The sequence below is a fragment of the Oncorhynchus kisutch genome, linkage group LG7 (assembly GCF_002021735.2).
Source record: "Oncorhynchus kisutch isolate 150728-3 linkage group LG7, Okis_V2, whole genome shotgun sequence".
In the NCBI taxonomy this organism is placed as follows: Eukaryota; Metazoa; Chordata; class Actinopteri; order Salmoniformes; family Salmonidae; genus Oncorhynchus; species Oncorhynchus kisutch.
This window is the reverse complement of record NC_034180.2, coordinates 29,028,420-29,092,385: the sequence shown is the minus strand read 5'-3', so window position 1 is coordinate 29,092,385 and position 63,966 is coordinate 29,028,420. Positions and strand designations below refer to the sequence as shown.

Below are 63,966 nucleotides of genomic sequence, written 5' to 3'. Positions count from 1 at the left end.
TCTGCGCTGCAAGTCCTGCCTCTCCCATCTCCTCATTCATTTTTAAGAGCATATACCCACATGGGTGACCTTGAAGTTGGATTCCAACCACCATATAAAATACACAGAAGACTGAACGAGGAGAGATTACTAGAAACTAACTAGGTTTCCCCTTTTATCTATGGATTAATTGTTGGAGTATAGAACACAATTTTGTGACTCAATTTGTCCAAATTCTACAAAGATCCAGCAACAAAAATAACCTTTCAGCTACAATAACAACCCAATGTTTATATCCCAGGACAAATTACCTTGCAACAGCAAGCTAGCTAGTTAAATTTCCATGAATATTTCATATGTGTTTTGACCTGTCCCCAAATAAATGTTTGATATTTCAACCTGCGTGTCCTGATCTGTCTGGTGGGGATAGACAAACTCAACATGCAGGCGCGGAGCCGGTTTGGTCATTATGTAAAACATTTTTGTGCACCCAATAGAATGCCACGGTATCATTTGCACTCTGTGTGTATTTGTTCATGCAAGATGCACCTCTGTGGTCTCACTGCCTCTAAATATCTAGCCAATCTTCCAAGGCCAGGTTACTTCTATTAAAAAAGACTACAGTAACTGCAAATCCTGTATATGGCAAACTAGAACACGCACTGGGTTCTCTTTTTTATATCTCATCAAAACATTAATGCATTATAGCCATATTGTGGTCCAGATGTGATGAATTTAGGAATTTTGAATTTAGGAAAACAGGGAAAGTTAGGCCCTCAATGACTCACTACCCCCCACTGCTGTTTTCATGCATAACATCATAGGCATGCTGACTAGTACACAGGCATACGCAAAGGAAGATTTTGCACAGTGTGATCTGTATTAAATATTCAATAAAGGGCCTTTTCAACCTTCATGGAAGGGGTATTATTTGGTCTGATATATAACGTTAGTGCAACCCTCATGGAAGGGGTATTATTTGGTCTGATATATAACATTAGTGCAACCCTCATGGAAGGGGTATTATTTGGTCTGATATATAACGTTAGTGCAACCCTCATGAAAGGGGTATTATTTGGTCTGATATATAACATTGCCTCTGGAGATGGATGACCTTGCCAATATTTTAACCTAGCCAATCAACAGAGATCAGGAAGGACAAGAGACAAAGAGTATGGAGACAGCCTAGAGCTCTAAAATGCATTCCATTGAAGAAAAGGTCAAATAAAAGGTTAAACATTTATTTTTTTATACAGTAATGGAATGGATTACAACAACAAAAAAACAGCAAAACAACTAGTACAAAAAAAGACTGCTGCAGTCATGGGAATATATCTCAGGCTGCAGTACAATTCTCTAACCTTCTCCCCAAAATGTGCAGTCATTCACTCCCCCTCATGGATTTAAAAGAAATGGAAGAAAAGGAATATGGTGCAACACCCACTATCCCATGCTTATACAAATTCAATGCTTTTTAATTCATTCACACAGACAGCATCGTTGCATTTTGGTACACCAGAAGTACATTCATTTCCAATGGAACACTGCATGTGCCTTGCAGCATTGCGTTGCAGAGGCAGTCGCAGTGCGTTCTGTGTGGTGCATGCGTTGGATTTATCAAACGTATGCATCAAATTATATGTGTAGAAGGATTGACAGAAATGGTAGCAGAAGGTGAATGTTGAACTTTTGTTGCACACATATCCAGATGTTGCTGTGTTTCATTTTGTGCAATGACGCTGTAGGTGTGATCGAGGCGTAAGGAATCAGTGCCTAGTGGGTTGAAGGCTAAGAGTTGTTCCCCTGCATCATAGCTCAGTGTCCCTCTATGATGTCCCCTTAATAAGAGCCATAAATAAAAGGGCACAGTGAAATGTCCATCGACGCCATCACTTCAGCTGTAGTACTACCTGTAAGGTCACAAACACACACACTGTCAGGATACACACACAGAGGTAAAGTGTGCACATAGAGATGGATAGAGAGCTCTTGTGCCACAAATCCTGCATTAGCATAGACAGCACCATTGAGGGCTTCCACCATTTTAAAGTCGTCAACTTGGTGGGATTTACTATAGGTTAAGAAAGGATAGAGCCCGAATTATATGATTTTTGGGGTCCGATACCGATTCTGATTTTTTGAGGGGCAAAACTTGCCAATATATCTGCCGATATACTGTTTAACAGCAGGGAACTGAAAAAGTGTAATTTTCCCCACACTGTTTTCAAATTGCCACCCAGAAGAGCAATTGTCCAATTGCTTTCAAATGTTGATATCACACATTTTAACAATAATGACACATCATGAGAATGGCAGCAAGTGTTCAGATAAGCATGAGATTCCCTTTTTTCATCCTATTTATTGAATAGAGGCTATCAGTGGAGTATATATCAGCCAATACCGATATAGCTTTAAAAGGCTAATATCGGTGAACCGATATATCGGTCGGGCTCTAGAAAGAATCCAGATCAGCAGGAGGGGGTCAGCCAATGAATTATATTCCTAGGCAAACAATCCATAACTGCAGGTTGCAGTATATCACCAACATTGGCTTTATACCTGTTCAGACTATACACACTCCTGCAGGGTAGCTGTTATGAGCATTTTTTGTTTATTTACAAACTGCCAATAAACTCAAAAGTAGAATAATAAGTTGACTACTTTAAACTGGAGATAGGCAGTACCTTTGAGGTCTATGCTGTCAAAGAAAAGATCAGTGTATATAGGAGAAGGGCTCTCTAGGGCCGTGTCTAGATTTGACAGTTCACGCAGCTTTAGTATTCTGATCATAGAGTTCTGTTTATGTCTTAAGGAGGCCAGTTGTGTTGCTTCTTTAAATCAGCACAATAGGTTTCAGCTGTGCTAACATAACTGAAAAAGGCTTTTCTAATGATCAATTAGCCTTTTAAAATGATAAACTTGGATTAGCTAACACAACGTGCCATTGGAACACAGGAGTGATGGTTGCTGATAATGGGCCTATGTAGATATTCCGTAAAAAAAATCTGTTGTTTCCAGCTACAGTAGTCATTTACAATATTAACAATGTCTACACTGTAATTCTGATCAATTTGTTGTTATTTTAATGTTCAAGAAATGTTGTTTTTCTTTCAAAAACAAGGACATTAGGTTACCGCAAACTTTTGAACGATAGTGTACATTTAAATGTGTCTATCGTGTCCACAGTGTGTCTAGATTCCCTATTCCTGTGCTATATTCAAATGCCAGTATGCCTTTTACAAACGGTGGAATAGGCAAAATATGATAACACAACAACTGATGGCTGTAGCTAACTATTGTAGCTAACTAGCCAGCTAACATCTGTAGCTAGCAATCAACACTAAACAGATTGCAACGGGTTAGCATGACTCGCTAAAAACAATTTTACATTTGCTTCTAAATATTAGCTAGCTGACTAGCATTTGAGACCAGCAAACATGTCCTCTAACGTTTTAATGAAAAGGTAACTCTCCGTCCCAAAACACAAGTTTTCTGGAGACTTGTGGGAGGAGTGAACAGTCAGACTATGAACTGCAGTTGGGATACAAATATGTTTCTGTATAAAAGCACTCCTGTAATATACATACAAATGTCTTCTACGACAGGGAATATGGAGAGACTGGGGGAAAAAACATTAAGTGAATGAAGGCACAATGGCTGGCAGAAATCACAGGCTCTTGCGCCTCTGACATCAGTAGGTGTAATGATATTAGACTATTGGTGGAACTGCCATGAAAACTGTTCTCAACCCATCCAAATCATACCCTCCACTGATGCTGGTCAAACTCAAAACACACACACACACGCATACATGCAAGCACTCACACACATGCTTTGCATAACTATGCACCACTGAAACATTGGACAAACACACTGACACAGACACAAACGCATTTGATCGGCAATGACGCACACAAGTCAATACCCTAATAATTTGTGTATAAGTGCATGCACGTCTCCCCCCGAAGATTGTACCTTATTGGCAGCCTCCAATGAGCTGATGAGTGTTTGTAATTCCTCTCTGTTCATCTCGACAGACAGAGGCTTCAGGGCACCATTCTCCTTCACATCCAAACGTAGGTTAAGTAGAGGGGTATGGAGAAATGAGATCTTATCGCTGGACAATGCCAGCTGAACAGAGAAACAGAGAGCGAGAGAAAGGCTTAGGATTCAAATGTATAGAAATCATTGTGGTAGCAGTAGTAGATAGGTAGTGAACCATACAACTCAGTATTTCACCCCAAATCAATGACTGATAAAGCATAATTTCTCACATAATTTCTGCTTACCAAGTAAAAACACTTTTTTCATTTGACCTGTATTTATCCAAGATATTCCTTTGAGATAAAAAAATATATATATTTTTCAAGGGAGTCCTGACCAATCAGTTTCCCAATCAAACGGAGACTGTTGTCTCCTCACTATAGTGCAGGGAATTCACCTTTATCTGCCAGTCAAAATCCTGGAGGGTAGAGCTGGACACGTTATTGGTCCTCTCCACCAGCGCCTGACGGATCTCCTCTCGTCTGGCCCTCAGGACAGTCAGCACAGCCTCCCCATACCCACTGCCCACGTCTGCCAACGATGCCAGCACCTGCCCAAAGCAGAAGAGGTTGGCAGTTGCAGTAATCAATAAATCACTCATACTCTCATACTGTATATTTAATTTTATTGGCAAACTACACAGTTCAAATTCAAAATAACTTGTGTGGGATGGTACAGGTAACTGCCAAAATAAAGGAATGACTTCAGTAAATCAGGGATACAAAATATATAAATATATTGAAAGCAGGTGCTTCCACACAGGTATAGAGCAATTAATATCCCATAATGCTTAGGGTCATATTTTAAAATACCAGTTGCCCATTATTTTCAGTACCATTGCTAGAATACATCTCAGTGAATTTGTAAAGGAGCATAGAGGGTTTAAAGAATGTGTGTAAGTCACCAGACCTCTACCCAATTGAACACTTACGGGAGATTCTGGAGCGGCGCCTGAGACAGCATTTTCCACTACCCTCAACAAAACACCAAATTATAGAATTTCTCATTGAAGAATGGTGTCATATCCCTCCAATCGATCCAGACACTAGTCAAATATATGCCAAGGAGCATTGAAGCTGTTCTGGCGGCTTAATAGCCCAACGCCCTATTTAGACACTTTATGTTGGTGTTTCCTTTATTTTGGCAGTTACCTGCACATTGGCCTACATTAAACACACATGATACACAAACTGTCAACACTGGACATACAATATTTATTAATACAACATGACTTTTGTAAATATGTTCCGCAGCTCGTCGTTCCCATCTTGTGCCACAGCTCCTGTTGATTGTGCAATGAATATCAAATGGCTGGTCTTGTTTCAGTCTGCCTGTAATTCTATTTACACATAAAACATTTAGTTTCGCAACTGAAAACAGATGAGTCTATGTCCCTGTAATATTTAATTAGTATTGTCAATAACTCACTACTGAAATAACTTTGCTACTAAATTAACTCATATAGTGCCTAGAGAAAGTCTACACAACCTTTACACAGTTGTCACATTTTGGTCCCTTAAATTAAAATCTAAAAAAATTGATGAAATTGTGATTTTACCCCACTGATTAACAGCCTACTTCACACTTTCAAAGTGAAAGAAACATTTATAAAAATTTAAAAAAGAAGATGTATTTATTTAGTAGGTCTTCACACCCCTGACATGAGTTAATACTTGATGGAAGTACTTTTGGCAGAAATTACAGCTGAAAATGATTTTGAATAAGGTCCCGCCAACTTTGCACAGCCCTTAGGGCAACATCTATCCATTATTCTTGTCAAAATTGATCAAGCTCATTCAATTTGGTTGTAGATCATTGATGGACAGCAATATTCCAGTATTGTCACTGATTTTCACACAGATTTAAGTCAGGGCTGAGACTAGACGACACCTCATGGAAGGCCACTCGTGTGTCTTTGGCTTTATCATTTGTTGCCCTCAAACATAAATCTATATCCTAGTGTGAGGTCTTCAGAATACTAAGTTTTTCATATTTATTTTGGTCCTGACAAAACTCCCCAATCCCTGCCGGTGACAATAATAACATAATATGATGATGCCGCCACAATTCTTGAAAATATGGAAGGTTCACTCGGTGATGTGTCGTGTTGGATTTGCCCTAAACCGAAAGTTTTTGCAAAAAAGTTAATTTATTTGTTATGTTCTCTTAAAGTATTACTTAAATGACCATTTTGCAAACAGGAAGGATGATTTGGAATGGATTTTATTAGCACATGCTTTCTTCTTTCCACTGTCATACAGGTCAGTAATGGGAAATGAACGCAATGTTGCTAATCCATCCACAGTTCTCACAGCTCAGCAAATGAACTCAGTGTCTGTTTTAAAATCACCTTTGGCCTTATAGTGACATCTCTGAGCAGTTCTCATTCTCTCCCATAGCTCTGTTAGGAAGGACTGACAGATCCTCTCAGCACCCAGTTGATATGTAACACCATCAACAGCTTAATTGCCATATTTGTCCATATTCAAAGGGTTATTATGGAATTTTGGAATTGTTTCATCACCTTCACCTGATCTGTAACTATATACACATTTTTAAAGCACTTGGTGGCTTGGAGGTTAAATCTGTTTGAATTTCGACTAAGAAAGAGGAAGTTATTCAAAAATGATCCCATCTATTTTTCCCACTATTACTTTTGCACAAATGAAACTACACTGGACAAAAATATAAATGCAACACATAAAGTGTTGGTCCATCCACCTGACAGGTGTGGCTAATCAAAAAGCCGATTAAACCACATAATCATTACACAGGTGCACCTTGTGCTGGAAACAATAAAAGGCCACTCTAAAATGTGAAGTTGACACAAAACACAAAGCCACAGATGTCTCAAATTTTGAGGGAGCGTGCAATTGACATGCTGACAGCAGGAATATCCACCAGAGCTGTTGCCAGATAATTGAATGTTAATTTCGCTACCATATGCTTTCTCCAATGTTATTTTAGAGAACTTGGTAGTACATCCAACCGGCCTTACAACCGCAGACCATGTGTAACCACGCCAGCGCAGGACCTCCATATCCGGCTTCTTCACCTGAAGGATCGTCTGAGACCAGCTTCCCGGACAGCTGATGAAACTGTGGGTTTGCATAAGTGAAGAATTTCTGCATAAACTGTCAGAAACCATCTCGGGGAAGCTCATCTGAGTGCTCGCCATCCTCACCCGGGTCTTGACCTGACAGCAGTTTGGCGGCGTAACCGACTTCAGTGGGCAAATGCTCACCTTCTCCAGCATGCCAGTGGCCACTGAAGTGTGCTCTTCATGGATGAATTCCGGTTTCCAATGTACCTGTATGGCGTTGTGTGGACGAGCGGTTTACTGATGTCAACGTTGTGAACAGAGTGCCCCATGGTGGAGGTGGGATTATGGTATGGGCAGGCATAAGCTACGTACAACGAACACAATTGCATTTTATCGATGGTAATTTGAATACACAGAGATAATGTGAGGCCCATTGTCGTGCCTTTCATCCGCCGACATCACCACATGTTTCAGTATGATAAAGCACGGTCCCATGTCGCAAGGATGTGTACACAATTCCTGGATACTGAAAATGTCCCAGTTCTTCCATGGCCTGCACACTCACCAGACATGTCACCCATTAAGCATGTTTGGGATACTCTGGATGAACGTGTACAACAGTGTGTTCCAGTTCCCGCCAATATCCAGAAACGTCGCACAGCCATTGAAGAGGTGTGGGACACCATTTCACAGGCCACAATCAACAGCCTGATCAACTCTATGAGAAGGAGATGTGTCGCGCTGCATGAGGAAAATGGTGGTCACACCAGACACTGACTGATTCTGATCCACAGCCCTACTTTTTTTTAAAGGTATCTGTGACCAAAAAATGCATATCTGTATTCCCAGTCATGTGAAATCCATAGATTAGGGCCTAATGAACACATTTCAATTGACTGATTTCCTTATATGAACTGTAACTAAGGTTGCAAAGGGTCGGAAACTTTCTGGTAAATTTCCAGAATTTCCCCGGAAATTTTCAATGGGAAGTTAAGCCCGGGAATTTGGGGAATTTTGCTTAAAGTCGTCCAAAAAGTTAGCTTATAACAGTGAACCTTTTTTTGTGGGATACACATAAGGCAATTCTAGGTCTTTTCACATATTTTGGTTAAACTATCCCCAATGCAATGGAATTGCAACCCTCTGCATGCACAGTGCATTCTTCCATCACATGTGCAGTGCACTCTTCCATCACATGTACAGCTGATTCTCAAGATCTTGCACACTAATGAGATGCTATTGAGCCCACACTACTACACTGTCTGAGCCAAGGACTACATACTTTCTGGTAAGTTTTGATTACAATACTGGGTTGGGTGAATATATTTTATATGACATACATGCTTTTTTGTTAACTAGTAAATAGTAGCCTACAGAAAAGTGTGTTTAAATCTAACTTATTTCTAACTTGTTAACAATTTCTGCTAGATAGTTCTTGCTACCATGTGGATTTTAGCTTGCTAGATAGAGCCTGCTAACTGAGGAGTGTTAATTCACCTACTTCCATACATGTTTCATTTTAAAACATTTATCTTAAGGAGGAGTTATTTAATCTATCTGTACATGGAATTGTATTTATTATTTTTTTTACTCCATTTTTTCTAATCTTTACAGGAAAATGCCACGGGTAGTGTCTGATGTGTTGAGACATTTCACTGCAACTAATGTAGAAGGAAAAGCTGTGTACATTTGCAAATACTGTGCCAAATCATATGTGAAGAATAGAACAAAGATACAGAATCATCTGGCCAAGTGCATAAAGTTCCCTCAGCGCTCACAACAGTCAACCTCTGACAAAAGTCCCTCTACTTCTATTTGAGGTGAAAATTATTAATCAGACACCTTATTGATAGCAACAGCTCATGGTCCTGGAATCAGACGTTTTTTTTGACTCAATGGAGGAACGTAGTCAGAGAAACGCTGACGCTTGAGCTGTGTATGCAACTGGTTCACCTCTGATGCTCACAGGCAATGTGTATTGGAAGAGATTTCTGATTGTTCTTCGCCCAGCATACACCCCTCCAACCAGACATGCTTTATCTACTCATTTGCTGGATGCAGAGTTCAACAGAGTTCAAGTGAAGGTCAAGCAAATCATAGAGAAAGCAGACTGTATTGCAATCATCTCTGAAGGGGGATCAAATGTTCGTGGGCAAGGAATAATTAACTACATCATCTCCACTCCTCAACCAGTATTCTACCAGAGCACAGACACAAGGGACAACAGACACACCGGTCTCTACATTGCAATTGAGCTGAAGGCAATCATCAATGACCTTGGGCCACAGAAGGTATTTGCACTGGTGACAGACAATGCTGTGAACATGAAGGCTGCTTGGTCTAAAGTGGAGGAGTCCTACCCTCACATCACACCCATTGGCTGTGCTGCTCATGCATTGAATCTGCTCCTCAAGGACATCATAGCACTGAAAACAATGGATACACTCTACAAGAGAGCTAAGGAAATGGTTAGGTATGTGAAGGGTCATCATGTTATAACAGCAATCTACCTCACCAAGCAAAGTAAGAAGAATAAGAGCACCACATTGAAGCTGCCCAGCAACACATGTTAGGGGGGGGGGGGGGGGGGGGGGGGTTGTCATCATGTTTGACAGTCTCCTGGAGGGGAAGGAGTCTCTCCAAGAAATGGCCAAATCACAGTCTGCTGATATGGACAGCCCCATCAAGAGGATCCTCCTGGATTATGTATTTTGGGAGAGTGGTAAGCAGCCTGAAACCTATAACAGAAGCCATTTCACAGATTGAGGGAGACAATGCCATACTGTCTGATGTTCAGACTCTGCTTGAGAAGAAATCTGTACTGCCCTGCCCACTTCACTGTTGCTCCAAGCAGAGGAAACTGCAGTTCTGAAATACATCAAAAAGCGCAAAGATTTCTGCCTGAAGTTCATTCACGCTGCAGCATACATGTTGGACCCCAAGTATGCTGGCAAGAGCATCCTGTCTGGTGCAGAGATCAACAAAGCCTATGGTGGCATCACTATCGTGTCGTACCACCTTGGCCTGGATGAGGGCAAGGTTCTTGGCAGTCTGGCAAAGTACACTTCCAAACAAGGGCTTTGGGATTGAGATGAAATATGGTATATAGTGCCAACATATATGTCGTGCCAACATATATCATCAGCCACCTGGTGGAAGGGACTTTGTGGCTCTGAGGCTCTTTCCCCTGTTGCCTCCATCATCCTTGTTTGGGAACACACACACCAAAGCACGCAACAGGCTGACCAATACAAAGGTTGAAAAATTGGTGGCCATCCGGGCAAATTCGATTATTTTTGAGCCTGACAACAAGCCATCCTCAACAAGGTTGGAAAGTGACAGTGAAGATGAGGCCTCAGAGTCTGATGTTCAAGAGCTGGACATTGAGGAGGTCCAGGGAGAAGACATGCAAGCTTTACATAGTTGAATGTGCTGACAACAAAATCACACAAAAATGATCAATGGAAATCAAATTTATCAACCCATGGAGGTCTGGATTTGGAGTCACACTCAAAATTAAAGTGGAAAACCACACTACAGGCTGATCCAACTTTGATGTAATGTCCTTAAAACAAGTCAAAATGAGGCTCAGTAGTGTGTGTGGCCTCCAAGTCCCTGTATGACCTCCCTACAACGCCTGGGCATGCTCCTGATGAGGGATCTCCTCCCAGACCTGGACTAAAGCATCCGCCAACTCCTGGACAGTTTGTGGTGCAATGTGGCGTTGGTGGATGGAGCGAGACATGATGTCCCAGATGTGCTCAATTGGATTCAGGTCTGGGGAACGGGCGGGCCAGTCCATAGCATCAATGCCTTCCTCTTGCAGGAACTGCTGACACACTCCAGCCACATGAGGTCTAGCATTGTCTTGCATTAGGAGGAACCCAGGTCCAACATATGGTCTCACAAGGGGTCTGAGGATCTCATCTCGGTACCTAATGGCAGTCAGGCTACCTTTGGCGAGCACATGGAGGGCTGTACGGCCCCCCAAAGAAATGCCACCCCACACCATGACTGACCCACTGCCAAACCGTTCATGCTGGAGGATGTTGCAGGCAGCAGAGCGTTCTCCACGGCGTCTCCAGACTCTGTCATGTCTGTCACATGTGCTCAGTGTGAACTTGCTTTCATCTGTGAAGAGCACAGGGAGCCAGTGGCGAATTTGCCAATCTTGGTGTTCTCTGGCAAATGCCAAACGTCCTGCACGGTGTTGGGCTGTAAGCACAACCCCCATCTGTGGACGTCAGGCCCTCATTACCACCCTCATGGAGTCTGTTTCTGACCGTTTGAGCAGACACATGCACATTTGTGGCCTGCTGGAGGTCATTTTGACAGGGCTCTGGCAGTGCTCCTCCTGCTCCTCCTTGCACAAAGGCGGAGGTAGCGGTCCTACTGCTGGGTTGTTGCCCTCCTACGGCCTCCTCCACGTCTCCTGATGTACTGGCCTGTCTCCTGGTAGCGCCTCCATGCTCTGGACACTACGCTGACAGACACAGCAAACCTTCTTGCCACAGCTCGCATTGATGTGCCATCCTGGATGAGCTGCACTACCTGAGCCACTTGTGTGGGTTGTAGACTCTGTCTCATGCTACCACTAGAGTGAAAGCACCGCCAGCATTCAAAAGTGACCAAAACATCAGCCAGGAAGCATAGGAACTGAGAAGTGGTCTGTGGTCACCACCTGCAGAACCACTCCTTTATTGGGGGTCTTGTTAATTGCCTATAATTTCCACCTGTTGTCTATTCCATTTGCACAACAGCATGTGAAATTTATTGTCACTCAGTGTTGCTTCCTAAGTGGACAGTTTGATTTCACAGAAGTGTGATTGACTTGGAGTTATATTGTGTTGTTTAAGTGTTCCCTTTATTTTTTTGAGCAGTGTATATAGTTTTTAAAATTTCTATTGGAAGGATTTAATCATTTGTAATTGTGTCTACTTATGATAAAGGTAAAATGTGTATGTTTCTGTATGGTAAATAGATCCAATACGAAAAATATCTACATTCAAATGATATTAATATTAATTTGCATACATTCCCATTAATTCCCACAGAAAGTTTCCACCTATGAATATTCCCCAAAATGTGCAACCCTAACTGTAACTCTGTAAAATCGTTGACATTTTTCTATGTTATTTTGTTCAGTGTAATTGCGTGATTTTTTCATAAAATACTTGTTTTTTAAACTTATTTAGATGTGCCACAAAGGGGTGTGTAGACCTTTGCAATCAAGAGATCTTGTTTTTCTCTCCTTAAGTATTAAAAATGTTTTAAAAAATGTAAAAAATAATAATAAACTGGCACTGTATGTAACGTTTATCAATTGAAAATGTAGGCCTGAGTGTTAGCATTAAATGTTACTAAGCCGTGCCAAAGATACATTCTAGGGGAACACAGTAGACTGATGCCTGGTTGAACTTTCAATGGCCCCTCCTGTCAAGAGTCAGAAAACAGATTGCTGGGATATCCCAGCAGAGTCTGAAACCTGACGCCTGCCTTCCACCGGAGTGGCAAACTCACTGAAACCTGAGACCAACACAGTGTATACACCTGACACCCCAAATCCACTGTCTACTCTGCAGGCATAACAAAACACAACATACCACACACTACAGCCCTCACAGAGGGGGTGACCATTGTCCACTTTTGTTCTAGCCCAGCAATAAAACACATGGTTCAATCAAAAATGTACACCCCCTGAGCATCCCTCGGGAATGGATTGAGAAACATTGACCAAACCAAATACTCTTCACACTCCTTACAAATTCAATACACTGCCGGTATACAAAATACATTGCAGCCGTCAAGAGGCGCTACACAAACCTAATACACACTAAAGAGCCCAACACAATATAACTGTCAAAAGAACCCTCACAAACCAGTGAGCCACTGCATTGCACATCTTAGAAACCCAACTCCCCTCACATCTATGTCAAGGGCCAGTCATGCATGGAACATGACTCAAAGTCAAACATTCATGATAAAACTCAAAAGACTGCTTCAAACTCGCTGACGATGGTCTCACCTCTTCGTCTGGGGTCTTCTTACCCACGGCGAGACGGAACAGAGAGGAGAGGGAGTCGAGGAGCTCCATCCATTCTACAAGGGTCCACGTATTACCATAGTCTGCCATCCGAGGGGGCTCCCGCCCACACACACCGTCTACCACCCAGTGTAATAGCTGGAGGAGAGAAAGTGTGTATCATCATCATCATCATCGTCGTGAAAAAATGTATTGCGATCCTTTTGTAGCCTATGCTGGGATTTAATCAATCTACCCAAAACAAGTCAGTAAACAATGCCATGCCCATGTTTGTGTGGCGGTCATAGTGTTTTTGAGTAAGCGCCTTATCTGTATGCTTTTTATTTACAATCAAGCATCATGCTCCCTCTGCTGTTCAATTGTTGGTTCAGCATGTGCTTATAACAATGAAACACTTTGCCAAATCGACCCCTCTTGCGTGCCAGCTAATGAAAAATGTATTTTATTAATGACATTTTCCTCCTACAATGGCCTGTTGCTATGTAGCTACACATTGTAAAGGTGATATGTGAATGGTTCCATACAGCCGTTATACCTTAGCTACTGTAAAGTGTAGCATGAAATGTTTCAATTAACCTGTTATTACTTTTTTCCTGAATTGAGAACGTACAAAGTATAAAATAATTGTCTGTGCCTCGTTGCATGTGGTTCTACAAAAATCAGAGAACACATTCAGAAAAATCCATGTTCTGTACCACACGAAGAGGTTCCTCGCCATGTTAGCTACCACACATCTAGTATTTACCTCCCTCAGATGATCACTCAAGCCATGAACTTTCTAATGGCCAGTGGTGGAAAAAGTACACAATTGTCATACTTGAGTAAAAGTAAAGATACAAAAAAATGACAAGTCAAAGTGAAAGTCAACCAGTAAAATAATACTCTAGTAAAAGTATAAAAGTATGTGGGTTTTAAATATACTTAAGTATCAAAAGTAAAATAACAAATAATGTCATATTCCTTATATTAAGCCAAACAAACAGCACAATTTTCTTGGGGCACCCTCCAACACTCTTCTTTACAAAATAAGCATTTGTGTTAATTGAGTCTGCCAGATCAGAGGCAGTAGGGATTACCAGGGATGTTCTCTTGATGAGTGAGTGAATTGGACCATTTTCCTTTCATGCTAAGCATTCAAAATGTAACAAGTACTTTTGGGTGTGAGGAAAAATGTATGGAGTAAAACATATATGATTTTCTTTAGGAATGTAGTAGAGTAAAAGTAAAAGTTGTAAAAAATACAAATAGTAAAGTAGGCCTACAGATCACCCCCCAAAACTACTTAAGTACTTTAAAGAATTGTTGCTTAAGTATTTTACACCACTGCTAATGACTGTCCATCTCATGTTGTTTTTCTAAATTAGATGTATTTTTGTGTGCTTTGAGGTTCTTTGAAAAGCACTAAGTAAGAACACATTCTTATTATTATTATTTCCCAGCATCTATGCTACGCAGCCACGTGTAGAAGTAGATGACAGCATGTCACACAGTGCGACCAAAACAAAGAGCTACACCAGTGAAGGCTCCTCAGCGGAGGAAGGGGAGGACTATCCTCAGTGAATGGCAAAAATAAAATAGTGAAACATTAAAAAATATATTCTTTTTAGATAAAATTACACAAAATACAGTAAAAAGATTATTTAGTCAGCCACCAATTGTGCAAGTTCTCCCACTTAAAAATATGAGAGAGGCCTGTAATTTTCATCACAGGTACACTTCAACTATGACAGACAAAATGAGAAAAGAAATCCAGAAAATCACATTGTAGGATTTTTCATTAATTTAATTAGCAAATTATGGTGGAAAATAAGTATTTGGTCACCTACAAACAAGCAAGATTTCTGGCTCTCACAGACCTGTAACTTCTTCTTTAAGACGCTCCTCTGTCCTCCACTCGTTACCTGTATTAATGGCACCTGTTTGAACTTGTTATCAGTATAAAAGACACCTGTCCACAACCTCAAACAGTCACACTCCAAACTCCACTATGGCCAAGACCAAAGAGCTGTCAAAGGACACCAGAAACAAAATTGTAGACCTGCACCAGGCTGGGATGACTGAATCTGCAATAGGTAATTGGCTTGGTTTGAAGAAATCAACTGTGGGAGCAATTATTAGGAAATGGAAGACATACAAGACCACTGATAATCTCCCTCGATCTGGGGCTCCACGCAAGATCTCACCCCGTGGGGTCAAAATGATCACAAGAACGGTGAGCAAAAATCCCAGAACCACACGGGGGGACCTAGTGAATGACCTGCAGAGAGCTGGGACCAAAGTAACAAAGCCTACCATCAGTAACACACTACACCGCCAGGGACTCAAATCCTGCAGTGCCAGATGTGTCCCCCTGCTTAAGCCAGTACATGTCCAGGCCCGTCTGAAGTTTGCTAGAGAGAATTTGGATGATCCAGAAGATTGGGAGAATGTCATATGGTCAGATGAAACCAAAATATAACTTTTTGGTAAAAACTCAACTCGTCGTGTTTGGAGGACAAAAAATGCTGTGTTGCATCCAAAGAACACCATACCTACTGTGAAGCATGGGGGTGGAAACATCATGCTTCGGGGCTGTTTTTCTGCAAAGGGACCAGGATGACTGATCCGTGTAAAGGAAAGAATGAATGGGGCCATGAATGAAAACCTCCTTCCATCACAAGGGCATTGACGATGAAACGTGGCTGGGTCTTTCAGCATGACAATGATCCCAAACACACCGCCCGGGCAACGAAAGAGTGGCTTCGTAAGAAGCATTTCAAGGTCCTGGAGTGGCCTAGCCAGTCTCCAGATCTCAACCCCATAGAAAATCTTTGGAGGGAGTTGAAAGTCTGTGTTGCCCAGCAACAGCTCCAAAACATCACTGCTCTAGAGATCTGCATGGAGGAATGGGCCAAAATACCAGCAACAGTGTGTGAAAACCTTGAAGTAAATAATTGATTAAAACACACTGTTTTGCAATGAAGGTCTACAGTAGCCTCAACAGCACTCTGTAGGGTAGCACTATGGTGTAGCCGGAGGACAGCTAAAATCTGTCCTCCTCTGGGTACATTGACATCGATACAAAACTCTAGTAGGCTCGTGGTTCTCATCCCCTTCCATAGACTTAAACAGTAATTATGACAACTTCCAGAGGATGTCCTCCAACCTATCAGTTCTTGCAGCATGAACTGAAAAGTTGTCCACCCAAGCAAAGGATTGGAGAATCAATGTAGTACTGAAAGCATAAGCTACAGCTAGCTAGCAATGTAGTGCATAACATGTGATAAGAGGTTGAATCAGCGAGAGAAAGACAATAGTTGAACAAATTCATTTCTTTAAAAAAAATGAAGAAGCAAGAGAGATATATTTATTTATTTTTCTTCACTTGCTTAGCTATGGAATTACAGAGGAGGATGCTATGTTAGCTAGCTGGCTATCCAACACTAGAACTTGGTTTTGGGTTTTATTAATGTATTGCCCCTGGGGCCAGCCAGGGTAACTGACTATATACTTGCTGACTATATCTGCTAGAAGCAGGCCAGTGTGTGCAAGGCGGTATTGAATGTGTCAATGTCTGTCACCTTAATTACTCAAATTTCTTTCGACCTGTGCACCTACGTTGTAAACGTTCATTCATAGGCTAGGTTGTAGCAACCTAATGATGGGTATAGGGGAAATTGTATTATCATTGAGTATGTAGCCTAAATCTAAAAAACGTTACATTGAACTGAGTGAATGTAATATGAATGACAGTCATCCAATATGCTGTAATAGAAATAAGGCAATACTCATAAAAAATATATATGAACGGCATCGACCGCCACTGATCTACACATATGCAAGTGGTACTTCTCACTCGATACAAAACATGTATGCAATACCTTCATGAACATGTGTTTTTTGTAGAACCCGCTGCAACTGGACACTGTTGGCATTTATGATACTGTCTTCGTTATTGATATGGGAAATGTGTATCCTAAAGAAGAGGTTAGTTTAAAAAGTCCTTGCTACACTTTAGTGGCCAAAGTGTAACAGCTGTACTACGCAAGCATTCACATATCGCTCCTCTATTCGGTTCGCTGCAGCTAGCTGCAACAAACTGTACAGTTTTATCTCAATCTCTTCATTCAAAGACTCGATCATGGACACTCTTACTGACAGTTGTGGCTGCTTTGTGTGATGTATTGTTGTCTCTACCTTCTTGACCGTTGTCTGTGCCCAATGTTTGTACCTTGTTTTGTGATGCTACCATGCTGTGTTGCTGCCTTGCTATGTTGTCGCCTTAGGTCTCTCTTTATGTAGTGTTGTGTCCTATATTTATATTGTATTTATTAAAAAATATATAATAATAATAATCCCTGGCTCCCGTCCCCGCAGGAGGCCTTTTGGTAGACCGTCATTATAAATAAGAATTTGTTCTTAACTGACTTGCCTAGTTACATAAAATAAAAATATCACCGTTGCTATGTAAAAAGTGAATGCATGCAAGGGTTCTCCTGATATTACATTGACTAGCTCCAGGACTGTGCTGACAAAATACAGCACATTTACGAATCAAACATTCAAGGAAATTACAGTAAAGATTGCACTTTTCAATTATTCTTACTTTTTGACATTCTTCAGAAGGTAATTTGCCAAGTAAATGTACCATGTTTTGCTGTCAAGTTCCGCCTTCCGTGTTTAACGTCACGAATCAGCTGATAGTGGTCACGTATTATACGTATTATACGTTGGACTCTTGCAATGAGGTTTATACCGGTCAAGGTATTTTGGAGCAATCTGCCTATGGAAAACATTTTATTCAAAAAAGTGCGTTGAGCTCGTATTGAAACAGTCTCCTAAAAATACTTTTTTAGTGCGGCAAAATTCTATAATATTATTCCACGCGCCACAGTGCATGTAAAACGTTCTGTAAAGCATCAGCTGACACAAATTTCTCTTCCTTTGCATTATGTGTTTATAAAATCGGCTTCTTTCTTGGAGGATTATTAAAGTGAAAACAAAAGTTGTTTTTTGGGGGGCGTTTTAGCTAACCCTAACCATTTTCATAAACCTAACCTAATTCTCCTAACCTGCTATGTTAATGCTCCTAACCTGCTGCGTAAATTCTCCTAATCTGCTACAAAAAGTTAAATCTGACATTAATTCGACAAAAACTGGATTCCTTCTAGCCATGACCTGTTAACCCCTACCCTTACCCTAATATTAACCATTTCACATTTATCAGTGGGGTAATCGTGCTCCCGAGTGGCGCAGCGATCCAAGGCACTGCATCTCAGTGCTTGAGAAGTCACTACAGACACCCTAGTTCGATTCCAGGCTGTATCACAACCGGCCGCGATTGGGAGTCCCATAGGGCGCACAATTGGCCCAGTGTTGTCTGGGTTTGGCCGGGGTAAGCCGTCATTGTAAATAAGAATTTGTTTTTAACTTACTTGCCTAGTTAAATTAAGGTTAAATATAAATAAAATTTAAAAAATTCTGTGCCACCCTCCAATGTTTATAAACAAAGTAAAATGCAATCGTTACTGTAATTTCCTTGAATGTTTGATTCATAAATGACTGAATGATCTACAAATAATAATGGGTCATTATTTTATTTATGATGACAGGTGATTTGTAAATCAGTCAGTCAGCAGTTGCCTGCAATCATTTTGATGCTCTCGAACACGACCAATGCCTAACCCCTAACCTTAAATCAAATCAAAGGGGCAGTAGTTGCTACATTTTTTACATATAAATGAATTATATGTAAATATTGATTATTGAAGAATATAACTTATAAATGCCTCATGAGTTGTCATACCCAATCAGAACCCAAAATATAATCTTGCTTTACTCATTTACTTTATAAACAAAGTAAATGTAAACAAACATGTTATTGCCTAAAACAGTGGTTCATAAACTTTTTATAGTGCTCTTTATTTAGCCATCTTACATATAAAACCTTATTTGTTCTTCAAAAATTTACCACAGATTAATGAGAAGGGTGTGCTTGAAAGGATGCACTTAAAAAATAAAACACTGCCATGTTGGGTTGTATTGGAGAGTCTCAGTCTTAAATCATTTTCCACACACAGTCTGTGCCTGTATTTGGTTTTCATGCTAGTGAGGGCCGAGAATCCACTCTCACATAGGTACGTGGTTGCAAAGGGCATCAGTGTTTTAACAACACGTTTTGCCAAGGCAGGATACTTTGAGAGCAGCCCAATCCAGAATACAGGCAGTGACTTCTGATTAAATTCTATTTTCACAGAACCGCTTGTTGCAATTCCGATGAGGCTCTCTTGTTCAGATATCGGTAAGTGGACTGGAGGCAGGGCATGAAAGGGATAACGAATCCAGTTGTTTGTGTCATCCGTTTCGGGAAAGTGCCTGCGTAATTGCGCACCCAACTCACTCAGATGCTTCACTGTATCACATTTAACATTGTCCGCAAGCTTGAATTCATTTGCACACAAAAAATCATACAATGATGGAAATACCTGTGTGTTGTCCTTGTTAATGCAGACAGAGAAGAGCTCAAACATTGCCTTTTGTCCCGCACATTGAATATAGTTGCGGAGAGTCCCTGTAATCCTAGATTCATTCAGGCGAGAAAAAACATCACCCATATAGGCCAGTCGTGTGAGAAACTCGTCATCATGCAAGTGGTCAGACATATGAAAATTAGTCAGTAAAGAAAACTTTAAGCTCGTATCTCTATTACACATTTTTTGTCAATACTTTGCCCATTGATAACCAGCACACTTCTCTATGCTGTAAAAGTGTTACATGGTCGGTGCCCATATCATTGCATAGTGCAGAAAATATATGAGAGTTCAGGGGCCTTGCATTAACAAAGTTAACCATTTTCACTTTAGTGTCCAAAATGTCTTCCAAGCTGTCAGGCATTCACTTGGCAGCAAGAGCCTTTCGGTGGATGAGGCAGTGTACCCAAGTGGCGTTGGGAGCAACTACTTGCACGCGCGTTACCACTCCACTATGTCTCTCTGTCATGGCTTTTGCACCATTAGTACAGATACCAACACATCTTGACCACCAAAGTCCATCCGTCTGTTGACTCATCCAGCTGTAACGCACATAATTCATTGGCTTGTATGCGAGGCAGTAATTGTTTCAAAACATCTTCTGCCATGTCACTGATGCATTGTGAAACAGTGTTGTTTGATGAAGGCATTGTCTGTATAGTTTTTTTATTTTTCAAATTGGCATGTTTTGTTTCTAAATGTCTTCTCAAGAGTCAAGGTTTCATCGAGTTGTGAGATAGTACTTTTGCACATATAACACACTGTGGCTGAGGAAAGGCATTACTCCCAATATAAGGGAACCCCAAATCAATGTAGTTCTCATCATATTTGTGCCTCTTCAATGGTCCAAAGTCCCTGTCTGTTGTTTGGTGCTTTCCCGGGTAAGGGGGCAGTAGCTCTTCCGCTGCGACAGATCACAACTGTCAGACGGAATGAGCAGCAGCTATGTTTGGCTATTCCCGTAGTGGAATTCCCGCGAGAGTTCATTTGATTGGATGTTAATTATTTGACTAAGCTACCTGTATTTGACATTGTGTTGTTATTTCGCTGAACACTAGATGGTTTAATTTTATTTTTGGTAGTGAAACGAGGCTACTCAGGCGAGAAAAAAACCTCACCCTGTTGGAAAATATAAATGGACTGTTTGCAAATGTGAAGATTTATTTTTATTTTTAAATGTGTACCCCCGACTGCATTGCGCGTGTACCCCAGTTTGGGAATACCTGGCCTAAAAACATGGTTAAAACTACAATTTGAGACCATGAAGAATCAGTGGTCAGTCATTGCATCAATAGCTCTGTCTTTGAATTTGAGAGTGGTTACATCCACCCCCCCCCCCCTTTTTTTTTTATCTAAACGGGTTGAGCAGGTCTCTTTGTCATTGTTTCAACTGCTGTGTGACGCTTTCAAATAGTATTTTTGTTTTTATACACTTTTACGATATAGACAAGTGTGACTTTGTGGCTGTGGTAACAAGTGGAAACCCAAGATAATTCACCCACATCCTGGTTAGTGCTGCTGCGCAAGTTTTTTTTTTTTAACAAGATCTGCGCAAGTATGAATATGACCTACATTACATTCTTAAGATCGGTAATGTGATCACTACGGATTTTTGTTTTGTTTTTAAGAACCACAAATGTTTACTGTTGCACAGGGAACAATGCATACTACTGGGTAAGTTCCTGAAATATTTTCGCATCTGTTGTTTTCTTTGCAACTCTGGGTGTAAAGCGGGGCACAATAGAGTAATTGATATAAAGAGCAATAGTAATGCTAACGTCTTTTTGTATGGCCTAACTCCGCCATGGCTCATTGGTCAAACCCTACAGTATACTTATATTACAACATTCTATACGTGATAAACGTGATCGAGGGATACTACAGTGTGTAGTAAATTATGCTACAGAATTACTACATAAAGTATTGTAGTATTTTATTGTAAACTGTATTTTTTCGTGTGGGCTTCACAACTTTGAAGAATATATGTAATCAAAACATGCACAAAGACGTCATAATTATTCAAGTTAACTGACCTTATCTAGAACAAAACATATAATATATCCTAAACGTGTGTTAACCTCAGACCTTATTTTCGGCGTTTATTCCAAAACCGCATTCTTTCCCAATTAATTTCACACGAGGAATGGCTGAACCACAGAGTTTCCAAACTCAGAGGCGCAACATCGCGAAACTTCCGGAAACGCTTGCGAGATACCCAAAACATACGAGGCCGGGGTTTGAGAAGTCAGTGAGAGAAGTAAAAAAATATTCCTTAGTTGTTAATTTTCTCGAAATCTAAAGGCACAATCTAGATTCGAACCAATGTTTTGAGTAGTTGAACAAGTTATTACCCCAACCTTGTGGAAGTGACAAACTGACACGTTTTCATTTTTGTCAAAAACAAATTGATATCAGAGTGCCTTTGATTTTACAACGTGCACATGCGCAGTTCGGCGCGAGACGACCATTAGACCAGATTACGTGTTTCTGCGCATGAGTTTAGCTAGCCAACATCGACATGACATCGCCAACAAGTGTGATCGGGATTTCTATTGGAGAAGCAGTTTTTGCCTATCTTCATGCTGTAATGTTTTTGGCTGAACAAACCAGAAGCAACTCATTTCCGTTTTTTAAGACTACAAGATAGCGAGCTAATGGTAACGAAAGATAACGTTACCAGATTAGTTAACCTACGTTTAATTAAAATCTAGTTTGCTGCAATAAAGCTACAAAATGGAAAAGACCAAACCTGAACTGAATTGGTTTTGTGTAACAGTAGGCGACATGCTGATGTGCTGAACTGTTAATAAGTGATGTGTTTCAAGGCTGCTAGTGGATAACTAAACTCAGCAAAGAAAATAAATGTCAATTTTTCAGGACCCTGTCTTTCAAAGATAATTCGTAAAAATCCAAATAACTTCACAGATCTAAAGGGTTTAAACACTGTTTCCCTTGCTTGTTCAATGAACCTGTGGAGCGGTCGTTACAGACGGTAGGCAATTAAGGTCATAGTTATGAAAACTAAGGACACTAAAGAAGCCTTTCTACTGACTCTGAAAAACACAAAAAGAAAGATGCCTAGGGTCACTGCTCATCTGCGTGAGCATGCCTTAGGCTGCAAGGAGGCATGAGGACTGCAGATGTGAGACGCCTAAGACAACGCTACAGGGAGACAGGACTGACAGCTGATCGTCCTCGCAGTGGCAGACCACGTGTAACAACACCTGCACAGGATCGGTACATCCGAATATCACACCTGCGGGACAGGTACAGGATGGCAACAACAACTGCCCAAGTTACACCAGGAATGCACAATCCCTCTATCAGTGCTCAGACTGTCCGCAATAGGCTGAGAGAGGCTGGACTGAGGGCGTGTAGGCCAGTTGTAAGGCAGGTCCTCACCAGACATCATCGGCAACAACGTCGCCTATGGGCACAAACCCACCGTCGCTGGACCAAACAGGACTGTCAAAAAGTGCTCCTCACTGACGTCGTGGTTTTGTCTCACCAGAGGTGATGGTCGGATTCACATTTATCATCGAAGGTATGAGCGTTACACCGAGGCCTGTACTCTGAAGCAGGATTGATTTGGAGGTGGAGGGTCCGTCATGGTCTGGGGCGGTGTGTCACAGCATCATCGGACTGAGCTTGTTGTCATTGCAGGCAATCTCAACGCTGTGCATTACAGGGAAGACATCCTCATCCCTCATGTGGTACCCTTCCTGCAGGCTCATCCTGACATGACCCTCCAGCATGACAATGCCACCAGCCATACTGCTCGTTCTGTGTGTGATTTCCTACAAGACAGGAATGTCAGTGTTCTGCCATGGCCAGCGAAGAGCCCGGATCTCAATCCCATTGAGCACGTCTGGGACCTGTTGGATCGGAGGGAGAGGGCTAGGGCCATTCTCCCCAGAAATGTTTGGGTGCCTTGGTGGAAGAGTGGGGTAACATCTCACAGCAAGAACTGGCAAATCTGGTGCAGTCCATGAGGAGGAGATGCACTGCAGTACTTAATGCAGCTTGTGGCCACACCAGATACTGACTGTTACTTTTGATTTTGACCCCCCCCCCCCCTCAGTTTATGTCTCAGTTGATGAATCTTGTTATGTTGATACAAATATTTACATATTAAGTTTCATGAAAATAAACGCAGTTGACAGTGAGAGGACGTTTCTTTTTTGCTGAGTTTATATGCAGTGCCTTCAGAAAGTATTCACACCCCTTGACTTTACCACATTTTCTTGTACTACAGCCTGAATTTAAAATGGATTATTTAGAGATTTTTTTCAATGGCCTACACACAATACCACATATTGTCAAAGTGGAATTATGTTAAAACATTTTTTTAAACAACTTAATCAAAAATTCAAAACTGAAATGTCTTGAGTCAATAAGTTTTCAACCCCTTTGTTATGGCAAGCTATAACAAGTTCAGGAGTAAATTATTGCTTAACAAGTTGCATTGACTCACTCGATGCGCCATAATAGTGTTTAACAGGATTTTTGAATGACTATCTAATCTCTGTACTCCACACATACAATTATCTGTAAGGTCCCTCAGTCAAGCAGTGAATTTCAACCACAAAGACCAGGGAGGTTTTCCAATTCCTTGCAAAGAAGGGCATCTATTAGTAGATGAGTAAAAATAAAAAAGCAGACATTGAATATCTCTTTGAGAATGGTGAAGTTATTAATTACACTTTGGATGGTGTATCAATACACACAGTTACTACAAAGATACAGGCGTTCTTCCTAACTCCGTTGCCGGAGAGGAAGTAAACCACTCAGGGATTTCCCCATGAGGCCAATTGTTAACTGTTACAGAGTTTAATGGCTGTGATAGGAAAACTGAGGATGGATCAATTACATTGTAGTTACTCCACATACTAAATTAAATGACAGAATGAAAAGACAGAAACTTTTACAGAATAATAAAAAATATTTTTTAAAACAAACATGCATCCTGTTTGCAACAAGGCACTAAAGTAATACTGCAAAAAATATGGCAAGGCAATTTACTTTTTGTCCTGAATACAAAGTGTTATTTTTGGGACAAATCCAATAAGGGAAGGGAGATACCTAGTCAGTTGTACAACTGAATGCATTCAACTGAAATGTGTCTTCCATATTTAACTCTGAAACAGAGCGGTGCAGGGCTGCCATAATCGACATCCACGTCTTCAGCGCCCGGGGAACAGTGGGTTAACTGCCTTGCTCAGGGGCAGAACAACAGATTTTTACCTTGGCAGCTTGAGGATTCAATCCAGCAACCTTTTGGTTACTGACCCAACCCTCTAACCACTACAACAGATTACTGAGTACCACTCTCTATATTTTCAAGCAAAGAAGCGGCTCCAGGTTATGGGTATCCTTGTAATCAGCAAGGACAGGGGAGTTTTTCAGCATAAAAAAGAAACGCAATAGAGCCAAGCACAGGCAAAATCCTAGAGGAAAACCTGGTTCAGTCTGCTTTCTAGCAGACAATGGGAGATTAATTCATCTTTCAGCAGGACAATAACCTAAAACACAAGGCCAAATCTACACTGGAGTTGCTTATCAAAAAGACAGTGAATGTTCCTGAGTGGCCAAGTTACAGTTTTGACTTAAATCTACTTGAAAATCTATGGCAAGACCTGAAAATGGTTGTCTAGCAATGATCAACAACCAATTTGACAGAGCTTGAAAAAAATTGAAAAGAACATTGAGCAAATGTTGCATAATCCAGGTGTGGAAAGATCTTACAGACTTACCCAGAAAGACCAACAGCTGTAATCGCTGCCAAAAGTGGTTCTACAAAGTATTGACTCGGGTGTGAAAACTTGTATAAATGAGACATTTCTGTACATTTGCTCAAATAAAAAACAAACATGTTTTCACTTTGTCATTATGGGGTATTGTGTGGGTGAGAAAAAAAATCTATTGAATTCAGGCTGTAACACAACAAAATGTGGAATAAGTCAAGGCTTTAGTAGTCTATGCCTGGGAAGTACTAGGCTATATGGATTGTGTATCCATTCCACTCAGTTCCTTTTTACTTTTTTGTTTCAGTTTTACTTCTTTAGTTTGACAGAATTGACAGCCTTTGCATTTCAACAGCTTTCCCAGTTGTAAGCTAAGCCCGGGTCTCACTGTTATGATATTATGAACAAGTAAGCCTAAACTCACAGAATAACCAGTTTTTATCATGTGCTCTCAAGTTATATTATTAGCGACTGATATAACTTCAGGGATCTAGGTCTTGTGTGTTTTTGCAAATCCACATTCCTGAGAATAAGTAATCATACACTTCAAGAGTTCAGCCTAATCCACCATGTTTTCTTGAATATGCTTATGACTCACCGAGCCTGATAAAATCAGACATTTGCAATGGTGGGGGAAGGGACAGCTTGTCACATTGGGTTATGGGTATCTCATTTTAGAAGTCTCTTTACATCCTATTCCCTAGGTATCACTGATATTAAAGCCTTTGGTTTAGAATATCTAGGCTGGTGTTAGCTAGCGTGCCTTAAAATAGAGCATCAATAGAGTTTCACCTATTCAGAAGACCCGGAACATGATTAAGACAAAGGAAGTCTTTGTCACGGCCGTTAAAAGAAGAGTACCAAGGTGCAGCGTGGTCAGTGTACATTTTCTCTTTATTTGGAAAATGACGCCAAACAAAACTATAAACACTACAAAAACAAACCGTAAAGCTAAAGGCTATGTGCCCTAAACAAAGTAAACTTCCCACAAACACAAGTGGCAAAAAGGGCAGCCTAAGTATGGTTCTCAATCAGAGACAATAGACAGCTGTCCCTGATTGAGAACCCTACCCGGCCAAAACTACACAACATAGAATACCCACCCCAACTCACGCCCTGACCAAACAAAATAGAGACATAAAAAGGATCTCTAAGGTCACGGCGTGACAGTCTTTCAAATTATTGACACACTGGCATTCTTGGAGCAGACCAGACTTCAAGAGAAAAACTTTAAAAAGTTAACTAAATGTTATCTTAAATAGGTCCGTTGGTGAAACACAAACAGTCTATATTAACCTATACAGTACATCAGTGATGATTGCACACTTGTTTGAAAGGGGCCCTAATAATTGCTTAGGGGTTTCCACATCTACTGAGTGGCCTCCACTAATAAGTGCAGCTAACCTAATCTTCCCAACAACATTGTTAACAGTACAAGGGTAATAATTAGCAATTAGTGCAAAGTATTGGAAATATTAGCTTAAAAACATCTCACCAGGTCTGACCACCAAGGCCCAGGGAGGGTGCAGGGTCCTGGGTGTAGGGTGCCCCTTCATAATTTATCTTTCCTTATGTATATTTTTTAAATGAGGTTTTTTTCTTCACCTTACTGCGGTTTAGATGGGTTTTCAGGTGTAATTCTAGATTCCTGTACATAGCTAAGAAGCTGGCCTATTATCTGTCCTAATTCTTTCCCCACAAAGTCACTACTTTTGAAACTTTTCTGATTGTTTTGTATTTTTCTCTTTTAGTAGAACTGCACTGTAAGCGGCCCTCAGGAACCAGAGGACCAGGTCTGACCACCCAGGCCCAGGGAGGGTGCAGGGTCCTGGGTGTAGGGTGCCCAGGCCACTGGGCCTATGGAGCAGATCCACTGGGTGAGACACCGCTGGCAGCAGCTGGTGGCCGCAGAGTCAGGTCGAGGTAGGTACTCGGCCCCTGACGCCGTGCCCACCAAGAGTTCCCCGAAGCTCCACAACGCACAGCTCACTGGCAAACGGAGGACGGTCATCGCCCGCCATGGACCCTACCAGCATGAGTACGACAGCGTCTCCAAGGGATGCCAGGGCAACGGCATCCGCACCACCAAGTACAGCCTTCTGAGCTTCATTCCCATGAACCTGTTCCAGCAGTTCCACAGGTGAGAGGGATCCCTAACCACATGCTGACTTACACAGGGGATGGGGTAGATCATAGTTGATTATAATCGGTCAATCATGTTTGTCGATGTCGGGAATGAACTTGCATCAAGCAGGAGTGCCTTAGAGGCACTTGATTATAATCTGGTAATCATGTACTTTGTGAATTAACTCAAAATGAGCAGATTCCAAATGGTGAATGCAGTGCACCCATAAGGGTACAGGTAACCTTAGGGCAGGGGTTCACAAACTTTTTTGGTCTGCGAACCCATTCTGATATCAAAACATTTTCGCGACCCCACTATGTAAAAAAAATTACATGTAATCAACTAACAATCCCACTGGGCAAAAACTGGTTGCATTAACATTGCTTCCTCATAACTTCAACAAAAAATAGAAATCTTATGACATTGAATCAATGTGGAATACTGATTGGATTTGCAAAAAGTCATCAACGTAAGGCAATTTACTATTTGTTTCACCCAACTTTTAACCAAAATCCAATGACATGGTGAAATGTTTTCTTGATTTCACATTGAATTCACATTATTTGACATCTCAACCAAATGTAAATCTAAATTAGACGTTGAAATGACATCCTAGCCCAGTGAGATGTTTATTTGTTTTATTTGGGCCATGTATTTTGCTAATTAGTTTGACAGTATTTTTGACAGTATTTCAATCAGAAGACAGAATGGTTTGAAGTGACTGAAATGTATTGGGAAATTCAGAAGATCATCACGCAGTAATGTTGTATGATCTTCTGTGTAGAAAAGTCATTGATAAATCATTTGTTGTTTTTCCCCCAGTCTGATTTAGTGCATGGCCTTGTCCACTCAGTTCTAACGGCTTGTGGGCATAGCAGAGAAAAACAGTACTTACGTATTTACGTTTTCCGGAGTCTTATCTTTCAGTGATGGGGTCATTATATTTTGTAGCTTAAACCATTCAAAAGAAAGAGCCACATTCGTAGGAAGAAAACAGAAACCTCTCTTTTTATTATAAACGCATCTAGCGGCTACCAGAGGTTACTGGTGTAACCCTGGTTCTATGAACCAAGTGCAAATTTCCTCATGAGCCAATTTTTATATCAGGTGACCCAACATGGGGTCCCAACTAAGGGGCCAGTGTTCCGGTCTAGAAGCACTGTTTTGACTGCTCCTTAAGTTTTGCTTTGGTACTGCAGTTTTAATGACGCCTTGCCCAGAAAGACAATTTCCATAGACTGCCACATAGAGAAGTTAGATTAGAAAATTCAGAATAAAATACTTTAGTCATCACCTTTGTGCACAAAACATCCATTGAAATATTCAAATAATTGCTGCTGAGGATGTTTTTCTTCTCTCCATCACTCACAGCCGAAGATTTTAACATTTTATATTCATCCAATGTCTGCCATGTTTTTGGGTGACGTGATTACATCGTCACTGCTCGCTCTACTCCCTGTGCGCACAGAGTTCACATGTGATGTTGTTCCATATAAACCTGACGCAACCTGGATAATGACGGTCCATGAATTGGCTAATGCGAACATGAGCAGATTACCTTAAAAACAACGGTTGGACATCTTAAAAGCAGTCTCCAGTTGTTATTATAGCACAGTGGTCACAACCCTTATTTTGGGAAACCCTACCTTAAAGGGTCGATGTGGAATTTATCAAACCCCTCGTCTCTTCTCATCAGGGTGGCCAACCTATATTTCCTGTTCCTGGTGATGCTGAACTGGGTCCCGGTGGTGGAGGCCTTTCAGAAGGAGATCACCATGATTCCCCTGGTAGTGGTGCTCATCGTCATCGCCATCAAGGATGCCCTGGAGGACTACCGCCGCTACCGTTTTGACCAGAAGGTCAACAACAACGTCGCCACAGTATACAGCGGGTCAGTGGGCCGGCTGGACAATAGTGGCCTGTGTTTATCTTTTTTAAGGGGAACAGTCACTGTGTTGTTCCAACTACTACATATATAGTTATGGAGTTGAGCCTTTTTAGTTATTACACAATACACATACAGAAAAATTAATTGTGTTACATAACAGTAATTATTACTGTGTTAATAAAATGTTCTTAGTTACCAGAGAAATTACAGCATTACGACAGGTTTATTGATTTTATGATGCTAGCATTCAAATTGAAGGTCTCAAAACGTCTTGAACACAAACTTCATATCCTACAGTGTGCTGTGTTAATCAGCACCAAAGCACCATGAATTGCATACTGGGACTTTCTGTAACAGTAGGATCAAAGGTGAAGTAGCAATTTACATGATACAGCCTACAGTTCTGTATAACCATTAGCATAGCAAACATGAACACCTTTCTCACAGAGCCTAAAGCTGAGGACCGGTGGTCCTGGAACTGATGTTGATTATTGTAGATTCAGTTGTCTGTGTTACTGTATGTGGGATTAGGGAGCACCATACATACAGCACAGATAATCTATGGGGTTACTCATTTATCCATTCCTTTGTGCTGTCCAGAGTTTCACAGACCATCTAGGAAGTCATAAAAGTTCAACTTTGAGTTGTTTATGATGTGATGGATTGTGGAAGGGTGGCTCTTTTGGTCTCTTAAGGCAGCGAGGTGTAGTGTTAGTGATCAAGGAGTTAAGCTCTCCCCTGCAAAGTAGATATATTTCCTTTATCTAAACCTCACCCTGGAGATTCTGCATCCTGGATCAGGATAGACAACGACAGTAAAACAGAATAGGCGTGTGTATCAAGAGGCAGAGCTCGGTCGATCTTGAGTGGCTGGGAATACTGGAGAGATACAAAGGTTAGCTTGGATTTAAGTCATGTTTACCAGTAAGTAAACCCTCTGGATTTGAACTGGTGGAGTTTTTCACTGGTCTTAGGAATCATGTACAGCTTGGTGTGGCATGTCCAAGGACAAAGTTCCAATCTGAATGACCAACTGGGGAGGAAGAGAAGGACGGTGGTGTCCTCCCTCACAGAGGATGAAGAGCTGACGGAAGTCCCCAAGTCATACAGCAGCAACAAGGTGAACACCACCAAGTACTCCTTCCTCTCATTTGTCCCCAAGAACCTGTTTGAACAACTCCATCGCTTCGCAAATGTCTATTTCCTCTTCCTGGCAGCTCTGAACTTTATCCCAGTGGTCAATGCCTTTCATCCAGCATTATTCCCATTCTCCTGGTGCTGTCAGTGACAGACGTGAAGGATCTCTGGGAAGACTATAGAAGAGACAAATCAGACAAGATCGCCAACGGACGCATCTGTGAGGTTTACAGCAAGTAAATATACTGAGTGTACAAAACATTAGTTGCACCCCCTTTTGCCCTCAGAACGAACAGCTTCAATTCAAATGGTGGACCATTCTTGATACACACTGGAAACTGTTGGTGTGAAAACCCCAGCAGCTTTGCAGTTCTTGACACACTGAAACTGGTGAGCCTGGCACTTATTACCATACCCGGTTCAAAGGCACTTAAATCTTTTGTCTTGCCCTCTGAATGGCACACATACACAATCCATGTCTCAAGGCTTAAAAATGTTTTAACCTGCCTCTTCCCCTTCATCTACACTGACTAAAGTGGATTTAACAGGTGACATCAACAAGGGATCACAGATTGACCAGGTGAATGCAGGTAAAACTATGTCATGGAAAGAGCAGGTGTTCATAATGTTTTTTCGACACTCTGTGTACATTCATGGTAGATCTGCGTATAGCAAAGTGCTGTTCATTATCTCTGAATTGGAGCAAATGGAATTACTACTGCTCACAAACTGGTTAAACTGCCTGAAAACAGTTTGAAATGCACAAGATCCGTTTATACTGTAGTTATTAGGAAAACAAACACCATACTATACGTGTGCTTTTATTCGGTAAACTGCTCTGTTATGACAGGTAAAACATACTGATACTGTATGTTTCTGGAACATTCTGATAGCTATATAAGCATACTGGTCTGGGAATATTGCAAAGCATGGATAAGTGTGAGATAACAGGTTAACAAACTGACTGGTAGTAATATGTGACAACTACTTTAACATGTAAACAAAACCTACAGACCTATAGATCTGCAGCTTCTTTTTTATACTTACTAAGGGCTGTATATGGTACCATCGAACTGACTAGCATGCAACCTAGAGCAGGTATATGCTGAACTGAAAGTAGGACAAATTGACATAATCTCTACCTCTCTACAAAAGGTAAATCATATGATCTGTGATTGTAAAACATAATTATTGTGCCATGTGAGAGATGGACACACATCACTCACTCAATTCCTCTGATGGCACTCTGCACATAAGCCCTTGACAAGAGTAAATCAATGTTCAATGGCTGAGTTCTCACTTGTTGAAACCTATCCCCTTTTCCAGAGTCTAGGAGTGAGTGGTAGAGGTAGCCTGTTGGTTCTTCCTCCCAGGTCTACATGTCCCACCATGCAATAGCTCACAGCCTCAGGTATAGTGAGGCCAGAAAATCTCTATAGCCTATCCACACCAACATACTTTATTCAACATACTCTTTCATGTTGGGTGAATGTAAACAGACCACATTATTATAGTAATTGTCTCTAACCAGAAAACTCCCAGTTCCTGCCAGGAAAAGGTGGTAGTGGTGGACAATGAGATAAATGATTAACCTTAAATTATATTCACACACCGGCCTGGTGGAGCATTGTGTGTTTGAGAAGCCTTACACTCACGCCCTGTGATTTATTTGAAGACTTGTTTGTTAACACCCACCCTACCAGCTACAGGTAGCATTACAGTTGGCGTGGTTCCGTCATGTGCGTGTTACTGTGTACCCAAACACACACCACACTCCCTGCTTCAAAGGAGCACACACACTGACTGTATACACAATTGAATTTTGACCCAGACCATAACAGACAATGAGCAGGTTAAATGCAGCACCTGTAGTTCATGGTTGTCTGAAATAAATGTTCATTTTAAAGTCTCTCTTGTGGTGCTGAGCCCCATAGTTCAGTTCATTTGTAAAGGATTATTCCAACACACGATTACCTCACGGTCTTGTCTTGAGAGAGGTCACCGACTGAAATGTCAACAAAAAAAAGTGCCGGGTTATTGTTGTCTTCTGGAGTTTTTTTTTAAATGTGTAAAATACATAACCATGTTTAGGTGCTTTTAATGGTTGGTTAAAGGCATGCTCCCTTGCTTGTGTGAATACTGTTCATATGTATGAAATAATTTTTATTTTGTTGTAATTCTGCTCCTGTGGTATTGTTAGCAACGTTTCAACCACAGAGGGTCTTCAGGCCTTCGTCAAATTTGATAGTACTCACATGGTCCCACTCTGTGCCCTCAAGGAGTTAACAGGTTATCTTGTGGTATGTTTTACGATAGGAAACAGCAGACTTATGTGGACCAGCGTTGGCAGGACGTCCGCGTGGGGGACTTTGTCCGTCTGTCCTGTAACGAGATCATTCCTGCAGACATGCTGCTGCTGTACTCCTCTGACCTCCACGGCATCTGCTACATCGAGACGGCCAACCTGGACGGGGAGACCAACCTCAAACAGAGACAGGTGGTCAGAGACCTGCCACAAGTATGTGGCTCACGTCGCTCTCATTGGTTTGAACATGCTGTTAACATTGTCATGATTGCACTTCAGTTTTTAAAATAATTGAGGTTAAAGCATGCTTGCAAGAGACTGGGTGCCTCGCACCTGCCTAAACTAAACACTGCCGTTTATTGTACAGCTGAAGGTGGAGTGGTACAATAATAAAAAGTTTGATAAAACATGATGCAAGAAGCTGTGATTTACCTGCATTACACAACTGTACTGTATATGTGTACACTTCCTGTAAAGGTATGGTGTAATGAAGAAGAAGAAAACAAAACATTTGAGACAAAAATATTGTCCTTGGGTCTAGCAGGAAAATAACCACAGAATTTCACAAAGTACTCTATAAAAGTTATAACCAGAATGCCTAGTAGAAATTGGAAATATTTACAGCGTGTTAGTGTCATCTGTTTCAGGGTTCCGAGTTGACTCCAGAGAACTTCCACAGTCGCATTGAATGCGAGAACCCCAACAACGACCTCAGCCGGTTTCGAGGTTACATGTGAGTCTCATTTTAGTCTGGTTTAATTGACTACAGATACTGTATGGAAACAGACTTAACTTTATAAACTTTTGAAAGGCAAGGTGACTTTCATGTTTTTTTACAGGGAACACCCCAGTAATGCTCGTGTGGGCTTACACAACGACAACCTCCTCCTGAGAAGCTGCACCATCCGCAACACAGAGACCATCATAGGCATCGTGGTCTATGCAGGTAAGAGGGTGAAACACTCCTCTATCCCCAGGTCTACCCCACGCTAGGGTTTGGAGTGTCCCATTATCCAACCCAGTCGTCTACATATTACAAGTTATACCTGGGCAACCAGCAGGACTGTGGCCATTGAGCACTGGAGTTGTGGTGCAGCCCTGATGTAACAGGCTATGCTGGTGAGAGTATAATCTGCCTCTAGTGTACTCAACACTGTACTTGAACCTTCTGTCATGAAGCCTATATAATGCTGCCTTTATGGATAATGGCTGTTAACCTCTTAGATGTAATGGCAAAATGTAGATTGGCGCCTAAATAGACATACCCAAAAGTAACTGCTATGCATGTGCAATTACATGATTCTGGTATATTTGGAAAGATATCTGGGAGATTGAGGAAATGATCAGATGGAGTTACATAGTTCAGAATACACAAGATCAAACACACACAAAATAAGTGTTTTTATTTTGAAAGTAATCTTTAATTGACAAGCTATAAGTGAATTATTGATGCCCAGAGCTGGAAACGTACCAGATGGCTTCCACAACATGTGAACAATGGGATTGATAGACCTAACAACTAGAAATGGGCAGATGTTTTAGTAAGTGGTGTCAGGTGTGGTCATGGGACGTTTCCAAGTGTCCCTAAACCTCCCCAGAGTGGCATGTCTGTAAATTAGATAATTCCAGTGCTATTACATATTTCCAATCCCTAAATGCTATTTGTTCAGTATAAAAACACTATTTCTACCATATCAACCTCACTCAAACATTGTGGGGGTGTTAAGGGGTATCCAGGGTACATTCAAGTGTCCTTTCAACCTCTCCAAAGTGTCCAAATGTGGTAATTGTACTGTTTTTGCACACTGGATGTACCTAAAAGTAAATGTTTCTACAACACCAACCTCTAACATTGTGGTGGTGTCGGGGGACATAAAGGGGATATCCAAGTGTTTTTCAACCTCTCCAAAGTGCCTGAACTTTTAGCCTAGGCATATCCAATGTATTGGTCCCACATACAAATGAACTGTTTATAAAAGCAACCGATATATATTAAAAAATATATACAAATGTCTTATCAAACAAACTTGGTTACACATGCGACCTTCACTAAAATAGAAATAAGCTGAACTATTTACAAATCCAGGTATAGATGATTGGATTTCACTTTCCCCATAGCTTGTGCATGCCGTGATAGTCTTTGAAGCAGTCCCTCTCCGCCAGGAAACAAGTTAACTGCCATTTCAGGGGGGGTCTTGTAATGGTTATGAGGTTGCTTTGGGCCCCCAATTCAGCCATTTCTAACACCAGCTGCTCTCGGGAGGCCAACTGAGAGGTTTGACCTTTTGCTTTGGCCATCTGCTTGTGGAGAATGAAATAATTTACTGTAGCAATGTCCACAAAATGGTAAAAACAAGTGTCTTATGGAGGACATGGAAGTTGCCTATCAGAGCATCATATAGGTCGACACCCCCATGCTGGCATTGTAGTCCTTCACAGAAACAGGAATAGGGACATTCTTCCCTTTTCACCCTCCTTGAGACATGGTTGTTATTGAATGCCTTATGCTGTGTGAGCATGGTTACTTCCCTAGTGTCCTTCCGTTTCACAAAAAGCAGCTTGTTAGTCCTGATAGAACATATGGTCCCCCTCTCCGCTGTCTGTCATGTCGTTTGCCTTGGTCTTGGGGAAACTGATTTTGTTAGGACGAATGGTGCCACAACTACCTATTTTCTTTTTCAAGAGGTCTATGAAAAGTTGATGTGGAACTATCAGACAGGGTGATTTGACATAGCAGTGAAGGGTGAATGAAGCCTTGACCAGTGGGGGCGCTAGCTGGGGAGGGGTGGCTCCCAAATGTCATCATCCAAATAATCTGCATCCTCCACTCGGTGATGAATAAAATAAAGGGATAAATTGTTAAGACACACAGAATTACAGTTGACTAAATTTACAAAACATTACTGTGAAGTAAAAACACCAAGCCTAAACTATATCTGTATAGTGACTCACATAGAGGGTGTGAAGCACAGACAAAATGCAAACAGTAACACTTTGGAGACAAAGGCAGGTGTGAGAACCACAAACAATGGCCATGAGAGTTTATATCTTAATTCTTATTTTCAATGCCGGCCTAGGAACAGTGGGGTAACTGCCTTGTTATGAGGCAGAACGATAGATTTGTACCTTGTCAGCTGGGGGATTCGATCTTGCAACCTTCTTTCGGTTACTATTCCAACACTCTAACCACTAGGCTACGCTGCCGCCTTAGTGGCCTCTCCAAACTATTACGATGAGGAAATTTAGAACAGCATACAGTGAACTAATATTAAACAGACAACTACTTTGGAATTATATAGCATTGAAATGACTTGTAAACTAAATCCACAGCACAAAAATCAGACAACATATAAATACGAAATACATAGTCAAAAGTGGATCCAATCCTTCTAGAAAGCAATCTTCGTCGGCCCGAGACGAGCAAATCGCTCCCCTGATCCGAGTCAGGCTCTAGTATTTTATTCAAAGCTTCTTTGTCGGTATACTTATTTATAGCTTCCTTCTTTTTAGTTTCCTGTTCGATATATATTCTTTAGTTTTTACCTATTTACTTTTGAGAAGCCTTTTATGCTATCCTTTATGCTAAAGTGATCAAATTTAAACCAATGAAAATCTGCTTACAATATAATGTAGCGTGCTCAGTGCTGCAATATAATATAATGTAACATTCTCGTCTCTGAGGCAGGTAGCAACAGTTAGCATTTCGCATAAAATTTTCTAGGCCTTGCTTTGTCCCACCCAGGTCAACTGCATAGCCTTGAACGGCATATCTCATTGGCTACAAGACTGTCGATGAATCCCCTGTGTAATAGATGCACACTGCGCTTAAACAGGACATATGTCATGCGCAAAGATAGTCACTCGGTGGACATTCGATGTTGACGTTAAGGCATGCATAATCAGATAACATTGGCAATAGGCTAGATCTGTTCTTTACCAACCTAGGGATTAATTTCAAACCCCCCATGTAGCTATAGCTCAAACACAAATTGAAGTTTACCTTGTAAGATGTTTGGTGAAAATAAAATGTTTGACTCTCTGGGCTGGTGATCATTAACGGTAGGTCACAGGTAGACAAATAAGACATCCACATGATCTGTGGAGTCCTGGCTTTTGGTGTGAATCAACGTATTCCATGTTTATTTCGTTTATGCTTCACAACGCTAACCGGAATGTAGGTAGCAGACTTATTGAAATGAGGTAATCGGCTCGCCCTGCCCATATATGGTAGTAAGTCACGCCAAAGATTTTAAGGCACAGATCAATAGACAAGATAATCAGCTTTCCGCATACACTCTACTGTTGCAGATTGGGGCTATCGTTCTCATATCAGACTGAATTGAATGAAACAAATCAAATAGGGTCCCCAAATATGGGGGCTTTACATTTAAGAGGTTAAGAGAACTACCACATTTCCTGCCCCCATAGTCTATATCAGTGTTGGCTGCTAGGAGTGTAGCCTGCCCCCAGCTCCTTTTATGCCTTGTCCCCATTAGACACATCAGGCAGGGCTGACCACTGCAGGCTAAACCTGTTTCTGCTCAGTCAGATAAGGTTTCTGCTTCCATTATTATTACTACAAAATCCATGCAAGCATACAGTTACACCAGCTCTGGTACCAGCAAGGGCTTTCTATGCACGCCATTCATCTCATCTTCCTGCATTTGCTATTGTGATACAGGGGAGAATCAACCTCTGCCATCTTATGCGCTGCATTTCAGTGCCTATGCAATTTCATTGTAACAAATTTCTCTGTTGTAAGGGTACTATCACCTCTTCATGTTTATTCGACAGTCACTAACACAGGGTATTTTGACCCAGGTCTACTATAAAACCACATATACATGTATACAGCCATGCTTGTTTTGTGTGATCTTGAACACAGGTCACGAGACCAAAGCCATGAAGAACAACAGTGGGCCGCGGTATAAACGCAGTAAACTGGAGCGCAGGATGAACATGGACATACTGTGGAGTGTTGTCCTGCTGGTCATCATGTGTCTGACCGCAGCTATAGGTTCGTACTGATCAGTATAACTTATCACATCGATATGAACACGTCTGTACAGCTGTATTTGGTTGCTGACCAAATCTATATGAACACAATGCTTATCGTGTCCTACCACACAGTTATTGGTCTTTGCTGTTGTACCATAGCTATATAGTTTCTGTAAACAAGTCTTTTGACCACATCTATATAATTCTTTGTGCCCCTCAGGCCATGGTCTCTGGCTCAGGAACCTGGAAGAAGCTTCCTTTCTGATCCCTGACACGACATCTCCTGCCCTGGCTGGCTTTTACCTGTTCTGGACCATGATCATAGTACTACAGGTAGGTAGCACACTAAATGTCATAACACTGTGAGTCAATGTGAAAACCTGGCTCTAAATTTATTCAATTTTCTCCTCGGCAGGTGCTCATCCCTGTCTCCCTGTACGTGTCCATCGAGATTGTCAAACTGGGTCAAATCTTCTTCATCCAGAACGATGTGGACTTCTACAATGAGTACCTGGACTCCAGGATCCAGTGTCGAGCCCTGAACATCACAGAGGACCTGGGTCAGATCCAGTATGTGTTCTCAGACAAGACTGGCACACTGACGGAGAACAAGATGGTGTTCCGGCGTTGCACCATTGCTGGGGTGGAGTACCCCCACGAGGAAAATGGTGAGACGTCTAATTTAATTTTGATACACCACTACCAGGGGCACTAATGAGAGATGGTATTGTGAATGTTTGATACCCTGAAACTAAGGATTTTGTACAATGTATTTAACCATTGCTTTCATCCCTCTGTGTCTATCTTTCTGACAGCGCGGAGACTTGAAGTGTACAAGCAGGAGGAGGACGAGGCGATGGGCCGCTCCCACACGCTCAAGTCACGTGCCAGCGCCAAGTCCCTGAGCTGCAAGTCGCTCAGCTGCAACCGCAGCTCCGTGTCCCTGCACACACTGACAGGCCACTCAGAAGGGGAGGGGGAGGAGACCCCCAGCCCCACCCTTCCCCGACATAGCGCCTTCAGTAGCCCTATGGTGAGACTCATACACCCAGTATTTCTTTAGTCATTCGCAATGAGACCCCCCAAAGATGCACGTTTTTTTGTTATAGCCAAGCACGAAGACATCTGATTCAGCTAATCAAAGACTTGGTGATTAGTTGAATCACACACAACTGACAGCATGGTATGAGTTGTCTAATTCCTATCTTTCATCTAGGAGAAGGATGTAGTCCCGGACCCTTTCCTGGTGCAGAAGCTGAACTGTCTGTCCTCCCCGCTCTTCCTTTTGACGGACGCCAGTATGGAGCTCACCTACATCGTGGATTTCTTCATGGCTCTGGCCATCTGCAACACGGTGGTGGTGTCCTCACCCAACCAACCCCGCCATGTGGTACGTAACATAGCTTCATTCTAATAATTTTTAAAAGAATGGTACATATTTTCAATGTTTTAACTCCAAACAATGTCCATTTGTAGTCCTCGAAGGGGGAAAGCACACATTGAATATAACAAAAATTTACATGTTAGAACAGGATTGGTGCCAATTCCATTAAAATGATCTTGTCAATTGCATTCCCAGGTCCAGGTGCCTGAGGTCTCCCGTTCCCCCCTTAAATCCCTGGAGGACATCAAGATGCTGTTCCAGCGTTTCAGCCTCCCCCGCTTCTCCACACTCTCTCCTCCACACACTACAGAGAGTACTCGCAGCTTCACCGGCAGGCTCTTCGCCAGGGGCAAGCCAGCCACCTTCACCCCCAGCCCTTCCCCTATCCCCACCAAGAGGGGTACAGATCCAGATGGGGAGCCTAACTTTGAGGCCTCCATCCTGATTATCAAACCAGGGCTGGCTGGACCCCCTGGAGAGGATGGGGACCAAGGGGATGAGGAGGAAGAACATGGCTCTTGGAAAGGCGAAGAGGACAAGATTGTACAACTCAACCCAGGGGCCTGGAGCGGGCTGGAGAACTCTAATGGAGCCCAAGACCCTCCCGGTGAACTTGGGGCAGACGAACTGATCTATGAGGCGGAGAGCCCAGACGAGGCGGCTCTGGTCCACGCGGCAAGGGCCTACCATTGCACCCTGCGGGGACACTCGCTGGAGCGCCTTCTGGTGGAGCTGCCGGGGATGGGCAGCCTGGCCGTGCGCCTGCTCCACATCCTGCCATTCGACTCCACCCGCAAGAGGATGTCTGTGGTGGTCCGCCACCCACTCACCAAGCAGGTGGTGGTCTACACCAAGGGCGCCGACTCCGTCATCATGGACCTGGCAGAGTTACCTAAAGGTGCTGAGCAGTCAGAGAGCAGGCAGGGTCACATCAGAGAACAAACCCAGAAACACCTAGACAACTACGCCAGGGAAGGCCTTCGCACCCTCTGCATCGCTAAAAGGGTACAGACGTCTACAGTGGTTCTGCTTTCTGTACCAGCTTAGAATACAATAGGTTATTGTACTCAGAAGATTACATTATTTTCACACACTTATCAAACAAACCAAGAATATATTACCCATAAATGTCACAGTGGTTGACTGGTGACTTGCGCAAACAAGTGTTTTATTTTTTTATTAGATTTTTATTGACCCATCTTCAGAGGACAAAATAAATAAATGTTTTTTTGTTACATGTGTTTTGTTACATATACAGCACCAGTCAAACATTTGGACACACCTACTCATTCCACGGTTTTTCTTTATTTGTACTATTTTCTACATTGTATAATAATAGTGAAGATATCAAAACTATGAAGGTACACATATGGAATCATGTGGTAACCAAAAAAGTGTTAAACAAATCCAAATATATTTTATATTTGAGATTCATCAAAATAGCCACCCTTTGTCTTGATGACAGATTTGTACACTCTAGGCATTCTCTCAACCGGCTTCATGAGGTAGTCAACCGGGAATGAATTTCAATTAACACGTGTGCCTTGTTAATTTGTGGAATTTATTTCCTTCTTAATGCGTTTGAGACAATCAGTTGTGTTGTGACAAGGTAGGGGTGGTATACATAAGATAGCCCTATTTGGTAAAAGACCAATTCCATATTATGGCAAGACATGAAGGTCAGTCAATCCGGAAAACTTCAAGAACTTTGAACGTTTCTTCAAGTGCAGTCACAAAAATCATCAAGTGCTATGATGAAACTTGCTCTTATGAGGACCGCCACAGGAAATGAAGACCCAGAGTTACCTCAGCTGTAGAGGATAAGTTTGTTAACGTTAACTACACCTTGGATTGCAGCCCAAATAAATGCTTCACAGAGTTCAAGTAACAGACACATCTCAACATCAACTGTTCAGAGGAGACTGTGTGAATCAGGCCTTCATGGTTGAATTGCTGCAAGAAACCACTACTAAAGGACACCAATAAGAAGAAGAGACTTTCTTGGGCCAAGAAACATGAGCAATGGACATGAGACCGGTGGAAATCTGTCCTTTGGTCTGAAGAGTCCAAATTTGAGATTTTTGTTTCCAACCACCGTGTCTTTCTGAGACGCAGAGTAGGTGAACGGATGATCTCTGCATGTGTGGTTACCATCGTGAAGCGTGGAGGAGGAAATGTGATGGTGTGGGGGTGCTTTCCTGGTGACACTGTCAGGGATTTATTTAGAATTCAAGGCACACTTAAACTGCTTTGCTACCACAATATTCTGCAGCGATACGCCACCCCATCTGGTTTGCGCTTAGTGGGACTACCATTTGTTTTTCAACAGGAAAATGACCCAAAACACACCTTCATGCTGTGTAAAGGCTATTTGACCAAGAAGGAGAGTGATGGAGTGCTGCATCAGATGACCTGGCCTCCACAATCAACCGACCTCAACCCAATTAAGATGGTTTGGGATGAGTGGGACCGCAGAGTGAAGGAAAAGCAGCCAACAAGTGCTCAGCATATGTGGGAAGTCCTTCAAGACTATTGGAAAAGCATTCCTCCTTAAGCTAATTGAGAGAATGCCAAGAGTGTGCAAAGCTGTCATCAAGGCAAAGGGTGGGCTACTTAAAATAATCTGAAATCGAAAATATATTTAGATATGTTTAACACTTTTTTTGGTTACTACATGATTCCATATGTGTTATTTCATATTTTTGATGTCTTCACTATTATTCTACAATGTAAAAAATAGTTTAAAAAAATTTTAAAACCTTTGAATGAGTAGGTGTGTCCAAACTTTTGACTGGTACTGTACATTTTTAACACATTTTTCATACATAGAGCTTTTATACACAATATTACTTAACAGAAATATTGTTTTTTAAATGTATATTACATTTGGATACATAGTACTCAGACAGATCCAGGACACATTATCTAGTATTTTCATTCATAACTCTTATAGATCATGAGCTTTTAATTCCACCCCTCAGCTACTCTAAGTCCATCCCACCGTAAACCAGCCTTGCTTGAGTTCCATGTGCCATATATTTTTCAACTGTGCTGTGATGTTTTACAAAGATTCTGAACTTTTCTATTCGCATAGTATCCACAGATTGTAAGATAAAGTTGAATATCTTTGCTAAAAGTATTATGTTGTTGATTGATTGACTATGACTTTGAAAATCGCCCAAAAGTGCTATTTGTAGGGTTTATTCTATTGTGCTAACAGGTTTTGGAGGAGGAGGAGTATGAGGTTTGGTTGAAGCGTCATGCGTTTGCGGAGACCAGTATAGAGAACAGAGAGGAGCTTCTACTGGAGTCTGCACAAAGACTGGAGACCAACCTGACTCTACTGGGTAAAACGCCACACTCCACAGATATGTTTTATTTGCACCATTAGGAGAATAAGGGTGATTTATTAAATGTATTTCTAAAGTACTAGTCATAGGGTCCCAATCAATTAAAAGTACAGCCTGTAACTTTCATAGTCAAAAGTCCTGCTCCTACACTTGTTTATAACCTGAAGGGGGTGAATTCAAGCAGCAACTTGGTTAGGGGCTAGCATCAACCAACTGCAATGCCTGATTGTAGTGTTACTGTTTCTGTCTCCAGGGGCAACAGGGATAGTGGATAGACTCCAGGAAGAGGTCCCAGAGACCATCGAGGCACTACAGAGAGCAGGGGTCAAAGTATGGGTCCTCACTGGGGACAAACAAGAGACTGCCATAAACATTGCCTGTGCCTGCAAACTACTCAGATCCACAGACCACCTGCTGACTGCTAATTGTGGTAGCAAGGTGAATGTTATCCTGATAGTCTGAATTATTTGTACTCTTTCAAATTACTTTCCTGTCATCCTGCTGTGTATCTTCCTTATCCTGGTGTGTGTCTCTTCAGGAGGCGTGCAAGGCCTTGTTGTTGGAGCTGCGGGCGGAAATGGAGTGCGGAGAGGCAGCTGAGGGTACGTCGGGCTTCACCCTGGTTATAGACGGGCGTACGCTAGAGTTTGCCCTGCAGGAGGACCTGAAAGGGGACTTCCTGGAGCTGAGCCGGTGCTGCAGGGCCGTGATCTGCTGCCGCTCCACCCCCCTGCAGAAGAGCCAGGTGGTACGGCTGGTACAGGACCAGCTCCAAGTCATGACCCTCGCCATAGGTCAGTGGAAGAGTCAGTAAAGCTTTAATAAATGAGTAGTACAGGATCTACTGTATACATATTTATACACATTTAGAAGGCATTATAAGTAGGAAAAGCCCTGTCTTAGTGTTTCAAATGTCGATTTCTTAAGTCTGGGGCATCCTTTTTGTCTAGGTGATGGAGCCAATGATGTCAGTATGATCCAGGTAGCAGATGTTGGCATTGGGATATCTGGCCAGGAGGGCATGCAGGCTGTGATGTCCAGTGACTTTGCCATCTCCAGGTTTAAACACCTCCGCAAGCTGCTGTTGGTCCATGGACACTGGTGCTACACACGCCTGGCAAACATGATTCTCTACTTCTTCTACAAGAATGTGGTAAGAATATATCCTACTCACCCACACACAGACACACACATGAAGACACATACACACTCACTATCTCTTTATTTTCTCTTCCTCCCTCCCTCCCTCCCACTCTCTTCCTGTGTGTGTAGATGTATGTTAACCTGCTGTTCTGGTACCAGTTCTTCTGTGGATTCTCGGGGAGTGTTATGACCAACTCCTGGGTGCTCATCTTCTTCAACCTCCTCTTCACCTCTGTCCCTCCCCTTCTCTATGGGATCCTGGACAAAGACGTGTCTGCAGACACCCTCATTAAGTTACCGGAGCTCTACAAATCTGGACAGAATTCCAAGGTATGTGAAGGTGGAATCTGGTATTATTAGGACAAAGTTTTCCAACTCCGGTCCTTGGGTACATTTCTGTTCTAGCCCAGCACTAACACACAGACTAACTCATATCTTTTGTTTATTTATCTCTCCAGGCCTACCTCACTTCTACCTTCTGGCTGACAATGCTGGATGCTATTTACCAAAGCCTTGTCTGTTTCTTTGTTCCTTACTTTGTGAGTTGATTTACACTAGATTTGCACGAGTAGTTGTATTCTCATTGATGTATTGTGTTTTGTGTTCTGTGTCTACATTGTGTAATCCTATACCCTGAGAATGGGTCAGTGGGGTGGTGTTGTTCTCTGTAATCTGGGAGTAGTTTCGGTTTAATAGGGCATCATGCCATTCCCTGCCTATAAAGACATCAAAGGATTTCCTCATTCATAATGAACTATGTTTTGATCTTTATTTTTGGTCAGGCATACGCAGGGTCGGATGCAGACATGCTCTCCTTTGGTTCGCCCATCAATGCCTCGTCCCTCCTCATTATCCTACTGCACCAGGTCATCGAGAGCCGCACACTGGTGAGACTCACACCTGACCTGACCTGACCCACCCATAGGCTGATAATGATACTGCATTTTGAAGGGGGCAACTAGTGGACTACACTAGTGTGAGGCATTTAACTATAAGTGCACCTGGGATCCTGTTATTCCATGTTATGTATTCTATTTATATACATATATTCCTATGTTGATCTGTGCTATGTTCCTGTGTTACAGACATGGCTACATGCATTATTGCTGATGGGTAGTGCTCTCTTCTACTTCTCTTTCACCCTGGTCTTCAGTGTGGTGTGTGTGACGTGTAGCCCCCCCAACAATCCCCTTGGTGTGGACAAGCTACAGATGTCCCAACCACTCTTCTACGGAGTGTGTGCCCTCACCACCATGCTGGCACTGCTACCAAGGTATACACTCACAAACACAGTGGTGCCAACCTTTTTCAGAGAGAATTGCTGCTTGATTTGAGACCCACATCATAAAACCATCTTTAAATAAATAAATAAAAATGTACAACTTTTATGCCTTCCCATTCTCACTGCCACTCTTTCAGATTCCTGTTCCAGGCCCTGCACAACAGCATTTGCCCCTCTGACACAGTGAAGGCTGCTCTGATGGACCAGCTCAATCCAGATGACTACTGTAGAAGGATGCAGCGCTGGAACCAGACCCAGGCCCAGATTAAAACCAGAAGTCTGGTCATCGACGTGGAAGACTCAGACATTAAGGTCCCTGACCCTGACTTCAGACTCCCTTCAGAGCTGAAGGAAGGCAGTGCTGCCACTGGCTCTTTGCTCTCCTGACCTCACAGAGGCTACAGGGGGTGGCTACCACAGGAGGCTGCTGAGGGGAGGACGGCTCATAATAATGTCTGGAGTGGAGTGAATGGAATGGGATCAACCACATGGAAAACATGTTTGATATGTTCCATACCATGCATTAATTAGGTTCCAGCCATTACTTTGAGCCTGTCTTACCCAATTAAGGTACCACCGGCCACCTGTGGTGGCTACAGGGGGAGGCTGCAGGGTTCAACCCTAACACCCTTCAAAACTAGCTGTCTTGCATGGGTTGCTCACTGATGATGATGGTTAAGAACACCATGCTGTCTATCCATGGGAAAGAGATGGATATGTTTCTCACATGTGCCTAGAGTTGCATTAACATGGAGTCATGGATGTATAGCCTCTCCTGGTACTTGAGAAAAGATTGGTGATGTGGACTTTTTGTATTTTTTCTTCTGTAACCTTTAATTAACTAGGCAAGTCAGTTAAGAACAAATTCTTATTTACAATGACGGCCTACAGGTGAATATACTGAATCCACACAAGTGCATCGAGAGTAAAGACACATTAGAGATTCATAAATGTGTCTCTGCAGTACGCTAGTACTTTGACACACTCAGGTGTGAGGCATAGTGCACTACACCCTAACATTCCGCAAGGCGTGGTCCATTCTGGTCCTCTTCAGAGTGCTCTGAGCATGTAGGGAACAGAATGCTAGTAGTTATCATAGTCTTAGTCCCCAGTAGCTAGCTACTCTCAGAAGAATGCTTATAGGTTGATTTAGCGACTGTTTAACTCCTCATCTTGTCACCAAGTTATGAATGGGAGCTGTGAAACAATTGTTATGTGACGTGAAGGGTGACAAGTTTATTTTATTTTCATTCTCTTTTGTCATGAAAACATGTGTACTGCACTACATGGTTACATTCCTCTACTGAATCATGTTACGCAATCCCAGGTAACGTGAAAGAATATTTGAATGTTCTTTTTTCTGTCATTTACACAGCTTGGTTGAGAATTGGTGAAACGATATGCTAGAGTGCGTGCAATGTTTGGAATATGTTTACAATCCTTGAACTGCATACACTTCTTTGTAAAGTTAGCATCAAGCTATGACTCGGTTTGTGTTTACGCACATCTCTTTGTTGTTGGTGTTTCTTAAACAAACACACCAAAATGAAATTGTGAACAACGCATATTATTGCATATGAACCGGGGAGACTGGGAGGTCACATAGAGTACCAGTCATAATACCCATAAAATGGTTCCAATCGTTTTTCCGCCCTTCATTTTTCTCATAGGAGATTTTAGAAACACTTCAAATAAGAGCTGTGTTTCACGTCACCCTGGTGTGACGTTTTGATAACCGTGTAAATCTCTCTAGGACAACAAGTTACTTTTTATCAATATATTCACATGTATTTACTTCCCAAAAATGAAATGCTAATTAGTTGCTAATGTGGCTATCATAAAGAACTACAAATGCCATGGTGATCTGGATTAACTATCTGTCAGCTAAATTTAGTATTGAATAAATTGGTTACATTTATTTATATTTACAATTCTGTGAACTGCCGTGTGCAAGTTTTAAATTGACACAATACCTGTTAGCAAAGGTGTCAGCGAGAGATGACGTGCAGGAGCTTGCAGGGATTTGTAGTTTTGCATAATGGCTACTTTGATGCTAATTAGCATTTTCGAATCTGAGAGTAAATAGAGATGAATATATTGATAAAAGTCACCTTGTCGGAGAGATTTACATGGTTATCAAAACGTCACACCTAGGTAAGCTTAAACAAAACACAATCCTTATTTTAAGCGTTTCTAAAATTCTCCATGGGAAAGATAAATGGTGGGAAAACTTTTCACCGCTAGGTTTTATGGGTATTATGATACCCCAATGCAGAGCTCTATAGTTGGGCAAAATCCAAATGCTGTACAGTGGCCTTACCCTCCTAACTACTGATCTCTGTGGCTTGTGTAGGTGATAACAGTATGTAAATGTATGAATCACACTTGAATCTATTTTGACAGGAGTTTACTTGGATTTGGCATGGACCTGACATTTCCCACCACTATTACCTACCAACCCGCACTTAGCTGTAGTCATGTTCGGTAAAGGAGCCTTGAAGTCCATTTAAACATGGGCTGTATTGATTTATTTAACCTTTATTTTCTTATTGAGGTACAATCTCTTTTTCAAGAGAGACCTGGCCAAAGGGCAGCATACGTTTAGTTAGAAGACAAGGACCAAAATGCAATGAAAATTTACACACTGGAAATTGAAAATGGGAAGATGATAGAGATCCTGGGGCTTCTAAAGCAAGACAACCAAAAGTGCAACTTAATAGGCTTAAGTACAGGAAGAGGGTTCAGATATGGCCCTCCTGTATGTGAAGTAGGCTTTACAAATATTCTCTTGAGTTTGCCTGGACAATGCCATTGCCATTTATATCTGCTTCTGAGAAGTGACCTCAATGCAACTGCCTCTACCACATGCAAATCTTCTTTAGATCAATTAATCCTCAGTATTTTACACACTGACTGACCAAAATTAGACTCTTTTTTTTAAATGTTTTTTTTTACAGTAAAATCCTGCTTGTCAAATCCTACGCAACATGGAAAAGGCAGCTGATTTGACCTATAGTGAAATTGTAAAAGCGATGATTATAAATGAGTTGTGAACTTGTTTATAATAAAATCATTATTTTATATCAACTTACTTCCAAATGTGTGTACGGCTGTAAATACATTAGCAAATCACATGTTCTGTGTCATGTTATTTTTTTAAAACTTAGTGTTGTCAAATGTCATGTACATTTGTGTACAATAATGAGATTTATTATATGCCAGCAAACTACTTAATTAGTATTCTGAACAAGGGTTAAGGGGTCTAAGTCAACCCCTCTTCCCCCTACCCGCTACCACTTTATTTATTTTGAAATGTAAAGAACAGTGTAATCCTACAAGCAAGCTGTGGACTTTGAGATGCAGTGGACACATCACTATGGCACAGCCATACCGTAGGCTTACAGTATGTTCTGTTTTGTTGTGGAATGACGTAGCATGTCTAATTTAATCTTCCCAGCCAGCAGCCGAGACAACTTCCTCGTATGGTAGTTTTATTTTGATCAGTCAGTGTGTCGATTTCGGTCTGTGCTTTTAGAATGTTGAGTCGACTCGGTGACCTGACAGGTGGAGACTGAGAAGCGCACAGGTGAACTGCCATCGTTTACACGATGAGCTACTACAGTGATACGCCAAGTGTCGACGATGAGTTGGAGTCGTTAGGGTAAGAATGTCTTAATTATAATTTTGCCTATTCGTAAATCTTATTTTAGAGCCTACCTGGTCAAAAGGAAATTAAAGTATTCTTCATGGGCAGTGCGTTTTTAGCATTGTTCAGGAAGGAACGTTAGGTCAATATATGAAAGGCGTTCTAGAGACGGAAATCCCTTTAGGCATAGTATTGTTTTCAACCACAATTTAAAAATGCATGATATAAAGCCATTGAATCTTGAAGAATATCATTTAAATGCCTAATATAAACTACTACAACTGTACCCTACCCCACCAGAACCCAATATATGAGCTTGTTTTACTCCATTGTTTGTTAACAATATAAACACGGGATAGTTTCAAAACATGGTTAAAAAAACGTTTTTTTTATTAATCTAACTGGTGTGTGTCCTTGCAGCCATAGTTCCGTAGATTCATTTGAGCGGTTACATTTCTCTAACTCTAGCCCCATCGTTTACCCCAAAAGTAGTGGGGTGATCGTTTTATTGTTGTATGAATTCCAAACTGCTCCTTTGAATAAAGGAAAAATAAATATTCAAGTTCTCACTACATGACATTCTGTTGTACCTATTCTAGTGCAGGCGTTGGCGTTGAGTTTATTGAAGTGTGAAATAAGTACGACTCTGCCATCTGCAATGCAAATACCCAACTTTCACATCCACATTAGTTACAGTGATTTTTTTCTGCAGCTGTCTTGTTTGTTTGTGGGTCAACAGCTTTGTCTTAATGTCAGAAGTGGGTCAAACCATGAAGTGACCTCTAAAGTGCCTTTGCATTGTGAAGTCACTTGAGAACAATCGGTCAGTGTTTCTTACACACACACTGCAGCTGTTCATTATATGGTGGCACTTTACTTTTCATCTTACAGTGTGCATGTTTCTCTTGCCAATAATTATTTGGGTTTAACATGCACTTCCTGCTAGTCTGTTGCACCTTAGTGGTATATCTCTTCACACCCAGTGACATGTCTGCTGTGGTTCTCTCAACGACTCGTTCTCATTCGATATTTCACTTATGGGATATGCCCCCAGCGTATTCATCAGAAGCCTTTATTACACTACGCCAGCCATGATTGGCTGGACTTCGAGACGTGTGCGCCGGGGAAGGATGTCCCTCCTATCCTATAAAGGTCCAATGCAGCATCTCTAAGTTATTCAAACACCTCTTCTCGCTTTTCATCAGAAAGCTTACCTCGACACGACTGCATTTTCCAGAACTAGCTAAACTGTCCACAGATGTGAGCTTACAACTCGCTCACTGGGCGCTATTCTCGGGACTGTGTGGTGGTGACAATTTTCCTTTTCCTTCACCATAGTTAGAGGAAAATTATTTGAGGGAGGAACAGGTACAGCTGTGACACGGCTAACTCGTTCACGACCAAGTTAGCTGTATCCAAACAGTGACTAGTCGTTAGCAAGCTAGCCACCACGCTAGCTAGCTTTTGTGGTTTTACTTCGACAAGAAAAGTTTTACTAGCTACACCAAGCTATCTTTTCTAACCTGTTGTTTCGGAAATGGTATCTGGCCATCACAACAAGTGCCACGGAGATAGCTAGCGATTTGTGAGTTATCGGACTAGCCAACCACGCTAGTTTTTTTTCTGACAGCTAAAAACATAACATCCAAGCTATGGTGACAAAAGCATCTCCCACCCCAAACGAGGAGAAGCTCCCGGCACGAATCTGCTCCTGTGGAAACAAGATATCGGCTAAAGACACCCACTCTGTGTGCTCCACTTGCCTTAGGTTGCCACGTGCCCCGGTGGCCTTCACTGGCTCCTGTCCACACTGTGCACTCTTCACTGTGAAGAGCCTCCGTCGCAGGATGGCACGCCAAGCTAGCCTGAGTCAACAGGAACCTAACATGGGGGGGCGGCGTCCCCAATTGCTCACCAGAGGTGATGGATATCCAAACAGGGAATCGTAAAGCGACGGCTAGCGCTAGCTGGGGTGACCAGCTCAATGCCATTGCCCCACTGTTGGAGGACTCCAGCAACGACCTTACGGCCTCCCTGCCGGGCTTCCTGACAGGAGACGATAACAACTCCACAGTGTTTTCCGACAGCCTCCTTTCGGAATCATTGAATGGAGACGAAGACTCATTCAACCCCTCAGGCCAGGAAACCAAGCCTCCTGCCGGGAATCCAAAACCGGACATGCAGGCAGGGCGCCATCTCCACCAGTTCTCGGCGTGGACCTGTGGGACGTGTGCAAACGCACTGCGAATAAACTGGTGATTTCCTGGCCCAATGCAGTAGCAGAGACAACCACGTCCCAGTAAGATGCTACCCAAAGCCAAACGGGCAGTCAGGCAATTACTATCAGTCTTCCCAGAATGCCTGGAGGAGGTTACCTGTGCCTGGAGTACACCTTTCTCCTTCAAGAACCCTGTCCAAGGTGGTGGGATTGGACTGTGTTGACATGGCAGGGATTGGGCTTGCCCACGCGCCCCCCATCGAACCCCTGGTGGCTTCGAATCTACACCCCAGCCAGAAGTCCTCCATGACCTCGATTGGCCCCACCTTACCAACCAAGTATGAGCACTTCCAGTCCTCTGCGACAGAGAAGGTCTACAGGTCGGGCGTCACAGCAGTGAGGGCTCTCAGCGCCGCATCCATGCTCTCGGCATATCAAGCTGAGCTACAGGATGAGCTAGCAGTCACACTGGAGCCTGATCTGTGGGATGAGATCTGTATTGCCACAGATCTCAACCTGCGTCTGCTTAAAGCCACTGTCCAGGCGTCAGGAAGAGCGATTTGGGCTCATGATATCCCAGGAGAGGGCTAGATGGCTCAACCTATCCACAGTGTCTGATAGTGAGAAACTGAAGATCCTGGATGCTCCAGTAGACCCTAAAGACCTTTACGGTTCCACCATCGAGATGATGCAGAAACGGTGCGAGGAGAAAAAGATTGAGGGTGAAGCCCTCCAGCTCTGTCTGCCCAGGAAGACACAGCCCAGTGCCTCCCCTGTGCCTCGCCACACCTTCGCCCAGGCTGCAGCAGGTCGACCCCCCTCGACCTTTAAGAGCCCAGGGCAGCAGAGAACCTTGGACCTTTAAGGCCCCCTGGTCTAAGAACCCTCCCGTCCCACCCATGGCACCAAGGAACCAGCCTGCCACAAACCCCACCCCACAACGCCATCAGAGGGGGCTACCATTCCTTCTGTGGTGATAGGCCGCAGAAGCGCTCTCCAGCTACGGGCCAGGACATGCGAAGTGCGTCGCGGACTGTCCTACACCCTCTCCTGGAAGATGGTGCAGCAGCACCATCTGTGGGGGGAAGCCCGGTCAGCCCTCTCTCGGAGCGGAGAGAGAACTGGCGGGCATGCACCATGTACCACGCTTCGATTCAAGGGAATTATATACACTCAGGCTCAGAGGGAATCAGCGTGTGTACTCCAGGAGGAAATCACATCGCTAATAGAGAAAAGGGCAATAAGAATTGTTCCACCAGAGCAAAGCCACTGCGTTTTTTTACTCAAGATATTTCCTGGTTCCAAAAAAGGGGGGCGGCATACGTCCGATCCGAGATCTACGTCCTCTGAACATGCACATGAGAAAGTACACATTCAGAATGTTGACACACACTGCTCTGCTACGTTCTGTGCACCCAGGTGAGTGGTTCGTATCTGTCGACCTGAAGGACGTTTACTTTCACATCTCAATATACCCTCTTCACAGGAGATTTCTCAGGTTCGCTTTTCAAGGCGTAATCTACAAATTTCTGGTGCTCTCTTTTGGCTTCTCACTGTCACCTCGTGTTTTACGAAGTGTACGGAGGCAGCCATAGCTCCAGAGAGAGGGGCATTCGGTTGATGACGTACTTAGACGATTGGCTGCTGTGCGTGCAACCGAGACCAAGTCTTAAAACACAAGTCAGCTTCTATTGGAACACCTGACATTTATAGGTTTCAGAATGAATACAGTAAAGAGCGTTCTGTTTCCCATGCAGACAATCTCTTTCCAAGGATTCCTAGGCTCTTTCCTCTTTCCAATCTCTTTCCTAGTTTCGGATTCATTCAAAGCTCACCTTTCAGTGGAACATATAAGAACATTCCAAGAATGCCTAGCATGTTTCGCAGAGGGAACCTGGTCTCTTTTAAAACATGCCTGAGGCTACTAGGTTTGATGGCTTCAGCTTTAGTAGTCATCCCATTAGGATGTTTGAATATGAGTGTTTCAACACTGGGTCTCTTCTCTAGGTCTCAGCCCAATACGTCACATACGTCACAAACATCACCGTGTACAGCTATCCATAGACTGCATGGTAGCATTGCACTCCTGGAGACACCGGACATTTCTGTCACAGGGTGTCCAGATGGCACTGTTTTATCCAGAAAAGTAGTCACGACAGACGCATTTATCTCGGGTTTGGGTGCGACCCAGGAGGGCATAACAGTCAACGGATATGTGGGGACCCCTCCCCACAGGCGTGAGAAGAGAATTTCCATCCTCACCCAAAACGTTTGGCACCTGGCCTGCGAATGGTTCAACTTGAACACTGCCGGGCTTCCCCAAAATGTAATTTAAACTATTCAGAGTACTAGAGCCTCATCTACCAGGTCCCTTTTATAATTGTAAATGGCTCATGTCTGAGGAATGGTGCACTAAATCACAGACAATGCCATTCCAGTGCTCTGTCCCGGTAATCCTGAAGTTTCTACAGGAATTATTAGAAAAAGGAAATGCTTTTTCTACTATTAAGGTATATCTAGCAGCTATTTTGGCTTGTCATGTTGGTTTTGGGAGCACGACAGTGGAGCACCCGTTTTCTCTAGGGTGCACGTTGTTTGCGTCCGGTCTCCAAAGAGCTTGCCCCGTCATGGGATTTATCAATTGTTTTGGATGCTCTATGCCAACAACCTTTTGAGCCCTTGGATCAGGTGGAACTGAAGAAGCTTTCATTTAAGACCGCGCTATTACTAGCATTGGCCTCCGCGAAGCGCGTAAGTTGTTTGTTTCCTGGGCGAAACCTCACACGGGTAAAGAGCTCACTTAACAACCCCTTTCCCACTGCATAGTGGGGGCTATCCCTTTAGCCTACACAAGTAAGGGTCTTCAGTCTCCTGCTGGCCTACGGACTCATTCTACTAGAGGAATGGCTACGTCCTGGGCTTTATTTAAGGACATATCTAGCCAGGATATTTGCTCAGCAGCGAGTTGGGCTTCGCCTAATACATTTGCAAAGTTTTATATGCTCGACGTCACTGCACCGACCCTAGAGCATACTGTTTAACGTGTAGGATCTTCTGAGGGGCAAAGCCCATTTGTGTGAAATATCGCACAGGGCAGTCGGTCGTCAGAATAAGCTCGTCTGCCAATACAGAAGTCAGTATATTCCATAATACCAAAACAAATACTTGAAAGAGAACTTTAGGTTACGACCGTAATCCCGGTTCTCTGATAGTATGAGTGAGGTATTTCACCAGACCACCCTCCTTGCATGAGCGAGGGATAGGTGTTGCTTATTTTTGAATGACTCACGAGATGCTGCATTAAGCCTTCTTTTTTGGGTAGGAGGGACAATCTTCCCCGAAGCACACGTCTCGACATCCAGCCAATCATGGCTGGCGTAGTGTAATAAAGGCTTCTGACGAATACGCTGGGGGGTATCCCATAAGTGAAATACCTCACTCATACTATCAGAGAACCGGGGTTACGGTTGTAACCTAAAGATTTCATGAGTCTGCTCACCACTCACATTAGTGATGCATGTCTGTTAGATGCTATACTCTGATTGTCTTTGTCTGTCTTCCACCTCTCCCAGATGGTACCACTTTGACCTGTCCCGCCATGCCGCTGAAGCTCTCCTCCTATCCAATGGGAAAGATGGCAGCTATCTCCTCCGAAACAGTCATGAGGGTCCTGGCAGCTTTGCCCTCTCTGTCAGGTGGGCCTACCTATCCCGTCCCTCTTAAAAAGTAAAACGTCTCCCTCCCTCTTCCATGCCCCATTTCAGATGGATTCCCATTCACCACATGCTTTTTTCTTTCCTTATACAGAGCCAAGGATTCAGTTAAACATTTCCATGTGACACGGAAAAGCAGTGGATATGCTTTTGGCTTCAATGAGTTTGCGTCCCTCCAGGACTTTGTCAGCCATTTTGCCAACCAGCCTCTGCTGGGCAGTGAGACAGGTTGGCTGAGACCAGTTTTTCAGACCTTACTGAATCCAAAGTCTAAACCTAACCATTTCCCTGCTGTTTATTTATATTTTCAATGACTGAAATATATCCCTTGGTATACCCTCAAGACTAACCCGAACCTTGATCTTTCACTCAACCAGGTACCCTCATTGTCCTTAAATGCCCATATCCATGGCGTGTAGAAGAACCGTCCATCTATGAGTCTGTGCGGGTTCACACCGCCATGCAGACAGGACGAACAGAGAGCGACCTGGTGGCTAACGCTCCATCGGTATGACCACAAGCTCATTTATTAGTGAAGCAAACATGGGTTAATCATAACAACATAATTACTTAGGTCAAGTATCACCTCATGAGATATTGTTTTTTTAATGATTTTGTTCACAGTTTGGAACAAAGGAGGGCTATCTGGTAAAGTTAGGAGCAGTCGTAAAGGTGAGAGAAATAGGCAGCTGTACAGACCAGGTTTAGTGGACTGTTGTTCTGGTTGAAAGACTTTCAATTTGTTTTTGTTTTTTCAGAACTGGAAGCAGAGGTGGTTCACATTAAACAGAAATGAGCTCAAATACTTTAAGGACAAAATGGTGAGTAGAAACCATGCCTCTGATAGTCATGGTTTATGATGCAGATGTAATATCATGAATGGATAGATTTTATTTGTCAGTGATTGTGACAGGATGGTGTTGCCATCTCTCATTTGCTCTCCTGTCTTAGTTTGATGAGCCTATTCGCACCCTGGATCTGACAGCATGCTCTGCAGTCCAGTTTGACTACTCCAAGGACAGAGTCAACTGCTTCTGGTGAGAGCTCCAATCCACTGAGCCAAGAGTGGGCCTACCAACTCTCGTGATTAAGGCCTTTACAGACTATTGACTAACAATTAATAATACTATTTTGACTACAATACACTGCTGTTAAAGGTCAGCCTTCCCTTCAGTTTTTTTTTTTGCGACTGGTGCTAGTTTCATTGTTCAATCTTGAATTTGGTAAACCTCAGTGGGCATTTTTAAACATATCTGTTGGTTTCACTTCCGCTTACAGAGGAATATAAAATATGGATCATGGTGGCCGATGGCAGTGGCAGATAAGAGGAAGTGCAACCAGAGTGATGACAGGAGAAGTTCTAACCTCCACTCAGCTACTTTATTTTGTTGCTGGGTCCATTTCTGTAGCTGTTGATATTAAACCTAGCATTAATACTCATTCGGTCTCTTATTTAGTTTGGTGTTCCCTGAGAGGACATTTTATCTGTGTGCCAAGAGTGGTGTGGAGGCAGATGAGTGGATCAAGATAATACGATGGAAACTGGTGAGCCCATAATCCACTATTACTATTCAAATGTATAAAACAGAAACAAAGCTTGAACTGGCTACCTTAATCCAAATGCTTAACTAATGGGAGTAGTGTCAGAGCAAAATAGCCTAACAAATGAATGTTTGTTTTCAGTCACACATAAGAAAAGAAAGATGACAACATGAAGAGGAGGAGCCAAAAGATGCATATTCTCACAGTGAACTAAATTACCTTAAGTCTGGTAACTTGTCACTCATGTTATCCTCAGAGATCCTTTCTGCTCCACAGATGACTGGCTGGTAACCCAAGACAAAAGACAAGGGGGCTCTTTGACCATCGAAAAATGACCATGTCATTTTCAGGACATGCACAATGTTTTGGATCTAATCGTATTTTTTTGCGATAGACCTTGAGTTCTTCCAATAATTTTATTTTCTCTAGATTGATATCTTTCACTGGTTGACATTCACTTGATCTTAATTTTACTTAACAAGATGTAACAGTCATACTGTGAATAAATATTTATTTTAATAGAGAAATGAGCAACAGATGAGTCAGTTTATTAATTACAAACATGAGAAAGGAAGGGGTTACATTCAAGTACTAGAAAATTAAGGCAACAAACACAGCATCATGACACTAACATGTACTGTATATATGTCTTTCAGCAACAGAGCTCTCTGTATGTGTGGGTGTGTGTGCATGATAGAGATATTAATAATATGTAATAGTTTCAGGTAGATCCTTTTTCATGACTGACTCCGTCACAGAATAGTCCCATTGCTGTCAAGGTGATACACTCCTAAGCAACCTCCACTACCTGCCATAGCTCTTCGATTAGTGGGACAAGCTCCTTCTCCAGACGGATAATCAAACCTACAAACAACAACAGTTTGGATAACACTTCAGAATGCTGTACTTGTCTTCATTCATGCAGAGGATAGAAAGTAGAGATCTTCATCTTACCTGTGTTGGCACTACTGCTTGCGATGAAACTGATCACCAACGGTAACCGGTTAAACTGCACAATCTGGAAAAAAGTGAGATTGTCAGCATAACAAGGCACATGGGTCAGTGTTTTTCAATCTGTTCTTGAGGAGCACCAGGGAATGCACATTTTTTTGTTCTAGCCCAGCACTAACACACCTGACTCAACTAATCACCAAGCCACCCCAGGCCTACATCCTTTATATGTTAGGTTGTTTTTCATATGTAGAACAAAATGTAAATGTATTACTACCTTGTAAATGTATGAATGCTAATCCACAGTTACCCCTTTTTTTTAATTATTATATATTTTTTATTTTAAGTCATCAGCTTTGCCCACAGGGAAATCATATGACTGTCTTAACCCATGTTGAGCCAGCAACATCCGATTTAAGCTGTTTAAAAATCCTTCAAAATAAGAGCCATGTAAACAGTGGAAATGGTTAATTCTGTTCAGTAGCACCCAGTATCCAAAACCATTGCATTTCTGCAACTTGCTTAATTTGCGTAAGCCATATTACTAAACCTAGAAAAAGGAGTGAAAATAGAGAATAGGAAATTAAGAAATAGATTAGATAGAAAGTGGGCTACTTAGTCTACTTCTCTGGGGTTATCATGCCCCCAGCTCAAATAGAGGAAACTATTTACACATTTGTACATCCCTCACACAGCCTTCAAATGTTCATTCAAAACTCTCCCCTGACAACATAACAGGAGGTCTTGCTCAGAATTTACCTCAAGGTTTGAAATCTGAACTCAATAAGGCAATCCCAGTAACTAATTATGATCTGGCCTTAGCAGTTTGAGTGAAACCTGCTGTTTGAATATCTGGCATGCCTTTTCTGCAGTAGTGTCAGTATAATATTGACCAAAGAATGCGGCGCAATAGGTCATCTCTTTGTATTTTAATTTGTAGCTTATAAAATTGTGATTTGATTGGCAACTCGTTTTGTGATATAACATGTGGGAACTGAGCAGCCCTCCTCACAAGGGCCCCTTACTTCACTCATCTTTTACCGTAATGATCTTTATCTTCATCTTTTCCACCTACTCCATAGTATTTGGGGACTTTCAGAAATGTGAACAGGACTTCTTCCAGTCATTACATCGATGATCATGGACAGGTGGCCAATGACTACAATGGCTAAAGCCTTAACCCAGAGTATGAGGATGAGTAAGTACAGTTGAAGTACAGTTAACGATGGTCATTATGGCCAAAGAGTTCTATTTTTGTTTCATCAGACCAGAGGACATTTCTCCAAAAAGTACAATCTTTGTTCACATGTGCAGTTGCACACCGTAGTCTGGCTTTTTTTAATGGCGGTTTTTGAGCAGTGGCTTCTTCTTTGCTGAGCGGCCTTTCAGGTTATGTCAATATAGGACTCGTTTTACTGTGGATATAGATACTTTTGTACCTGTTTCTTCCAGCATCTTCACAAGGTCCTTTACTGTTGTTCTGGGATTGATTTGCACTTTTCGCACACCAAAGTACGTTCATCTCTAGGAGACCGAAAGCGTCTCCTTCCTGAGGGGTATGATGGCTGCGTGGTCCCATGGTGGTTATACTTGCATACTATTGTTAGTACAGATTAACACGGTACCTTCAGACATTTGGAAATTGCTCTTGGAGTTGTGGAGGTCTACAATTGATTTTCTAAGGTCTTGGCTGAATTATTTTGATTTTCCCATGATGTCAAGCAAAGAGGCACTGAGTTTGAAGGTAGACCTTGAATTACATCCATAAGTACACCTCCAATTGACTCAAATTATGTCAATCAGCCTGTCAGAAGCTTCTAAAGCCATGACATAATTTTCTGGAATTTTCCAAGCTGTTTAAAGGCACAGTCAACTTAGTGTATGTAAACATCTGACCCACTGGAATTGTGATACAGTGAATAATAAGTAAAATAATCTGTTTGTTAACAATTGTTGGAAAAATTACTTGTGTCATGCACAAAGCAGATGTCTTAACCGACTTGCCAAAACTATAGTTTGTTAACAAGACATTTGTGGAGTGGTTGAAAAACGAGTTTTAATGACTCCAACCTAAGTGTATGTAAACTTCTGACTTCAACTGTAGGTCTTCACGTCTGCTTTTATTCATCTGTTGTGTATTTGTGCAGAGATTGGCATGAATTTTGAGCACATATGGCAGAAGACATTGACAGTGCTGAACCCTATGATCCCAGCAGATGGCAGCATCATGAATGAGACCGACCTGACACTATTCTGTACTGTATCGCTCTGGGTGTCACTTTACTCATGGTGAAGAACCTCCCCAGCAGCTTATGTCCAAGTGTGTGTGTGTTGCATGTTTTCACAGCCCAAGTCATCATGATTTACTATTCAGATAAAAAATACTTGTAGCTTTGCTGTATGTAACTGTGCATGTATTGTACTGAAAATGTACTGTAATAACATGTATTTACTCTTTATATAGGCAGGCAAATCCCACTTTGGCTATGTCTATGGGATCAGTACCATCGGCTGTATGATGATCTATACCCTGTTGACCCTGATGGGTTCCCTGACTGTGTCCTATGGCTGTGTAGCCAGCGTGCTGGGCTACCGCCTCCTCCCCACTGTGCCACTATCTGCATTTGCAGTCGTCTTTCCCCGACAGCGAGTAGGCCTTTCCAGTCCAAAAACAATTAAAAGGTTGCCTAAATAATATTGTGTAGAAAAACAGTTTGCTCATCTTGATTTCTGTTCTGTCATGTCCTTTGTTCTGTCAAATTTGACTTTTGATTTACGTCCAGAGGGATCCTCAGAACGACCCTGGCCTTGCTGGTGATTGGCTGGTGCAGTCTCTCAGCTTCCAAGATCTTCATCTCCACCCTGGCTATGGAGGGTCAGCAGCTGTTGGTAGCGTACCCCTGTGCCCTGCTCTATGGAGTCTTTGCCTTGCTAACAGTGTTCTGAAGGCCACTACTGTCACTGACTGTCAACAGAGATCCAATTTCTGAAGGACTACATTGGGCAATACATGTCTGGTATGGGTGTCAGTCTGGTATTGAGTTATAGTTATATATGGAGTTTTATTTGTTGAATTCCTATATTTAAAAAAAAAATGAGGCTCAGTTTTTCCATAGGATTTACTTTACATTGTGAAAAATGTAATCTGGGTGTGTAATTGGTTGACATTTGTGCATTGGAATGTGCCAATAAATGGAATTTGAAATGTTACATTGTGTCAAAATGCAACACTGACTTCAATTGAAATTATGGAACTAACGAACACCATGCTGAAAAGCTATAAAACTTTATTTAAGATTGATTTTAACAGTATAATTCACTGTATCTTGTGTCTTAAAAAGCATACATTCAGGATATGAAAAAACATACATTGAGTATAACATATTTGGGGCGGCAGGTGGGTAGAGCGTTGGACTAGTAACCAAAAGGTTCCAAGATCGAATCCCCAAGCTGACAAGGTAAAAATCTGTCGTTCTTCCCCTGAACATGGCACTTAACCCACTGTTCCTAGGCCGTCATTGAAAATAAGAATTTGTTCTAAATGGACTTGCCTAGTTAAATAAAGGTAAAAAATATATATATTTCATCTGGAAAATGAAAGAAAAAGCTAGAATTATTACCCGTGTATAAACTTACAAACCTACATGGTTCTTAGTTTTCAAAATACAATAGCGCAAAAGCATAGTTAAGCATGGTTTTACTATATAACGAATGCATTGTTCTTCCAAGAATACAGTCTTAAATGATTTCATCTAATTTACACTCACAAAGCAGCCCACTTACAAAAACATTTAACCTTAGAAAGTATTTATACACATCAGCAAAGAAATATTATGCTCCATTCTGATAACTTTTCCTTGGTGAAGTACGTTGTCTTACAGTCATAGGACTGTAACTTTGAGTGAAAGTGGGTTTTTTTTACTGATCAAAAACAGATTTGTAGGACATTAAGATTTTTATTTTGAATTGATCCATTCAATAGCACATGTCCAATACAGGGTTTGGCATAGCTGATTTACACAGCCTCTAGAATAATGGTGTATTTACAGGATTAGTCTGTTCTTAACTATAGGGTTTGGATCTCTACTGTATTGGATGGATTTAGGATTGCTTGATTATTCCCTATTATCTCAACCATTCAGGTCATAAACCATAAGGGACCAGCGGGAGTAATTGAGACACTGGGCCTAGTGTGACTGTCCCTGAAGTAAATACATAAACACAAATCTTGAAGACCAAAGGTTGTGTGTTATAATAGCCAGCAGAGTCAGTAGACCCAGTCTCAGTTCCCATCATCTTTTTCCCATGGTATTTTTTTCAGATGACGTCGGCTGCCACGCAGGTTACCCTTCAAGACGGCAGGTAGAGAAAGAAACAGATAAATGCTGTTGTAAGTACTGTAACAATGTGTACCTTCACTGTAGTTACCCTGTAATTGCATAGGTATTAGGAACACACTGTAAAGTGTGACTAGTAAGGTGAATTGTTATAAAAGGGGAATTTTACTGAAACAATTTTTTCATATATTATTCATTAGTCCGCTTTTTATATACATTGAAGTTTTATACTGCTTTCAAGTCTCCTGATGCCCTAAATCAAGCATGATCCAAAAGTCTCATGATGATGTGTTTAGACATTGTGTGACTTTTCCCTAAAGTAAACACAAGTCTGCTAGGATAGCTATGAGGAATATAACGTTGTTAAATTACTCACTGTATACACGTTGGAGAGGTTGGAAAGGTTGTTGAACAGCGCTTGACCTGCACTGACTTTGTTCTTCACACCACGTACAGTCCCATTCTTGCTGCAGATATTAATGCGCTTGTTGCTAAAGAGCAGCTCCTTTTTGGTGCTAGCGTACATAAGCAGGTCATCCGGATCACTCCCGCAATCATCCGGCGCTGTGCCCACCAGCCCACACAGATGCCCATTTGCCTCACTGGTTGGTGGGGAGCTCACCTGCTCGCTCTCCGAGTTGCTGGTGCAGTCCGAGTCAACTGAGTCTGTCACTGAGCCACACAGTGTCAATGTGTCATCCTTGAAAACCTCAGTTAAAATGCGACCACTATTTGCAGATGCCACCCGAAACCTTACAGTTCTCTGAGCCTTTTCTTTGTCTTGTCTTGAGGTTGTGCCCTCCATTGGAACGCAAGAGGGTGTTTTACATGTTTAACATCTCTCTTTCAGTGAAGTAAGATGCATTCTTGTAAGATTAAGCCATACCCTTCTGCTATTGTTAATTTTCATTGACATGTAAAATCTAAGTCCAAAATGGTCTGAGTAAGAAACCTAGACACCAAAATGGTTAATAATAAATGAAGTTCTGCCATGGTAACAGTTAAAACAGGCAAACAGTAAACTGATATCCCCATGACGCATAATTAATTAATTGATTGGTCAAATATGACCGAATAGGCAACCATAGTTGAGAGGTCACTGCAGATCAACAACCCACCAGTTCTTGTGCCCAGTGTCATACCTCCACAATCTCTCATCAGATGAAAACTTCAGCAACTTTGAGGACCTATTATAATGTTATCAAGCATGCGCCTGTTGTATAGGAGCATCCCTTTATTGTAGCAAGAGCAGGTTCCGTTAAAAAGGGAAGAGCGGAATCTTTCCTCAAGGCCAAATATTTCCCAACTAAAACTTTGCTGTCATCGACATAAAATCACAGTCTGTCTGGGTGAATCAACTACAGCCAAAGTAAGAGCACAGAGTTTGGTAATAGAATCTAGTGTAATATACGTTTTTGTCAAATATTTATTGTGGATTATCCCTGTAATTTGAATACCAAAAGTGACCCTATTGTCCTGCGGAAAAACCCAAACACACGTGTCTACCGGTGTCTCCCACCTACATTCTACCAGCAAGAATAAGCCAGACGTAGAAGGAATAAGGTCGTGACCACAGCGATTTCACTTCAAAATAAAAGTCTCGTAATGAAGATGGTAAAAAATTATACAATGGTCGACAATTCATAACATTTTTGTGAGCAAATGTATTTTGCAAATTAATTTTGTTTAACAATATGGGAAAAGGAAAACAGTTAATCGCCTTTACAAATAATATTATAGCATTGACATTATTGTTAACAGCATTAAAAGTAAGGATTACTAGATAGTTATCATGGTAACAGCAGTAATACAAATGACAAAACATTATTTATCTACTGTTAATATAATTATAATAATCAACTTTAGAAAACACTTTTAAATCCCTTTGTTAATTAGCCCATTCGTATTGCACGATGTTCAGTATGTTTTAAAAATTGGACATACATATTGCACCATACACAATTTCCTTCTGTATGTTGTGTCGCAGTAAAAGGGGGGTCCATTCTACTGAGCACCTCTATTTTTCAAATCCATAGAGTTTACACCCAGAGGAGCATCTCTGCTCATTCTACAAACAATATGTTTATTAAAAAAATGATACCTAAAGGGGTCCTAAAATTCTAAATCAAATAGCTAAATGATCCATGGTATGACCATCTGAAAACAATTCCATGTTAGCTTAGTACCCCTACTTTAATGCTAATTAGCATTTTTGAATCTGAGAGTAAATAGAGCCGAATATATTGATAAAAGTCACCTTGTCCAATTGAGATTTACATGGTTATCAAACCGACACACCAGGGTAAGCCTACACAAAACACAGCCCTTATAATAAGTGTTTTTAAAATCCCCTATGGGAAATCAATGGTGGAAAAACAATTGGAACCTTTTCCCTGATGTTGTTTTTGTACTTTTACCCCTTTTTCATGAAATCCAACTGGTAGTTACAGTCTTGTCCAATCACTGCAAGGTCGAGAGCCATGCATCCTCCGAAACATGACCCCACCAAGCCGCATTGCTTCTTGACACACTGCTCACTTAATCCAGAAGCCAGCTGCACCAATGTGTCGGGCGAAACACAGTCT

The 63,966-nt window shown here is 41.9% G+C and overlaps 4 protein-coding genes across 8 annotated transcripts; 2 read left to right on the top strand and 2 right to left on the bottom strand.

Annotated features, from left to right (window-relative positions):
* Positions 1-1,206: 1,206 nt before the first annotated feature.
* Positions 1,207-17,825, bottom strand: LOC109893718 (COMM domain-containing protein 8). Of its 2 annotated transcripts, none has more exons than XM_020486935.2 (5): positions 17,695-17,819; positions 13,092-13,247; positions 4,421-4,573; positions 3,955-4,110; positions 1,207-1,889 (listed from the first exon to the last, which is right to left on the bottom strand). In XM_020486935.2, the coding sequence occupies exons 1-5, from the start codon at positions 17,737-17,739 to the stop codon at positions 1,869-1,871; spliced, it is 531 nt and encodes a 176-aa protein (XP_020342524.2). In that variant the 5' UTR covers positions 17,740-17,819; the 3' UTR covers positions 1,207-1,868. The 2 variants fall into 2 exon arrangements, with proteins under 2 accessions (XP_020342524.2, XP_031684679.1); XM_031828819.1 differs by having other exon boundaries at positions 1,215-1,889; positions 17,737-17,825.
* An 11,560-nt stretch (positions 17,826-29,385) lies between these two features.
* On the top strand, positions 29,386-60,254 carry LOC109894404 (probable phospholipid-transporting ATPase VD). Its single transcript, XM_031828818.1, is given in 28 exon segments — positions 29,386-30,628; positions 30,631-30,748; positions 32,829-33,030; positions 33,450-33,550; positions 33,657-33,763; positions 37,703-37,834; positions 38,036-38,148; positions 38,231-38,483; positions 38,631-38,848; positions 39,032-39,205; positions 39,395-40,204; positions 42,420-42,546; positions 42,803-42,987; positions 43,088-43,343; positions 43,500-43,702; positions 43,822-44,022; positions 44,151-44,231; positions 44,475-44,579; positions 44,778-44,965; positions 45,112-48,635; positions 54,411-54,533; positions 54,646-54,779; positions 54,929-55,223; positions 55,310-55,372; positions 55,503-55,588; positions 56,009-56,096; positions 56,235-59,726; positions 59,828-60,254. Coding segments are annotated over 20 exon segments (4,098 nt in total). The 5' UTR covers positions 29,386-30,354; the 3' UTR covers positions 45,362-48,635; positions 54,411-54,533; positions 54,646-54,779; positions 54,929-55,223; positions 55,310-55,372; positions 55,503-55,588; positions 56,009-56,096; positions 56,235-59,726; positions 59,828-60,254.
* On the top strand, positions 48,327-60,254 carry dapp1 (dual adaptor of phosphotyrosine and 3-phosphoinositides). Of its 4 annotated transcripts, none has more exons than XM_031828816.1 (11): positions 48,327-48,635; positions 54,411-54,533; positions 54,646-54,779; positions 54,929-55,059; positions 55,176-55,223; positions 55,310-55,372; positions 55,503-55,588; positions 56,009-56,096; positions 56,235-58,242; positions 59,509-59,726; positions 59,828-60,254. In XM_031828816.1, exons 1-9 carry the CDS (start codon positions 48,583-48,585, stop codon positions 56,256-56,258), a joined length of 750 nt encoding a protein of 249 aa, XP_031684676.1. In that variant the 5' UTR covers positions 48,327-48,582; the 3' UTR covers positions 56,259-58,242; positions 59,509-59,726; positions 59,828-60,254. The 4 variants fall into 4 exon arrangements, with proteins under 4 accessions (XP_031684676.1, XP_020343453.1, XP_031684677.1 ...); XM_031828817.1 differs by having other exon boundaries at positions 48,377-48,635; positions 56,370-58,242; XM_020487864.2 differs by having other exon boundaries at positions 56,235-59,726.
* A 60-nt stretch (positions 60,255-60,314) lies between these two features.
* grxcr1b (glutaredoxin and cysteine rich domain containing 1 b) lies at positions 60,315-63,676 on the bottom strand. Its single transcript, XM_020487109.2, has 2 exons — positions 61,758-63,676; positions 60,315-61,392 (listed from the first exon to the last, which is right to left on the bottom strand). Exons 1-2 carry the CDS (start codon positions 62,184-62,186, stop codon positions 61,327-61,329), a joined length of 495 nt encoding a protein of 164 aa, XP_020342698.1. The 5' UTR covers positions 62,187-63,676; the 3' UTR covers positions 60,315-61,326.
* Positions 63,677-63,966: the final 290 nt, after the last annotated feature.

What these genes read in the sequence shown, in the direction of transcription:
- LOC109893718 (XM_020486935.2), bottom strand. Translation starts at nt 17,739, where the DNA reads ATGGTACATTTACTTGGCAAATTACCTTCTGAAGAATGTCAAAAA. An exon ending in CTTCTGAAGAATGTCAAAAA is followed by an intron (nt 13,248 to 17,694) that starts GTAAGAATAATT and finishes TCTCTCCTCCAG; the next exon opens with CTATTACACTGGGTGGTAGA. An exon ending in ATTTTGACTGGCAGATAAAG is followed by an intron (nt 4,111 to 4,420) that starts GTGAATTCCCTG and finishes TTCTCTGTTCAG; the next exon opens with CTGGCATTGTCCAGCGATAA.
- dapp1 (XM_031828816.1), top strand. Translation starts at nt 48,583, where the DNA reads ATGAGCTACTACAGTGATACGCCAAGTGTCGACGATGAGTTGGAGTCG. An exon ending in AGTTAGGAGCAGTCGTAAAG is followed by an intron (nt 55,224 to 55,309) that starts GTGAGAGAAATA and finishes TTGTTTTTTCAG; the next exon opens with AACTGGAAGCAGAGGTGGTT. An exon ending in AATACTTTAAGGACAAAATG is followed by an intron (nt 55,373 to 55,502) that starts GTGAGTAGAAAC and finishes CTCCTGTCTTAG; the next exon opens with TTTGATGAGCCTATTCGCAC.
- grxcr1b (XM_020487109.2), bottom strand. Translation starts at nt 62,186, where the DNA reads ATGGAGGGCACAACCTCAAGACAAGACAAAGAAAAGGCTCAGAGAACT. An exon ending in ACCTCTCCAACGTGTATACA is followed by an intron (nt 61,393 to 61,757) that starts GTGAGTAATTTA and finishes GCCGTCTTGAAG; the next exon opens with GGTAACCTGCGTGGCAGCCG.